The sequence below is a fragment of the Taurulus bubalis genome, assembly GCF_910589615.1.
Source record: "Taurulus bubalis genome assembly, chromosome: 16".
In the NCBI taxonomy this organism is placed as follows: Eukaryota; Metazoa; Chordata; class Actinopteri; order Perciformes; family Cottidae; genus Taurulus; species Taurulus bubalis.
The window spans coordinates 16,440,549-16,512,637 of record NC_136604.1 but is presented as its reverse complement, the minus strand read 5'-3'; the positions used below and the strand labels follow the sequence as shown (position 1 = coordinate 16,512,637).

Sequence of the window (72,089 nt, the reverse complement as noted above, 5' to 3'; positions counted from 1 at the left end):
TTTTTTGTCTATATATTTAACTATATGTATATTAATTATTAAAAAGTTAGGATTATTTATATGAATTTATGACACTCAAATTTCCTGTAAGACCATAACCATAATACAACAAAGTTAAAAAAAAATACATGTTTAGCCTTTAGAAATATCAGTATTTGTTTTTATATAATTCAATCTCAAATGTCATTGAAGTATAATCAAATAACGTCATTGCATTCACACACATAAAGGGCCTCAACATATTCCTTCAAAATATGACAAACTGAATATATTTAATGTTGGGTTGTCCCTCTCTATTGCTTTTGTGTTTCAATGCAACATCAAGGAGTTCCTGAACTAGAAATAATGACAAAGTTACACATCACAAAGATAATTACAGAAATAAGTTTGATTCATAATTTGTGAATTGACTTCAAAATATAAATGTATAAAAGTTATTTTCTATATTCTATACATTTATTTTCAAATGATACAGTGTCAGAAAATTGGGCTAATGATTGTAACCCGGCTCCATGCTGCGTAAGACATGACAGGCCTTACATTGATGTCGTACGTGCAATGACCAACTTTTACATTTACTGTCATGCGCAAGTAGAGGATAAAAAACGTGACACTTTGATTTAGAGGAAAAAATGCATGAATTTATATTTAGGTGAAAACAAAGGATTTGCTTTCAGAGGCCTTAAATTGAACTTTAAACTGACAGCTCAGCTTTTTAGAAGGTGTGTCAAAAAAATTTAAACACTCGAGCTAAACGCAGAAAATATTTTAGAATAGGAGCCATAATTATTTATTTTTTAAATTATGAGTGACATCAGCTTCCGAGATTTAAAAACTCAAACTTTTCCTGTCGTCTTTCAACTTGTCTGTAATTTCAAGCATGGCCGCATTTAAGTGTCAAAATACTTGTAAAGCCCACAGTTTGCTGCCAAGTATGTTCAGGATAAATTAGTCTTCAACTACTAATTCCAGCCGTGTCCCATGTCATTTTCCTTTAAAGTGTAACTGGAGGGCAAGTGTTACGGCCTCAGGTGTGGTTGGGGGATGCTCACCAAAAGCCGTCTTCTTGTCCCACGTCAATAAACTCGTCTGTGTCCGAGTCCGGGGAGCTGTAGTCGTGAGGTCTCTTCATGTCTGTGCCCCTTGCTCACTTGCTGGACTGGTGTATGGATGGGCAGATGACGGACGGATGGATCTGAGTGATCTCGTCGGTGCTGCGTGGGAGGCGACGCGCCGAAGTCTCCCCTGTGGACGAAGCGCTCTCTGTCTCTCTTGCGCTGTTATTTATAAAAGCCTTGTTGTCCTTAGTTACTTCTTGTCTCTTGTGTTTGTCTTTCTTGTCGTTCCTTCATGTGTCTTCCGTCCTGTCCTCTGTGAGTCAGCGGTGCCACTTGACCGACCCCCGAGGGCCCATGACAACTAAGAAAATTCACAAGCTGCTTTAGTCTTTTACTCTATCACTGGCATCCAATTGTAGTCTCTCGCTCTCTCTCTCTCTCTCTCTCTCTCTCTCTCTCTCTCTCTCTGCTATGGCTCTCTTGGCTCCCTCGCTCTGTCACAGCCACCCAATGACAAAATAGGACTTTGGTTGTTGGGGCAGGGTTGCCAGTTTTGGCTCCCCCGCCTCTTCTCCCTGTCCCTCCTCCCTCCCTTTAATCTAGCCTTCCCCAGTTTGTCACCCACCCTTCCTCCCTCCCTCCCTCTCTCCCTCCCCGTGGCCCATCTTTCCACCCCTTTGCTCAGTCAATTAGCCTTCCATCTCATCCTGCTCTCCTTCCGTCTTTCTTTCTATCCTCCTTTCTGTCTATTTCTGCTCCTTTAATTACACTGCTTTGTAGAACAATGGCAGCGGGAGGGAGGGAAGGAGAGAGGTGAGGAGTGTGGGAATGATGGACTGTGAAAACACTCCGTCATCCACAGTGGAGTGTGTGACAGTGCGCAAAGTTTGACTCTCACACAATCGCACAGGTGACTTGGAGAATGGACTTATTATGTTTTCTGGGAGTGAGTGTGAGAGACAAACAGCAGAGAGAAGACAGTGAAAGAGGACACTCTCTGCAGCTGACAGCAATCAGCAAAGAACCGCAAGAAAAATAAAATCCTGCATATTTTTTGCTTTCCACTTTATAAACAATCATATTGCTTAAATAGTGCTGACTAAGGGCTGAAATAATTTATTGCAGTAATTCCCGACCTTGCAGGCTCAAGAAGAAGAAGAGCTCAATACCTCTTCATCAACAGCGCTGCCATGTTCCATATCGATACTTATGAATGGATGTTTCAGCTTTTTTATTACATAAAAGTGGTTATACTCTTGCATCATATTTTTCAAACCATGGAATGGTCAATGTAATACATACGGGGTGGTAGAAGTTAGATGTTTTAATCCTATTAGCCTTACCATGACTTTTGGCTACCACAGTAAACCCATTACTTTTAGCTAAAGGTCACAATGTACCCATTAGCCAAAGTATTACAACTGTTAATGCAATGCTTTCGACCATTAATTACATTTAGTTTTCCTAACTATTTCAACTATGTATCCATTACGTTTAGCTAACAATTTCAACTGTTTATGCATTGGCTACTTTTTGTATACATTCTAATTTGTCTCATGTTTATCCATTAACGCTACATTTAGCATTAGCTAACATGTGTACAACCCTATACCTTGTTGGGAATCACAGAACTCCATCATCCATATTTACAAAGGTGCCAATGCTGGAATTTGATTTGTTGATGATAATCTGTCTTTAGACAAATATTTGGCAAATATATATATTTATATATATATTGAGGAAGTGAGACCTTTGTGCTCCGGCGCAGACTTTTAAACCCAGCCTCTTCCAAACTTGCGTGTGCGTCAGTGTGTGCAGGTACCGAAGGGTCAAGAGAGGAATCAGCCCAGTGAGTGTCTGAACATCTGGGCTCTTCAGTGGACAAGATAGTGCTCGATGTAGCCTGCTCTCTCACACACACACGCACACACACACACACACACACACACACGGCCAACCACGCTCGGTTCCGCCGCCACCGTGGGAAGATTACTGGTACAGATTGCCATGGAAACCAGGCGCCCGTTGTTAGGAGCGCTGCCTGACAGACCCAGTGGTGTGTGCATATGTGTGTGAAAGACAGAGAGAGGCCAAGTGGCGTGCCCCCTTCCACACAATGCCCAGCTGAGTGTGTGTCTTCCTGCCTGGCAGACTGGAAGGGTGTGTTAGTTTAAACATACGACAATGCACAAGTGTGAGATCTTTGTGTGTGTTTTTGGAACAAGTTAAGCTTTTTTTTATAGAGGCTTATTTTGGTCCTCTTATGCTGTATATATATATATATATCTATAATCAGGTATATTTTGGGTTCATGTCTCTTACTCCAGATGTTTCTTTTTCTCTTTGTCTCTTTTATGATGATGTGCTTTTCAACAGCATTGCTTTTCTGTTAATCTCTCTCGCATTAGATGTAACTGAGCCCTGCCCGCCTGCGTTTTATCATATCATGGGCTACGTGTAAAGTAATAAACTAACTTAAAACATGTGCATGTGCGTGCGTTTGCAATACCCAAGTGTCACTAATCAGTGTGACCATCACCAGGGGGCTTTTAGTGTGGTGAGCAAGCTATGAGTCAGGACTAACAGAAAAGAGAAACCCCTTTTTCTGTCCCTCGCTCCAAACAACCCCCCTCTGCTTATCCTTTCATTATCAATCATTCTTTAATTCAGATCTGGATCTCATTTCAAAATAGGGAAGAAAGAGTCTTCAAGAAAAGAGACATCTCTGGCGTCAGCCTTCAGTTTATTCTCTGTTGTTATTTTTATCACCCACCCTTCTCGTCAACGAATCATTTTCTTCTCTGTTTCACCCATCTTTCTTGTTTCTTTGTTGTTGTTTTTTTATGAAATCACTCTGGTTACACTCCACATTTTCGCCCTCCCTGTTGTTCCCGGATGATGAGGCGAGTTGCATAAAGAAGACACGCACGCAGTGGAAAGTAATTAAGAGGATGACTGAATGAATAAATAAGTTGATTATAACAATAGTTTCATAGTGGGGATGTGTGAAGGGATTGTAACGCAGAGAAACATGAGAGAGAGAGAGAGAGACAGAGAGAGAGCTGGATGTTGGAATGGAAATCTGGGAGATTTCTGGCGATCTTGGTCCTCTTCCTTCCATCCCTCCAAACCACAACAAGGCCACGTCCCTTATTGAAATTAACAAGCTCATACTTTAACAATTTCCACACACACGCACACACATGCGCAACTGGAATATGAACGTGTGAACGCTCAAGGACGTACACACAACTGATTCATACAAGCAAACACGCAACTCCCTCACACGAGTGTGGAGAGTGTGTGGCCACAATTTATAAGATGCAAACACTCAGCTGCAATTATTGCCTCTGAAGCATGACTATTGCTATTGTTTGAGAGTCTGTGAGATGGAACCAACTGTAAAAATATTTTGTTTGTGCCTTTTTTTCCACTGCGTTCATGTCATACTGAATGACTCGTTGCATTTGATTGCATGTACTCTTCAACAGAAAGACAACTTTCAGCAACATTTTCATCTCCTCAAATATAAATACTCCAGTGTAGAAAGACACTTTAAAAGAATAAACCTGTTCAAAGGGAAACGTAAGAAAAACAATAAAACATCAAAAAGTCTTTCCATTGCATTTTGTTTCTCACAAAAATGACAAATAGTAGCTGTGTCAATATATCATGCAGAGACAAGCTGTTTGAAAGTGCTGATACGGGGCTTTCATACATCTGTAGACCAGAAAGCATCTTTTATTACATTTTTTAAATCAAATTTCTAATATGTTCAGTGATTTATGTGCAAAGCGTTTCATTGAAGGCACAAAAACAGGTTGGAATAAAAAGTCACTTTATGATGCAGCATGTAGACTGTATTATAGTTGTGTTTCCTGCATCGATTGTGGAATCACAAGCACATTTATGATAATGCAGGAGGAAATACTAAAATGACATGTGGGAGCAAAGCCGAGATTGCGAGCCTCTGAATGAACAATTCTTGCTTGCCTTTGATTGACAAATTCATTTAAATACTTTTTTTTATCATAGCTTCTATTTTTTTTATTTATTGTGAAGCACTTTATAACCATTCTTTCAATCTTTAAGAAACACAAAGAGACATTTAAATTGGTGTTTGCTAATCTTTCTTTGAAATAACAGGATACCAAAAATAACTCCTCAGATATAGTCAGCGTTAGTCAAAAGGAAATGTTTGTTCACTGTCTAGAATCCCAGCTGAGAAATATATGAAAGGCCAATTGTGGTCAAAGGAGCCCTGCATGGTACCCTGCTGCATGCAAGCGCTATTGACATCCCGCCCGAAACAAATCTGTAGATTTCTTATTGGTATGAGGCTTTCATAGTCGTCAGCCTGTGGCTGGGCGCTCAGTCACTGGGGTCAAGATTGGATTGGCATGGGAACTGGCACCGGAGTAGCTTGGCACTGTCGTGGCTGGACCCATGAGGGAATTATCTGCCCTTCAGACACATAAGGAATGCCTGGGACCTGTGGCACCGCCTGCCTGGCCGTCTCCACGATTCACTCGGAATAACCTGGATATATGACGCATTCCTCGGAGCGCCGGGTTTGCTCCATAGGGTGGTTGCCCAAGAGCTGCTTTATGTGTTTTTTTAATGATCTGCTTGAACTGATATGAGGTGTAAATAAACCTCCAGAGAAATAGAGTTAGACACAGTCAGTATATATGTGTGTGTGAGATAGTGGCTGCTGTGATTTGAGGCGTCAAGAGGGCAGCAGGGCTGCAGTTATGGGCCATGCTGCTCATACAGGAGCGAGAGACATAGAGAGAGAATGGAGAGAGAGAGAGAGAGAAAGTCCTCCCTCCTCATCCGGCTCCCCTACACACAGATAAATAAAGAGGCTAAAAGCCGAAGAGAAGAAGCAGAAAGGAACTTTTGTGGCTTCCGAGTGGGGTCCCTTTCATGGCGGTTCCCACAGCACTAGGCCTGTGATGACATTCACCATGTTTCACACACACACACACACACACACACACACACACACACACACACACACACACACACACACACACACGCTGACGGGCCCTGTGACTGCGGTGACTTTCGCTGGTGCCGGGCCCCAGACGGGACGGCGAGGGCCCCGAGAGCCACAGGCAGCCATTGTGCTGTCGCCGCGGAAACCAGCCTCTTTATGTCAGACATGTTTTTCTGTTTGTTTTCTTTTTTATGTCTTTAATGTGGGCAAGGGGGAATGTTTCCCCTCTCATCTCCCCCCGTCTACACTGCTATGCGTTATCCCCCCCCATACCCATCTCCCTCCTTCCTCCTCCTCCCACCAATCAATCCACATTTGTTTCTCCTCTCCACCCCCCCTCCTCTTTCACTCCGTTCCTCCCTTATGTTGTCTGCCCCTTTTTCCCCCCAGGAGATTGTCATTTGTAAAGCTCTTTGCTTAGACAGCCCATATCTTTGTCGTGGTGTTGCGGCCTCCCTCTCACTCATCTCCTTTTTATCTATACTTCATGAGGTTTTGGCACAAACTGGCACTGAACAACATGAACAACAATGCGCACAACTCTAAAACAACAAAACCTACCCCCAAAAAGAATTCTGCCTTTCCCACGCTAGGCCAATTTTCTTCACAAGATTAAACAAACTAGAAATAAGAAAATGAAAGAAACGAGGAGGGAGAGGGAGGCAGGGGGGGGGATGAAGAAGAATCTGGTTATGATTCCATTCGACAGAAAAAGCCAGCGGAGGATGCCCCAAAGTCCTCCAAACAATCCTGGAAAATAAAGCCAACTGTTACTATTTTTAAGTGCTTGAAGAATGTCGTTCTGTGCCATGACTCAAAGGCATGCCGGGCCTCGTCCGTAATCAGTTCATTCTGACTGCACTCCTCCGCCACATCACACACGGGGCGCAATCTTTTATGAGCCGCAGAGAAAGAGGAGGAGAAAAGGGGGAAAGTGAAAAATGAAAAAGTTCAAGGCTAATCCAATATGTCCCTTCAGCCATGCATGCGATTGTGCTCCATTTGAGGACTGAGGAGTTTCAGGCTCAGCTAATATTAGCCACTGTAAAATATAGTTTTGCTCGAGCGTTTCGACTTGGAAGCCGACTATCATTCAAGTTTATGGAGGAGACACATTTTTATTGCATGGTCATGCAATGATTCCTCGATCAGCTTTCTACTTTTGTCAGTGAAGAAAGTGGCATTCAGTTTAGAAGTTTCACAATTCTGAAAGGAAAAGTACCGAACAAGGAGGGACTCAAAACGGGAGGCAAATGCATCTGTTTCGCGGTTAGTTTGAAAGGATTTGTATTAATTGGATACCAGGTTGGTTCAGAAGAGACCTCATAAAGCCTTAAACCCAGGAGACGGTGCTCCATCCCTGTTTTGGGCTGCTGCTCTTTGACAGCCTCTCACTTTCACAAATCCCTCGTATAACTTTACACCTCAGATTACGGCCTTATCAGGGAGGCATCCAGCCGACACCTCGTACCGACGGCAGCTCCGAAGAGCAGGCATAAGCCCCTAAAAACCGGCATAAAAACCTGCCGCCACCGCACTGCTGGGTCATTTTTAGCGTTCCCAGAAAGGGGGATTACAGTGAGTGTGCAGGGAAAGAGAGGAATACTTTGATGGAGGAAGGATGAGGGTAATGACAAACATCATTTTTATATCCCGAGGGAGCAGATTCCACTTTTATTGGTCTTGATAGATGTTGCTATAATCAAATTGACTACAACTGAAATTCATTCTTCTTTGTTTTTTTTCTTTTCTTTTTTACAGATGCCAAACTAATTCTGCTAGTTCAGTGAAACTAATTGATCCGCTCATCTGTTTCAAATCAGTTTTTCTGAATAGATTGGATAGAACTGGATGTTATATAACACTATGCATTGTAAAAAATAAGTTATTGTTACATTTTTTCACACAAATTAATGGTCAATGTTTTGGTTACTTTGGTCATTTAACTATTACTTTGATCGCCGGCTCACTTGTTATTTTAAATTGACTAAAGACCAGCATCACACCAGTTTGTAATCCTATTTAACTGTCTATGTCCCCACAACACAAACATGTGGATATATATTTTAAATCATATCAGATGCTGTGTTTGGTTGATTTAATTAATTAAGTTTGTATTGCAACTGCCGGCGGCAAGTGAGGACGCACCCGCTAGGTGGGAAATCACAAAATATATCAGATCAAAATGTGACATTGATTGTGCTTGTTGAACGCCATGAGACAACTTCCCAGGATAGGACATCAAACAAACACAAGACAATGCCATGACAAAGCTAGGATAGATATATGGATGTTGACAGCCATAAGAGCTTTTACACACATTCAGGAAAGTACAGATGTTCATAAAAAAAGACTGCCTTGCTGAAAGGCATACTAGCGTCGTGAACTAATTCCATGCGGCTCACAAACACACAGTGTCTTTCTCAGACATGAAAATCCGCTTGAGGTCAACGCTTGAGGATGACTAGCTAACTGTATATAGTACAGGAAGCTTTGATCTCAGGACTTGGCTGTGGCAAAGACAGACAGCCAGAGCTGAGGAACGGCGCTATACCGGAAGCTTGTGGTCTGGGCCGGCTCCATTTACTACTCTGTTCTGGTGCTAAATATACAATAATAAAAAAGGCTGCTGGATTTATTTCAGACTGCGATACATTTACTATCCAGCGAGGGAAGAAAGGATTGGGCGAGAGACAGACGTCTCCAGATTACCAAAGGACATTAAGTGATAATTACAGAGAGAGATAGACTGAAAGAAAGGGAAGAGGTTTCCCCCTCTCGCTTTTCTCTTCCTCTTCCTCGGCCACCACAGAGGAGAGTGGCGTCTCTGAACTAAAGAGGGGCGCCCGCTGTATTAGACTTCCAATGATTGGCTATGATTGCATTATCGGATCCCATGAGGGATAAAAGGACAGCTACAGACAAACACACACACACACACACCATGTGTGTATTTCGTTGCTCAATTCCTCCTCAGAAGTCAAACATGGCATTTCTTTTTTAAACATCACAAGCCATGAAAGTCAATATAATTCAAATTCAAACATTGTTTTTATCTTTCGAAACACATAGGCACGCATGTACACACACGGACACGCACACACACACACACACACACACACACACACACACACACACACACACACACACACACACACACACACACTCCCCTATGTACTCAACTTCACCACCAGTCCACCGCACTCCTCTCAAAGCCCTTTGATCCCCGGTCGAGGGTCCTCTCCACGGTGCCTCTGTCTGAATTCCAGAGATTCTGGGATAATTCAAACGTTTCACGGCACATACTTGGTCCCCCCAGGAGACAGCGGCGGAGATGGAAAATGCCACCACGGTCTCTCTCCCTCCATTGTCCCTACTCTTTAATCAGGCCCTCTCTGTGGCTCGCGCTGCCACCGTGGTGTGTTGTCTCAGCCTGGGAAAATGCCGGCCTAAGTGGCTGTTATGTGCTGAGGCGCAGACCACAGGGACCCAGAGGGGTGCTGCTGGAGCCCTCTGTGCCAGCCGTGGGTCTCACAGCGGCTAACACACTGACTAAGTGAGGTCCCAAATCTGGATGCAGCCTTGCATAACAGCCATCAGTACATTTATTTACTTTTTAGACTGGGCTTCAATCTGTAAATCATGCAACATCATAACCATAGGCATAAGCCAAAACCCAATCATAAATCATGAATATTATTTGTTTCTTGGGGGTTGATGGGTGTAAACCAGCATTAAACTGCCACACAGATAGGGGAGTGTTGTAGGAACTCCAGTGTGATTGCTTGGCTGTGGAGAGGGAGTTTCCTGCCCATATGTCATCAAATGACCAAAACAAAGGCATTGTGTTTCCCTGAGTCAGAGCAAAAAGAAGGTCAGCAACCAGAGCTACCTCAGAGTTCAACCCATTCCAGCTCGGCCTTGGGGTAGACTCGTGTTGGGGCTGGGCAGCCGGGTCAGCCGACGGTTGGTCTGCCTTCAGCCGGATGCAGTGCTCCATCAGGTCAAGTTTACGAGGACTGAGTTAAACCCTGCTGGTTTATTCAAGTTTATATTTAGTGCTTATAAGCGTGAATAGAACTTTTATGAGGTGTCATAAATTTCATTTTCAAAAGAGGGTGAGTGTGTGGAGGCTCATGTACGCCTACCCTGTGGTTTCTTCGGGCCACCACGAAGCCTTTGTATTCGCCCCGTTTGCCATGGGAAAATATCTGAAACAAATAAGTTGCTCGGTCGGCACCCATCAGTGTAAAAAAACACTTCTAAGAGCTGTGGATTGTGCTGAGAGGGTGTGGCGCAGTGCTGGAGGAACTATACTTGTTTACGCTTGCTAAGTCCGAAAATAAAAAAAGAGGAATTATTTTCTCTCCGAAATGGAAAGCAAATAAACAAGTATTTCTTGAGCAGACAATGTGGGCCGGCGAGAGCCGCCCCCGCAGCTGTGCAGCGGCATGCTAAACCTGATATGAGAGAGAGGGTGACGCTTTGAGGTTCTTCTGCAGATCCTCACCATCATCATCTTTGTCATATCAATGACTTTCTGCAGTGGAGGAAGTCACATTACTTAAATTTAAAACACATTTCATTGTAAAAAAAAAACCCACATAAAAGCCATATAAAAGGGCAGAAACACGTATATTTTGAATTGCTCAATGGTAAAACCTTTTGGTTATTTTTTCAAGTCAGCTTAATATGTCATTAAAATTAGCTCATATACTTGTCTCTAAGATGAACATTTATTTTTCGATAAATCCTGCTGGAGACTTGTCAGGACAAGGTCAAATGAAGGTTATTTGGGGGATTTTAGAAATATAAAAAATCCTTATGTAAGAGCCATAATAGACTTTAATAGGATGTGTTTAGTGATTTATAGAAGTGTGTTGAAATGCTCCTTTAAGTTACGTTACTGACTACGTCAGAGCCTATATCCCTCAGTTGAGGTTAATCAGTTTGTGGAGGAAGACAGTTTTTTGACCGTTGTGCCAAGTTGAGCACTGAATGACTCTTGTATCTTTATTTTGTTAAGTAAACCTTTTAAAATGGAGTTACTGCCTCTGAAGATTCATTACGCGTCAAGCTCATTGCCCACACACAGACTGTAACAGTAGTGGTAATAGGGATTACCGGACGGAGACAAGATTGCCGCTACATTCGAGTCAAAAAACTTTGCTCACAATGGCAAAAAGAAAGGATTATCACGCGGAATAAACCTTTTTGCATGGATGAGGACCAAGTCAGAGCCTTCATAATGGATGACGTAAGTTACTGTGGATGATATTCATGAGGATTTCGCCACGAGATCAACAGACAGAAAGCTACATCGCACGCCGTGCTAGCTTACTGAAGTACCTCGTTACCGGAAACGCTGCGCTGTGGAACGGCACGCCGAGCCAAGCGAGCTGGCGTGGCTTGTACACCGTAGAGGTGGTGAACATTTGTGGAACCTGGACAACAACTATCTCTGGAAAATCGGCGCTCACTGAAAGAAACTGTTGGACATTAGCTTCTCAAGTGAAGACGGACCGTTTTGAAGCAAAAGCAGACGGTTTTGTGCACTGGCTGAGTCTGGACAGCGGTGCGTTGCTATGGAGGATTCTGACCAAAAGAGGGTGCCAAAGCCCACTGAAAAAACTTTGTAAGACAGAATCAGTCGGCGTATTGCAGCTAGAAGAGGTAAATTATCTCAACTTTCAGTCGTGACGAAAACTATTGAAACCCTTAAAATTGATGGCACAAATGTGAACGAAGTGGAAGAGATGCTTTCTCAGAAATTCTGCAAAGTGTTCAAAGAGTTTAAGGATGTAAATGCTGAAGTTATGACTTTATTAGATGAAGATGAAAGACAAGCAGATCAAGATAATTGGTTTGAATCAAGATCAGCACCCATGAGAGACTTTGTGGAAAATACTGAAAACTGGTGTTCTGCAATGTGGAAAAAAGTAACAAGGCAAAACAATGCCACTGGAATTCATTTTGCAAGTGAATATGAACAAGGTGATGTTAATGCTGACGACAGCATATCTCAGATTGGGACAGAAAAACATCGGAGTAAGAGTAAATCCGGCTCATCTGTTGGCTCTAGCTCAGTAGCTTCATCTGCAACTACAGGCTTCTCAGTGCGCATTAAAGAAGAGGCAGAGCATGCAGCACTGATCGCACGTTCAGCTGCATTAAAAAGGAAGCAAGCGCTTGAAATGGAAGAAGTGCAGCTAAAGGCTAAAATGGAACAACTAGACATTGATGCTGCTATTGCAGAATCCAGTGCGAAGCTCAAGGTGCTGGAAGAGTATGACAATGCTAAGGACAGAGCCAGCAGTCATACATTGAAGAAGTATTCTCAAAGTAAGAGAAGGGAAGAAAGAGCACAAGACAAGCTACCCGTCTATGATAACGGTCGCCGTCGATCTGGAAACAATGACAGTGAGCTGTACCAAGTCATGCAGAGGCAAAATGTGATAACTGAAATGCTTGTTAAGCAGCAGACTATGTCTCACCTCCCATGCAGAGATGTTCCAGTGTTTAAAGGTGACTCTCTTACTTACAAATCTTTCATTCGGGCTTTCGAACATGCAGTGGATAGCAAAGTTGACAGCTATCAGGACAAGCTTTATTACTTGGAGCAGTATACCAGTGGGGAACCACAAGAGCTTGTTCGCAGTTGCGAGCATATGTCATCAGACAGAGGCTACTCAGAGTCCAGAAAGTTACTCCAAACCCATTACGGAGATGAGCTGAAGATAGCCAATGCATACATGGATAAGGCATTAAAATGGCCTCAGATCAAACCAGAGGACGCTAAAGCATTAAGCGCCTACGCTCTGTTCCTGATTGGCTGTAGGAACACTATGGCTGATATAGAATACATGGAAGAAATGGATAATCCTACTAACATGCAAGTTGTCATTTCAAAGCTTCCCTACAAATTTAGAGAGAGGTGGAGAACGACAGCATTTGAGATCCATGAGAGAGGAAGAGGACGAGCAAGGTTTTCTAACCTAGTCGACTTCATCGATCGGCAGGCAAAGGTAGCTCTGGATCCCCTTTTTGGAGTTGTGGTGGAGAGTTACGAAGGCACAAAGGAAAAGGATAAAACTACCAAAGAGAGAACCATCTGGAAAACTGGTCAAAGCAAAAGCACTTTTGCTACAGGTGTACAGGACACAACCTCAGAGACAACCACAAGGACAAGCAGCCCAGTGAAAGATGTTGTTACAGCTTTCCACAAACCATGCTTATTCTGTCAGGAGAATCATGCTCTGTCTGTCTGCAATAAGATTACAGATCTGACAAACAGAGAACGGATAGACTTCCTGAAGTCTAAAGACCTTTGCTTTGGATGCCTTACACAGGGGCACCTTAGTAAGAATTGCAAAAAGAGAATGATGTGTCAGGCCTGTTCTCAGGGGCACCTAGACATACTCCATGTCATTAAAGAAAATAATGCTGCGCCGAAAGTTGAAGAGAGCAACGCTATCTCAAGTGGCTATGTGTCATTGGATGAAGAGGTTTGTGGAAGCACTGGGGCTGGAGAAGGAGAATGTGTTCTAGCTGTGGTACCAGTAAAGCTGAAATCCAGAAAGAGTGGAAGGTATGTAGAAACATACGCCTTTATAGATCCTGGGAGCACTGCAACCTTTTGCAGTGAAGAGCTACAGAAAACACTAAACCTCAAAGGAAAGCACACCCAGTTTCTGCTCAACACAATCGGTCAAGACAAGTCGAACAGTCACAAATTGATGAACAGTTGTGTTCTTTCAGACCTAGAAATATGTGATATTGAAGAAAACACATACATTGAACTGCCAAAGGTGCTTACACACAGCCACATCCCAGTAAAGAAAGAAAACATTCCACAACAGGAAGATATTTCGCACTGGCCTTATCTGAAAGATGTGCATCTCCCTCGTATTGAAGCAGACGTCGGTCTGCTCATAGGTGCCAACATCCCAAAAGCCATTGAACCATGGCGGGTCATAAACAGAGAAAGGTGAGGGACCATATGCTGTCAAAACTGCCCTTAGATGGTTGATAAATGGACCTCTCAGAAAGGGTAAAAACCCTAGGACAGCCAGAGGAAAACTGCAAAGCTGCACTGCTAATCACATCTCAGTGGTGGAAATAGAAGAATTGCGAGTGAAGCCGTACAAGACAGATTTCCCAGAAAGAAGCTGTGAAGAGATGGTTGAAATGTCCCAGGAGGGTCAACAATTCATACACCTGGTTACAGGGTCAGCAAAGTTGGTCGATGGACACTGCATGAGTGTGCCTCTGAGAAATGAAAACATCAGAGTGCCAAATAATCGTCGCATCGCTCAGCAGCAGGTTGATACTCTTAAGAGAAAACTCAAAAGAAATCCAGAATTTCATGAAGATTACAAGGTCTTCAAGAAAGGCATTATTGAAAAAGGCTACGCCGAGAAAAAACCCACTGAGCAGCTCAGTCGCTGTAATGGCCGAGTGTGGTACATTACTCACCACGGAGTGTACCACCCCAAGGAAAAGAAGAAGAAGAAAAGATGGCGTGAAAGGCTATCAAACCAGGAGATATTGTCTTGATAATGGATGAAACTGCCCCTCGCAACTCTTGGATCATGGGTCGTGTAATAAAGACATTATCAGATTCTAATGGAACAGTCAGGCGAGTTAGTGTGAAAACCAAAACCAACACACTGGACAGACCCATAAACAAACTCTCCCTGCTGAAGCAAACAGAGTAACCAATTGGAAGTCAAAAGTGGATAAAAGATTGTATAAAGTGTATTTACCTTTTGCACATGATGTAATCATTATTATGGATGCATGTTGAATGTGTTATGTCTCTTTGTAATTCATATTTAATTGTTTGCAGCCAGCATAAACAAATAGGGGCTGGAAATGTAAGAGCCATAATAGACTTTAATAGGATGTGTTTAGTGATTTATAGAAGTGTGTTGAAATGCTCCTTTAAGTTACGTTACTGACTACGTCAGAGCCTATATCCCTCAGTTGAGGTTAATCAGTCTGCGGAGCAAGACAGTTTTTTGACCGTTGTGCCAAATTGAGCACTGAATGACTCTTGTATCTTTATTTTGTTAAGTAAACCTTTTAAAATGGAGTTACTGCCTCTGAAGATTCATTACGCGTCAAGCTCATTGCCCACACACAGACTGTAACAGTAGTGGTAATAGGGATTACCGGACGGAGACGAGATTGCCGCTACACCTTATATAAAAAAAACTATCTGGGCTAGGAACAAGCTGCAATGCAAACTCCCGTGTTAACTATTTGCCTTCAAGAACACTGCGCTCGTCTGCTGCTGGTTTATCGGAGATCCAGCAACAGCTGAATTGAAATCTGGAATGCAGACTTTGTCAATTATGCCTCAAAGGGAACACACACTCTATCAATATCAGGCAAGCCAGCTCGCTAAAAATATACTGTGTGTGTGTGTGTATATATATATATATATAAAAAAATGAAAGGCTAAAAATGTATCCCTTCACTTTAGCCTGTAAGCTTTGACTTTCTGAGTTTACTTTTTTTGCACTTTGCTTCGTGTAAGCGTATTCTATATTAAGTCTGCTTTAAAGTGGTTTAACTCAATGTGGTTTTGTTCTTGTATAACTTTAGAGTATGTATAACGTATATATGTTAAGGTAAATGTTGATGTCAGTGGCAATTAGATTTGAGAGAAACAAAAAGACTGTGCTGTGTTTGTTGACCCCCACAGCCCCCGCAAGAGGGTGGTGTTTCCGGGGCTACTTCAGGTTGTGCAACACCCACAGTGAGGTTCCACCCTCAGGTGGACGTTCTGATGTAGCTACAAAAAAATATGCTTATTTGGGGTAATCAAGGTGAGTCTTTGGCCACCGGGTAAATGAATGTTCTGTTGTGTTTTTTATTTTTGGTTTTTATATGTATTATGTATAGCAATATAGGCAGAATGTAGTCTAAACAAAATACTTACTGAGTTTTCATCTTTACAAGTCAAATCATCACTACTGATGTAACAAAGATAAGTAGAAGATAATGGAGACATCATGGTGCTGCCGCAGTGTGGTGGCTGGCTGACTATATACTACACATATGGTTACTGATTTATATCTTTCTTCTTCTTCTTCTTCTTCTTCTTCTTATTGTCATTATTTTTATTATTTAGTAGGTTTTATTTATTTATTATCTTATGTTATGCATTTTATTTAATCTTATGTTTTATCTTATGTTATGTGTGTTTTCTTTTCCATCTTATTTTCTCCTTTTTTATTTCTATTTTATCTTATTATAAAGCATGCATGCTTTCCTTGTATGAAAGGTGCCATAAAAATCACTCAATTAATAAGACGTGTATCATTATTATTGATCCCAACCGAGCTGTAGGAGTGGGAGGGGCTACCTCCTTCTCGGCCACTGATTGGATGAATGATACACGTCACACATTGCTGAAGGCGGAAGTTGATATGTGTCGACACGGGACAATGAGCCGTGCTAATCTCTCTGTTATGATAACGATTTCCTCACGTACCGTCGCTTACTTTCCAAGGTATGGCCGTATTATATGTCCTTTTATCTCACCGTGTGTCCACGTGCTTCGTGAAGTGCAGTTGGTGTTTTTTATTCTGACGTTTTGTGTAATAAAGTATCTATAACTAACGTTACTCGGCGCTAGCTACACAAGTTAGCTTATAAGGAAACGCAAAGTCAAGTTTTTTATGTATTCTGTCTAACGCGTGTCTGTTTGGTTGTGTATGTATCGGCCTTTTTCGCTTCTGATATTATTTTTAAACCTAACCTCACATCAGTTAGACTGTTAACAAATCTATTGCGTATTAGCTCATCAAGTTATTCATTAATATTGCTAGAGTCCATTGGTGACCTGGTTTCCTCTTTCCCCTTTAACCACATGTTGACTCAGTTTAAACATTGTTTGTATTCTCTATCAAAAAGGAGATATTGTCTCCCAAAAAATAAATGTCAAGTCAGGTGTCACACAGGTTCATAACGTTTTAACATAACATGTTAAACCAAATGTCTGACAAAAAAGTCCAACTTCAACCTTTTTGCTGTTTCCTCTTTTGCATCTGACTCACACACACTCTCTCTCTCTCTCTCTCTCTCTCTCTCTCTCTCTCTCTCTCTCTCTCTCTCTCTCTCTCTCTCTCTCTCTCTCTCTCTCTCCCTGTCAGGTGTCACTGAAGAAGTACAAACATGGAGGTGCCATGCTATCTGCCCAAACTGCTGATGGAGCTCAATGAGCAGCGTAAGCGGGACTTCTTCTGTGACTGCAGCATCCTTGTTGAAGGCCGTGTCTTCAAGGCCCATCGTAACGTGTTGTTTGCTGGTAGCGGCTATTTCCGGGCTCTTCTGGTTCACTATCTGCAGGTGAGAGTAAAGCTGCTTTGCGATATCTTTATTTCTGTTGTGTATCGGCACGGCTTCTTAGAAACAAATGTATTGCTTTGGCTAAGATAGTGCATGTACTATTGTGTTATACATTATTATTTTAATGTCTTAACATGTTACTACAATGCAGATCACTTTCTATAAACTCCTTAACACCCCTCCCCCCTTCAATTATTAGTTTTTTTTACCATGTAAAGCGCATTGAGGACCTTTTTTAAAGTGCTTTACAAATAAAATGTATTATTGTTAATATAAAAGCCGTGAAGAAGAAGAAAGTAAGAAATAAATGACTTCTCATGGGTGGATGATGGGGCTTGGGTTACTATGTAAGTATAATGGTTTGGAGGTCTGGTCTAGTTTTTAAATGTAACGGCTAATTCTCTATTATTCTTGCTTGCCATTCACAGCGGAGCTTGTCAAATGAGGGCATCTGGTGTACCCACTAAGTAATGTGTTATCTCTTTACAGGATAGTGGACAGCGCTACAGCACAGCATCGCTGGACATTGTGACAGCCGATGCCTTCTCGATTATCCTAGATTTCCTTTACTCTGGCTGCTTGGCCCTGAACAGAAGCAATGTCATTGAGGTGATGTCAGCAGGCAGCTACCTGCAGATGACCGATCTGGTAAACTTCTGTAAGGGATACATCCGCTCGTCATTGGAAATATGCAACAAGGAGAAGGAAAGGAAAACGGAGAGGGATGGAGCTTTAGGTCCTGCAGACAGTGGCACTCCTGCTGTGACAGTCTCTCATGGTGCAGAGGCTGTGGAGCCTCATTCACAGGCTGCCGAGGCCGATGGAGGGTCAGGTTTAGGTCCGAAGTCTGTGGCCTTGTCTAGACCCCCCTTGTCCGTCCCTGTCACCACAACTCCGAGCACAAACAGAGACATGGACAGCGACTACCATTCCAGGGAGGAATTTGTATCTGGGCGTGAAGGACAGAAAGGACACATGGATCAGACGAACCTCTCTTCCTCTTCATCATCTGCTTTGACCCCTGAGTTAGTGAACCCCAAGATAGAGTACGACCCAGATGAGGAGCTCATGGAGTCCCCTGACTCCAAAGACCTGGCCTCATATCCTGGGCCCTCGCTCCATAACCCTCATCATAGCAGACTACGTCCTCCCTCTCCTTCCAATGAGCTCTCTCCTTCGGGATACAGCCCTCCTTTTAATACCAGGCAGCTGATGGACATTCTGGGCAGAAGTGAAGGCCCCAGTCCGCTGGGGGACAGAATGGGACAGCGCTTTACCCAAGGGCTTGGTAGCAGCACAGGAGGAGGCAGAATGGATGACGGTTTAGGGTTTGTGGGATCATCTATCATGGAGATCCAGTCCGATTGGCTTGGAGAGGAAACAGGTAATTGGCCAGCGATGGCCTATGGAGACTAATGTTTCACTCTAGGCTAAGGCATTGAGGTGAATCTGAACTGTTGGCCTCTCTCTTTCTCCTCCTGCAGGTGATGGTTTGGTGGTGCAAGTGAAACTCCACAAGTGCCCATTCTGTCCGTACACTGCCAAGCAGAAAGGAATCATGAAGAGACACATCCGCTGCCACACAGGAGAGAGGCCCTTCCCCTGTCCCATGTGTGGCAAGAGGTTCACAAGACAGGAGCACCTTCGCAGCCACGCCCTCAATGTAAGACCGCATTGTGATCGTCCTCACCTGTTTTTGATATTTAGGCCTCTACGTCTAAGGTGGCTTCTGCGACTACTACAATTTTGAAAACAATTGTTCTGTATATTTAGATTAATTATGTTGATTACATATTTTGTTTTCTATATATCGTGGTAGGAAATTGCTCTGTGGCAATTATGTTTCCCCTTGTAGTTTAAAGATAAATCGTCGTATTTGGGTCTTGGTTGCAGTAAAATGTAATAGTCAATAATATATAGTTAAGATGAAGTGGTTCGTACACAACCAGTAATTGCGAGCAGTTAGTTGTAAACAGTAATTAGTTGTCTCAGTCTTTAATTGAGTTCTCTTAGTGTTGTTAAATTCGGTTGCTTGTGTTTTGTACAAAGTGAATGAGAGCAGTCAATCTGTTGGCTGCTATTTTTTCCAGCTATAATAACCTAAAAGTTTGGGTTTCCCCGTGCAAAATGATACACAGTATGATTCTTCTCTCTTACCGCGTTGACCATCGACAGGTCCATCGGCACAACTGGCCAGTGCCATGTAAGAGCTGCAGGCGAACCTTCACTGGATCCGGCGTCACAGCGGGACTCAGACGCTTCGGCATCTGCGACAGCTGCAACTGCGTGACCACCACTCACGAGGATTCTGCCAGCAGTCACCCGGCCAGCCAAGCAGAGCCCATGGAACGGGGAGGCTTGGGCACAGACTGGTCCAGTTTTATGGACGATGTAGACGAGGTGGAGGTTGGCAGAGTGGAGGACTTGGTAGGGAAACAGATGCTTGAAAGGCAGCTGGCTGTCTGCACTGATGTAGACACAGTGAATCTGTAGTCTGCTGACCAAACTGTTGTTGATGTTAAATTATGACTGAAAAAATGCCTTATTTATTGACTAATTATATTGTAACCAAAAATCAAAATATGTTCTTTTGACTGTTGAAGATATCATGCTCTAGTGATTTTGCCCGGCAGCAATTAGCCCCAGTGGTAAAAATATATTTTGAATCACAAATTTGGTCCTTTTATTTCTTTGCAGAGTTGCTCAAATGTACCTGTATGTGCTGGACATAAAGATAACATGGCTGTTGTCCTCTACAGATGATAAACAAAATGGCTTGTTGCATGTTTTGTTTTGTCCCAAAATATTGCAGCTCATAGATACAAATTTGCTTCGTGGTTATATTGTGGAAACTGTGGATTTTGTTGCAACAGATGTGTTGGGTAATTGTTGACTTAGTGAAAAGTTCGGAGTGACCTGGTATGGTGAAGGTTTTCTCTTTCCTTCAATGGTGACTATTTTAGAGAAAAAAGAGATTACAAAGCAGACACTAAATTTAGTATTTACATTTGTAATAGTTTTGGCCCCAAAAGAAGAAGAATTACTTCAATAAAACATGTTTATTCAAAGTCCCCACAGTGATACATGCAAGGGGAGAATACTGTTGACACTATTATTTCACCCCAAATACAACACACCTGTTAATATTCCACCTCTTTACAGGTATTTTTATGCATTGAAGCAGGAACATATTCCTTTTTAAATCTGCACACGTTTTGATGCTAAGCGTCCAATTAATTTGACAGATGATTGGGGATTCCTTCTATTCTTCTTCAACTGTTAGAGGGATTGCTTAGAGCAGGGATTCCCAAAGTGTGGTGCTAGGGGGTGCGCGAGAGGAAAAATGTAATGGTGGTCTAATGGTGTAATAATTAATATTAAACATAATAAAAAAATAAATTAAGTAGGATTTTTTTAATTATAAAATGTCCCTTTGTAAGATTTAAATTTAAAATTAAAAACGTACAATTTAATAAATAGATGCACTTCCGGTCCGGCCGCCAGACTGTCTTTTACCTACACACTAGCTAGCCTAGCTTGTGCACCTAACGTCATTTCATTCATTCAGCAACATTCATGAAAATATGTGAAACTGGCTGAAATCGGGGAAGCTGTCAGGTGGGACATCTAAAGCTATCAGTAATAAAAGAGGAGAGGGACAGAGAGAGAGTGAGGAACCGGAGGCGAGAGAAACGGAGAGGTGCGTTGGGGAGAGACCGGGAGAAGAAATCGACCGGGAGTCGGAGAAAGAGGAGACGAGAGTGAGCATCAGACTGGGAAAAAAAAGAGGAAATATGATGACAATTATCTGGGTCTGGGCTTCACTTGGATTGGCAATGCAGATTGCCCGAAGCCACAGTGCGTGTTGTGCAGTGAGGTTCTGGCTAACAGCTGTCTTAAGCATCTTATTTGCGCCGCCACCTGAACACTAAGCATGCAGTGCAAGTCAGAAGCCCCTTCCATTTTTTAGATCCAAATTGGAAGAGTTACAAAACAGCCAAAAACAATTGCAGTCTCATTCACGTGAGTCTCTCAAAGTGAGTCTCTCAAAGTGAGAGACTGATGTCTCTCACTTTCTCCCTCTCCCTCTCTATCTCTCTTACTGCAGGCTGAGCCACCTGCGCTGCATGTGAAAATCCTCATATGGACTCCTCCTTTTTTATTTATATTTGTTTATGAGCCTATGCATGTGCCACTCTTTGTTCTTTACGTGGCTTACTGTGTTTAAATAAGTAAATGTGAAATGCAATCTGCCTCTGAGCCTGTGCGCGTGTCCTCGCCATCCAGGGAGCTGTGCGACTGAGCTGTGCGTTTAAGCTGTGCGACTCCGCGGAAGGCGCTTAAAGTTGAGAATATTTAAACGTTTAAGCTCGCCGAAAAAACGCTCGAAAAACGCGTCGCGCGGCATTTAAAAAGCGCGCATGAAAGGCGCGCCGTACAATAGGAAAACAATGGTTTTGCTAGCGACGCGTTTTTGAGAGTCGCGTCTGGTGTGAACGGCCCCTTAATGCTCTTTAAAAGTGACGCCTTGTGTAACTGAAATTTATACAGCGGACTAAATCTTGTAACAAACGCCACGCGCGAGCAAACAGTTCTCGCATCAGTCCAATTTTATGCGGCTATAAATAGGCTCTGTTGCGTTTTTTTTTAAGGTGTGGGGGATTGGGGGTGCGTGAACCCGGTCGGGATGTAGAAGGGGGTGTGTGGCCTAAAAAGTTTGGGAACCGCTGGCTTAGAGGGATCTTTTTCTGCCCTTTCAATTGTCCATCTGGTCTAACCAATGCACCGTATTTTGTTCTCTTTAAAAAAAAAAAATACAAACCATTTCATACAAAATCACATCTATTTCTGAAGAGGACTTTCTACAACATGACATGACAATTGCAGTCCTCTCTAGGAGTGGATCAAGCTTTTGTCCAGCAGTGTACTTTCATCACACTCAATAATAGAACAATAGACCTGTAGCGCCCTCTAGTGGTTGAACCTCAACCCGGAAATAAAATGATTCCGCGTGTGCTCGTGACCAGGGGAAACACCGGCTTTTTGCAAGCAGCCTGACTACTTCCCATTGCATTAAGAAATCAATTACAATGGTTTGTTTACCTGTTTGTTTGTTTGTTTGTATTTTATTGGAAGTGCACAACATGAGTACAGAGTCAAATGAATCTCAGTAGAATCATAATCCTGCAATTTTTAACTAACCAATAAAGGAGTATCTTCTCTTATCTTATCTAGGATGGACGTTATAGTTTTATGATGAGAACTACTCGCGGAAGTCGGCAACACAATACGCCCTTCCTATATTTATTCAGATTGTCATGCAAGTGCTTCAGACAGGCAGTGACACCACCTGACTGTAGCGACGGGTTTCACAATCGCACAGGAGTGACAGACTTGACTTTACTCTCAGGGACCATGTCGCCTCCAGTACGGGCTGGATGCGTCCCGCCTGCGCTGTGGGTTATCCCGCTCCTCCTCGTGTTGGCCCCTGGATGCAGGGCGCGCTACGCAGCTAACTGGACCAGCCTGGACGCCAGACCCCTACCCCAGTGGTTCGACGAGGCGAAGATCGGCATTTTCGTCCACTGGGGGGTCTTCTCGGTCCCTGGCTTCGGGCAGTTTAGCGAGTGGTTTTGGTACTGGTGGCAGTCCAAAAAGCGCGCAGAGGAGGTTGCGTTCATGCTGGAAAACTACCCACCGGGCTTTAAATACGCGGACTTTGCGCACGCGTTTCGCGCAGAATTCTTCGATCCCGATAACTGGGCAGAGATTTTCAAAGCCTCTGGAGCAAAGTAAGTTCAACAAATATATCATATAGCCACACGACCTGTTATATTTGTTCCAGATGTGGGTTTTGACTGTAGCAAGTCTTTTTGCCAATGCTTCCTCAAGCCACACCCAAACCCGTGTGTCAGGTTTACGGTCGCTATTGGCAGTGCTACTCGAGGCATACTAATCTATATACAGACATCTTTCTTTGTATGGAAGCCCGTTTCCCCCACAACAAAAATAAAAAAACGACATAAAAAGTCATAATTATGAGATAATAAAGTCGAAATTATGAGATAAAAAGTCATAATTATGAGATAAAAAGTCATAATAATTAGATAAAAAGTCATAATTATGAGATAAAAAGTCATAATTATGTATATAATAATTGTCTGTCATGTGTGAAGGCATTTATGTGTACATGATTTTTTTTTTTTTTTTTGCTACAGGTATGTGGTATTCACATCCAAACACCATGAAGGATTCACAAACTGGCCCTCAGCAGGTTCCTGGAACTGGAACTCAGTGGATGTAGGTCCTCACCGGGACCTGGTGGGAGAACTGGCTACAGCAGTCAGGAAGAAGTGAGTATCGCAAATTGAGGAAGGGAGTTAAGGTTACAATAAGACATGATGTGAATACTGATTGTTTTCACATCAGGACAGCACCGAATGACAATAACAAAAAAACAAACATCTTATATTGCCAGGAATTCTGTACTCCTAAATGAGACCGGTTGGAAATAATTGAAATAAAAACGACATTCATTCATGTGTCTCTGTTGACAGGTCATTGCGCTTGGGTCTCTACCACTCTCTATACGAATGGTACCATCCCCTCTACTTGTCGGACCAAGCCTCTGGATTCAAGACTCAGGACTTTGTTGGCCGTAAGACTCTTCCAGAGCTAGTGGACCTTGTGACGACGTACAAACCTGATCTGATCTGGTCTGATGGGGACTGGGAAGCACCCGATACCTATTGGAACTCCACCGAGTTCCTGGCCTGGCTCTACAATGACAGCCCAGTCAAAGTAGGCTCGAGCTTTTACATCGACGTTCATCAGAGCGTGTTTATTTAATCATATATCATCTGCACTACATTGCACCATAAGTGTAGCGTGAAAATGAATGTATTTGATCAATAGCAGCAGTCTTATTTGCTGTTGTAGATAACCACTTGTGTGTTTCTTCAGGATGTGGTGGTGACCAATGACAGGTGGGGAAAGGGCTGCTACTGCAAACATGGAGGCTACTACAACTGTGCCGATAGGTACACGCCTGGGACACTTCCAGACCACAAATGGGAGAAATGCCAGTCCATCGACACACACTCCTGGGGCTACCGAAGAGACATGAAGCTAAGCGAGGTCATGGATCTGCCGGCCATCCTGAAGGTGAAAGGTCACAGTAGGTCATTGCCTAAGACTGGTGTACGTCCAGTCATCTTGTGCTGATCTAAAGACTCTCTTTCCTCAGGACTTGGTGTATGTGGTGGCCATGGGTGGTAACTACCTGCTGAACATCGGGCCGATGGCAGACGGCATGATTGCCCCGGTGTTTGAGGAGAGGCTGAGGGGACTCGGTGTCTGGTTGGGCATCAATGGGGACGCCATCTATGCTTCCAAACCCTGGAGGGTCCAGACGGAGAACAGCACTGTCACTGTCTGGTGAGATTGTGATTTTTTTGGAGCGAAGCAAGGTATTGTCCAAGAGTCTGGCCCGAGTAATATCTTTTCATTTTGTGATGGAAAATAAGCCACTTCTTGCTCCTATTGTAGGTACACTGCTAAAAACCATACCGTTTATGCCATTATCCTTGGCTGGCCGGCCGAACAACTACTTCGGCTCACAGTGCCAAGGACGTCTACAGCCACAAAAGTAACCCATACAACTTTATGCGCATAGCGTTTAATCCTAACTTAATTTGTCATAATGATAAACTCTTTATATTACACTTTTAAATCCACAGATTACACTTATGGACTATCCTAATGTTCTACTGAAGTGGGCACCGCTGACACCAACAGCTGGGCTGATGATTGCTATGCCTACTATGCCAGCATCTCCTGGAAATGCCTGGTGTCTGAAACTGGAGGGAGTCTGGTAGTCTAACCAGAGAGTTGTGAATCAGGAACAAGTCTTTAGGTCGAGGGGCACCTCTGTTAAGATTTACTGTAACGTGTGTGTGTGTGTGTGTGTGTGTGTGTGTGTGTGTGTGTGTGTGTGTGTGTGTGTGTGTGAAATATTAAATGAGGTGATCGATGGGATTTAAGTGTATTTTTGCTGCATATTAAAAGGCTGACAAAGGATGGTCATCACAACTGTGTTATGAGTCATTTAATTCCCTCAGGAATTTACTGTGGACAAAGTTGCACTACTTACATGCACTATTAACACTTAATAACACTTTAATCACTTTAATTACGTTCAATGGTGCAATATAAATAGATTCAAATACTTTGCATTCTGTCTGCATATTTAATATTGCTTTTGTGAAATGTTTTTACTGTTTATATTATTATTTGTATTTACTATGTGTGCACTGCTGCTGTAATCCTGCAATTCCCCCACTGCGGATCGAACAAAGGGTTATCTTATCTTATTTATTAGAGCTCTTTGAATGGGCATATGTGTGTCACCAAAGCATTTTAAGAGTGTTAGGACCATTTGCATAGTTGTGGAACATTTAAAGGAGATACATCATGGAATATAGTGAGTTTTTGTGGGGTTGTTTTTCTTTAATTATTACCAATACTATGGTTTAATTATTACTTTATTTACCCTGTAGGTGGCGGTACACACCTTTTAAGTAACTGGTTCAATCGGCCATGAAACCAAAAGAAGAAGAATACCTATGTTTATGTCAGAAAGCGAGCATCTAATCTGCGGTGCTCCCTGAACACCGACTCATGGGCAAGTCGCGGGACTTGAGTGAGTTCGAGCGGGGCAGCATCGTGGGAGCGCGGCGCGCCGGCTGCAGCATCGCGGAGACCGTGAGCCTGTTGGGCTTCTCCAAGACCGCGGTTGCCCGGGCTTACCGGGAATGGTGCGCCAAGCAGAAAACCTCCAGTCGCCGGGAGACCTGCGGGAGGAAACGCCTCGTCGATGAAAGCGGCGAGAGGACGATGAAGCGAGTGGTGGAGGAGAACAACCACGCCACGAGTGTGCAGATTCAGGCGCTGTACAACAGCAGCAGCGGGCAAGAGAAGCCCATCTCGCTCACGACCACCCGGCGGACCCTGAAGCGGCTCGGCTACAGCCGCACGTCTCAGCGGCGGGACACGCTCGTCCAGGCCGGGCTGGACGCGCTCTCCGCGGTCACATCATGCGCAGAACAGCCGGGGACCGATGCGGACTTTGACCCGGCATGATGGAGCCAAGAACTGGATAACACCTTGTTCAGAGATGGCGTTTTAATTCCAAAGAAAGTTGCCCACTGGGCACAAGAAACATATATGTGCATAAGTCACTATTCTTCTTTCGCTGTATATATGATAGAACATATTCAAATAGGTTTTGGAGTGTGTTCATTTATTTTTCTTTAAAAAAAGAAGGAAGATTTAATCAACTGTACAAACTTTGCACATTTCAATGCATTATATAAACAGATTCAGTTTCAAAATGTAGTTGGATGATGGTCTCAGTTTGTTTCTGCTTATATCAGAATATTGTGTATTTACAGTGAAAGAACAGATTGCAAATAATTACAATTTCTAAAAGAAATCTGAAGTATATATTCAGTAAACCTTTCCAAAAATTATTTATTACTGGAAAAAAATATCCTCATCAAATTACTAAACGAAACCACTTTTACTTTAATATTACCCATGATATATATTCAAACATTATCCATTAAGGGATGCCGAAACAATATATTCCCGGGGGGGGGGGGGGACAATCGTTGGGAAATCAGAATGAATCACACTATGCAAATGAAGAAGATGAGACCATGTCCTCTGCAGTTTTTTCTTTCCTGGAGTTTTCCACACGGTGAGTATTGTTGCAACTGATTTCACCATGTGTCGACTGTATTACTTGTAATTGTTAATGTATTGTACGTGGGACTTTATACATTTCAACATGTACGATTTACACTTATGAAACTCAGCCTGTGAAGATTGTGGTCTCCCATGGTCTGTTGTTTGTTAAATAAATTGCGTGTTTGCTCAATACAGTTGCAATGAAAAGACAACAACACCGAATTGATATAACTCCCTTTTAATGTAATTGTTTTCTTCTTATTTATTTAGTGTGCGTAAAGGAATAGATAATTCTGGTCAGTAGGTGGCGTAATGCACCTTTTGTTGGATGCCATCCGCCATAAAACCTAAAAAGAAGAAGAAGAAAAAAGAGACGGACGGGATGGTCACGTGATCCCAGTCTCATGATGGGAAACATTACACCTGGAAGGGTCGCAACAGAGAAAGGGAAGTCCGTGTCTAACACAGCTTCCACTAGTGAGACATTGTATCCTCCATAATCAGCTGGTTTCACGTCTCTGAAGACACTTCTCCGCTCACCTGCTTGCCTTCAAGCAGGCGCACCTGTCATAATCATGCTCGCGGCGTTCGTCCTCGCTGTGGCGTTCGCGTCCCAAACGGCGGCTCGCTACACCGCGGACTGGACGAGTTTGGACGCCAGGCCGCTGCCCTCGTGGTACGACGAAGCCAAGGTGGGGATCTTCGTGCACTGGGGTGTGTTTTCCGTGCCCGGGTTCGGCAGCGAGTGGTTCTGGTGGCACTGGCAGGGCCAGCAGCCCCCGGACCAGAAGTGCGTGAGCTTCATGTCGAAGAACTACCCGCCTAGTTTCAGCTACCCGGAGTTCGCGCCTCAGTTCCACGCGCAGTTCTTCAACCCGGGGGACTGGGCGGACATATTCAAGGCGTCGGGTGCAAAGTGAGTGTGTTTATTGAGACGAACGCCAGCTTAAATGTTGTGTTATAGTTTTTTACGAGACCGGTTCACTTCCGGGTATCGAACTCACCTAAAAACTATGGTTGTTGCACGTATACGTACGTTGTGCATTGTGTAACTCTTCCACATCCTCATCGCAGATATGTCGTCCTGACTGCCAAACACCACGAAGGGTTCACCAACTGGGCGTCCCCGAACTCCTGGAACTGGAATTCAGTTGATACTGGTCCTCACAGAGACCTAGTGGGAGACCTGGGAGAGGCAGTGCGCAACAGGTGGGTCACCAAGTGTTGTAACTGGAAGTAATTACAGTGCTGACACGATTATTATATATAAAGAAAGAATACAATGCTGTTCAGGATATTTAACTTAAGATAAGATAATCCTTCATTAGTCCTGCAGTGGGGAAATTGCAGGAGTTCCTCCTAAAACACTGGTGATGATAAGATCTGTTTTTATTTCAGAGAATTTAATAATAATCTCTTTGCTGTAGACGAGGGATGCACCAGTCTGATATCGGCACAGATACAGACCAAATTGGGTGAATAATGTATTGGCCATGTCGTGAGCGATTCACATTAAATACAGTTTCCTTGCCAATGTCAAAATAATAAGTCTGTTTTCATTAATGGTTTAATTAATAGTGTCACTGATTCCTTACAAAAAAAATAATTCTGATTTGTAGTGTTGTTGTGGCTGTCGAGTATCGTTCAATGACGGAGGCTAAGGTTTTTTTTATTTCCTCTTCTAGGTCATTGCACTATGGACTCTACAACTCCCTGTATGAGTGGTTCAACCCTCTCTACCTGGCAGACAAGAAGAATGGATTCAAAACGCAAGAGTTTGTGATGCATAAACTGCTGCCGGAGCTTTACAACATGGTTGTAAGGTCTGTAACACTTGAATTACCCCATCAGCTGATTTCAATACAAACTAATTTATTGTACTGAATTAGGGTAATACAAATCATACTTGGTTTATATTGACATGTGCCTGGTATGAGATACAACTTCATGGCAGGCTGTTCAAAACCTTTTGACTTCCTGTTTTGCAGGTACAAGCCTGAGCTGATCTGGTCTGATGGGGACTGGGAAGCACCTGACACCTACTGGAACTCCACCGAGTTCTTGGCCTGGCTCTACAATGACAGCCCTGTCAAAGTAGGTGCTTTCATACATAATGGTGATAACTGCAAGAATGCTGCGCTATAAATTCAACAATTAATGGTTTTAGCATGTATTCATGTACTTGTTCTGGTCTTAGGATACTATTGTGACCAATGACAGATGGGGAGCTGGCTGTGGATGTAAACACGGCGGCTACTATAACTGTGAAGACAAATACACTCCAGGCCAACTGCCCAAACACAAATGGGAGAAGTGCACGTCCGTGGACACGCTTTCCTGGGGTTACCGGCGAAATATGAATATGAGTGAGCTGATGGACTTGCCCACTATTGTAGAGGTGCGGATAATGTGATGGTATCAATTTATTACTAAATCTGTAAGGTTAATTTCTTACTTTGTCGCTGTGTTCATTTGCAAACGCATACATCGGTCATGGAAACCAATATTCCCCTAGGAATCGGTGTAATGAGGAAAGTGTTGCTGTTTTTAATCGGTCAATTTGCTGATCCTTAATTGGCTATGTTACAATCATGTTTGGTCATCACTGTCAAGAGAATACTGATCCAAAATGAATTCAAGAACGTTATGTGTCAGTCATCTTCGTTTTCACTGCTCAAAAACCGTATATGATGATGATAATAATAATACTGTGATCAGTGAGGCGTCTCTTTACAATGGCTGACTGGTTGTCCTGCTCCTCCTGCTGCTGCTTCTGTTACAGGATCTGGTTCGCACTGTGGCTTTGGGAGGTAACTACCTTCTGAATGTGGGTCCCACACCCGACGGGATGATCCCCCCAGTGTTTGAGGAGAGACTCAGGGGTGTTGGAGCCTGGCTGAAGATAAACGGGGAGGCCATATACACCTCCAAACCCTGGAGGGTCCAGACAGAGAACACCACTGTGCCAGTCTGGTAAGAGGAGAGGGTGAAGTCGTCTCTGATCTGGTAGTGCCTGTCTTTTTACAATTTTAAAGGAATGCGTTGTTTATTGTTTACATACTTTTCTTTCCCACTGGAGAGCTGCTGTTTGTAAACGACAGAACGCAAAATACAGGTTTTAAGGAAAATGTCAGTTGTCTGTGCTGCATTGGCTCATATGTATCACTCCCACGCCGATTCCTCCGGTGCTGGGAGACGGTTGTGTCTTGATGTTTCCCCACAATTTCCAAATCTCTCGCGAGATGGATAAGGTTAGGCACTGACCTTGAATGGTTAAGGTCAGCAAAGGTCTTTGGGCGCAGAGTTTAGCGAGAGTTTGAGAAAGGGCAGGTTTCCCCATCTAGATGCAACCCTGGGAAGGTACCACTCTGATATAGGAGCTAAAAATGTTCCTTAAAGCGGCCAACTATGAACGGTCCAAGTTCTTGCAGTGGAGATGCTAAAAAAAAAGGTGGGGGGGAGGTTATGAGAAGGATGTCCTTTAAAACTTTGAAAAAGTACATTGATGCAATTATCGTCTCCCCTTTTTGTAGGTTTACATCCAAAGGAACCACTGTCTATGCCATCATGACAGCCAGACCTCCCAAACTCACACTGCAACTTTTAGGACCCAAAACATCAGCAGCCACTAAGGTAAAGGGACTAACAATGATGTCTGTTTTTTTTTTTTTTTGAAAAGCTCAATAACAAAGCTTTGACTAAAATTAATGGAACATTGTTAACTACAGAAATACATATTCTTGTTTTTTGGGTAGCTGTACTATAACAACATGACCAGCTTAGGAACTATACATTTACAGAAGGGAATGAGGTAGGTATGAGAATCTAAATAACATTATTTTGTTTCCTGTCCAGGTGACCTTGTTGGGGAATCCAAATCCCCTACCTTGGGCCCCAGTCCAACCCAGTGCTGGCCTTACTGTCCTTCTACCTGAACTGCCCTATTCCCCCAGTCGGACCTGGACGCTCAAACTGGAAGGCATCCAGTGAGCCGTAAACCCCAGAAGTGTTCAAGGTTGAATATTGAAAATGTATTCATCTCAGGTTGTGATTATTTTTGTGGGACATTGGGAAATGTGTGCACTATGGTTAAAGGGACAGCACTTATGTAATGGATGAGTATTTTTGCCAAAATGAAAGAATGAAACGCTTCTCTTCGATGATTCCTTTGTGGCTCTGAAGACTGGACATGGGTCCGTACCTCATAATTGTTTAAAGATTTCATTTTTCTCCTTTTAAAATGATAAAAAGATTATGAATTGAAAGTGTAATATTCTGTTCAGCAAATCTTTCACGGCACCTTCTCAGCTGTCTAATTGCAGTTTCAGAAACAATTCATGTTTTTTTTTGTTTTTGTTTTAAGGGGTATGTTGAAAAGTTTACAAAGCACTTTTTTTCACTGAATTATTTAAAAATAACTGAATAAAAGATGATTTTTCTGATCAATGGTTCTGTTGTGCCACACAGTATACTAGTAACCGTAAAGGTTTATATTATACCAGGGGAAAAGCTAAATTGAGAGGGGTAGGCTCTGCCTCTGTATACCCACACAGGTGTTTTGAGTTAATCTGGTGATTGGACCTCTTCTCAGGACTGTGACATCGACTAATTGAGTCTGCAGTTAGCGTTATTGAACCATTCGGGCGGGACAAATTACATATTTAGCATTCTTATTGGTCGATGAAAAGAGGTCTAATCAGCCAGAACTGAAAACACCTGTGTGGGTGTACAGGGCCATTAAAGCGAGGTCAGGAAATAAAGCTTTCTCACTAAAGAGTCCTTCATGTGTAATCACTAAAGGAACCACTTGTTCCTCGCTGCTGTGATGTCCTCAGACACAATTGCCACCTCTAAAAACTACAAGCCGAATCTCTGTAGCCTCGGATGAGACGTGTAAACCTTGACTGTGCTTTTTCCACTCAAGTGTAAGTGAATCACTTCTCTTTCCGCAGAGAGGTCATGATTGGGAACTAGATGACGAGTACTTCTGGAAGACTGTTTTGATCTTCTGTGCAGCACTTGTTCGCACTTTTATTTTTTTCAATTCCCTTAAGTGCCTCAGGGTTCCGTTACTCATTCACCTCCCACATGTTTATATTTGACTTAACTCCTGACCTCAACCTGCTTCTCTGTTCCTGAGGCCACTGCTGTTCTTACATCTCAGCGGGACACTTTATATTCAGTAGCAGCACGCTTTATTTGTTCAGTTCTTTACAACGACAATCTTGTGAATGGACAAGAAAATAATTAAATGTGTCAGTGAGTTTAGACCTGACTGGGAAGAGTATACCCACGGGGACAGTGCATTTGATTCAGAATACCAGTGTTGAATTGTCCTCTGTCCTCCCTTTTAATCTCCCTAATAGGTGTACTCTGTTTAGCAATTGCATTTGCATTGCAAATTTATTTAGCAAAGAGAGAGATGGGAAAAATACAGGAGGAGGAAGGGGGTCAAAAAGCTAGCCTGGCCTAAACAAATTCCTCCTACCTGCAATTTTACAGCTCACATTCTGACACTTCTTGTTTGTATAATCTGTACAAAACCTGAAGCGTATAAACAATTTTCCATTTTATAAGGGTCATGTGCTATATCAAATGTTAGACTTTCCTTTAAAGTGCTATAAAGCCTTTTTTTTATACCCGCTGGTTTGAGGCTTGGTCAGAAAACAGTGTTAAGAATCAGAGTTTAGCAACATTTGAATCGAAAGCCGTTGACATTTTTGGGCTTGTTATATTACCAGGCAGCTGTCAATCAAATCTGATCGTTTATTACGGCGAAATAGCCCTCCAAAGATTTTAAACTGGTTTTACGAGACTAAAAGAAAGATTTGACTGACTTCAGGATTCGGTGCATTAAACATTCAGTAGAGACAGTAAATAAAGACACAAAAGAAAGACAAAAGAGACACAGCACCCCTCGTTTAACTCGCTAAAATAGCTTTATAATAATCATATTAATAGTACTAATATTAGCCATTAGAAAATGTTTTGACAACGTTGACAGTGTTACATTCTGTGTTGGGGTAAACCACGTCACAGTGTGCCACCTCTCTGGGCTTCAGCGCTATCGGACGTGCTCCGTTGACACATCTAGATCCATAAAACATACAAGATCAATAAATAAATTTGTATGTACAAAATGAAGAACCACAACACAACGAACAGAATCATGATTTACACTTCACTGTGCAACACCCTTCCGCTGCCCGTCGAGCACATATTCATCTCCTCGTCTCTGCGGTGTGCTCATGCATCCTGCGTATCCACGGTGGTCTTTTGAAACAAAAGTTCATGTCTTATGGCATCACTATTGCTATATGTTCCAGTCAATTGTTTTCTATAGGAGAGAAAAAAAACATAAGCCTTTTTGATGTTTGTATGTACAATATGCTGTCTTGGCACTGAATCAAACGTGTATAAAACAAGAGAACTCAAGATAAAGCCGAGCTTAAAGACAGAAAAGCTCGCTGTATCAAACCCGTTTGATTAAAACTCATAGTGAGAAACACATGATAGAGGAGCAGAGGTGGAGAGAGTAGACAACGAGGGGCTTTTTAGATTTTGCTACATTATAGAAGTAGAACGTGAAGAGTCGGTGTCAGTTGGATGTCCTTGTTGTTTTTGTCCTCTGGCGGAATAAAGAGATCAGAGAGGGATAAATGCACAAACCGTTTGGATCTTCCATTCAGTCCATCTGTTCAACGCTTGCGTTCCTCGTGTGATCTCTCACTCCTCGCTGGAGTGTCCATCATTGATCCCAGAGAAAAATGTCTTCCCAGAGTTATTGTCAGTTTGCTTCACTTGTACTCCGTCTCCTCAGTAGCAGCAATTTAAGACTTGTCATCATAGAATAAACTATTTGTTTTGTTATTGTACACAAGACTCGCCCTTGAATACAGAACAATGTTCTACTCATAGCTATAATCGACAACACCATTTATAATAATGAGAGTGATGACAATAATTAAACCTTTTGATGACAATAATCATACTACTACTAATAATCATATTGTAATAACAATATATCGAGAATAGCAATGTCCATTGGTAACAAGGTATTTACATTGTTGTAAACGTGAGGGTGGCTGGGTATTATTTTTTTGTTAATTACATAGTAATTGCTCAGTTGTCTCTGACCCACGTGGTTACCTGTGTGTATACTGTAAAGCAACATTACAGTTTAAATACACACACACACACACACACACACACACACACACACACACACAATTATACCTCAGTGCTAAAGGCACATTGGAGTTTCAGTTGAATATCTTTGAAGGGTTAGAGCTGCTCTGGAGGCAGAGGGGAGTAAAACCTCTTGGAGTGGAGACAAAACTTAAAGAAGTTTGATCAACATGTAAATGTAAAGATATAATACAAGATTTTGATGAAATTTTGATTGAACTGTTTGTGGTTGGATTTGCTTTCCATCAATGGCCAATAAATCTATTTACATTCTGTAATTCCTTTTCTAAATAGTACTTATCAGTGTTAGTGGCGGGGTCCGCCGCTGGAATAAAATGATCTACCTGTGCACAAGAGCTTCACAGGAAACAAAGCATGTCTGTAATCCAGCCCCATTGTTTACTTTTCTCCTAATGCTGTATATAAAGTTACTGTTAATAATATCCCCAGATGTCCTATTGTTGCTAGTTAGTTAAAACAATTCAACTGCTGAAACATAAGTGACTGTGATTATTCATCATACAGATGCCTCAATAAAACAAGACATGGTAATTTACTCAATTGTTTGACTGCAGATCCATTTTCAATATTGCAGGGAGCAACGGGACAAGCAGCCACAGCTCCGTAGCTCTGGTGAGCCAGACATAATAGGATATTGGCTTCTCCCACTGAGATTTAACTCAACCAGTGACTTTGCTTTTTCCTCCAGAGCAGCTCAGCCTCTGCGTAACTAAAACTCAAATCTGCTGCTACAGCATCCCTCCTGCTCCACTTTGTTGCAGATGCACAATATACAGCCCACACATATTGGCTACAATTGAGCTCCGGCCTCAACCAACACTTGTTCCACTTTCTTTCACTCCCTGCGATTCAGCCGCTCTCCAGTCTCAGAGAATGGCTACTAGAGAATGGCGAGATAATCTGAGCTCAAATGGTTTCCCTTTTTATTCAGAGAATATGGACAACATTCCTGCGGGACTGATCTGGTCCTATATTATCAGGGTCCGTTGGCTGAGAGAATCCCCTGAGGACAGAGGCCTGGGTCGGGGTTGGAGATGCTGCTGCTAGAAACTGAGGTATAGTCGGAGTTGACTTGTCCGTCTGGCTGTCCGCGAGGGGTTTTTGCACTTCTAGAAAGAGGTGAAAGGGTTCGTACAGCAGTCTGTCTGGTGTGTTGGTGAGTGTTCAGATCATGTTCGCACAACTATACACCCAGGTGCTATTTCTAGCTGAGGCTCCTGCATTTGTACTGTGAAGATAGAGGACGGATGGATTTGTAAAATACGGAACAGTGTTGGAAATCAAACCACCAAATATGTGTTTGCAATGGACCTGTTTCAAGGCAAGGTGGCTGGCTAACACCTCCACGTTTGATCAAAAGTATAGAGGAGAAAGTCAGCGAGAATTGAAGAAGAAGCAGTAGTTGCTACGGTGGATAAACATCCAACAAAGCCTCTTTAAGTTCCTGGAGTCCCTCAAGGCCGACTCGTAATGGAAAGACCGCGCCATCCCTCTGTGTGTAGGTCTGAGGATTGTGAGGGTGGAGTCAAGAGGCCTTCACAGTGGAGTAACAGTATAAAAGCAGGTATTTGTGCTTTGTTTGATGAGGGCTGTGTCAAACACCACTGAGATGTTGTCAAGTTTGAGGGTAACAGAGAAGGAGGATATGGGGATAAAAAAAAAAAAAAAGGCTGCTCCGCAACCCACACTGCTGCAAATAAGTTGAACAACAAGTCTCATTCTCAGCCCAGCTTGTCTTTGCCGGGGCAGCTTGTTTTACTTGGAGGTTGTTCAATTGATCAGCAGAGATTCAAATCAAAATCGCTGTTTCAAGGTTGCCAGTGTCATTGTCCTCCAATGATATCATCTTTGATCAAAGGCATGAGTCATTGAAATAATGGCATTGTGTATAAATCCTGTCAATTATTTTCAATCACAAAAAAATGTTTACAAGCTACAAAATTAGCTTTGCTTTTATCAGTCAAAAAAGAGATTCTGCTAAACTTTTCAAAGGAGGTTGACATAAAACATGCAGTGTTAACATCCACAAAATCTGCCAGTCGCATGTGTGTATTGCAAGTGAAGGTGAGGGAGACAAAAGATGGAGTGTCAGTACAATAGAAACATTTTCTTTAACAATACTCTCTGCAGATTTGTATACTTTTCTATTTACATATCTTTCTATATATATATATATATATATATATATATATATATATATATATATATATATATATATATATATATATATATATACTGTAAACTGTGTTCAAAGGAAACCTCCACATATAGCTGGTTAGGCACATGTAGTTGGTTCTAAAGGGGGAATACAGGGAGGGGCTACAGCAGTATATGTTGCTATAACCACAGACAGATATAGAGTAGGCCGAAGTAGGATCATACTTGGCAATTAAGTCTTGCCATTTATACCCTGTGAACCTGACCCAGCACTCTAAAACTGAAGATAATAATCAATTTCAATTATTTTTCACGTGTACTGAGTCTGGATATGCCACACGGCTGTAGTTTCACACAATGCTATAATCTATCATAATAATACTGTAGTTTTTCACATTTGATATATGCTGTTTTTGTACATATACTGTACTCAATAGTCTCTACTAATCTAGAAATGTAGATTATATTATAAAATATACATCTCCCATTAAAATATCCCATTTCGCCAACACATTCCACCCAGAAGTTAAAAAAAAAAAAAAAAACAGGTCATGCTTAAAGATTCTTACTGTGTGTCTTTTGTCTTTAAAACGGCTGATTTGGACTTTTCTCTGGGCTTCATCACATGTCCCTCATGACACGCAGCCCTTCATATTCACACTACAAACGTACAAACACATAGGCACCATCCATACAAAACACTTAAATATGAAATATCTGTTCGGACATAAATAAATAAGACCCCTTCGAAGCCTTTAAAATCATGCTACACTTTGTTCCGTGGAGACACCAGATAGTATGATTTCAAGAAGTAAATAAAGAGGAAGAGAAATGAACACATAGTTTAACTAACATATTGGATAATTCCATTCATAACACGTGTAGCCTAATCTCAGCATAATTACCAAACACTATCAAGTTGCTTCTCTTCTATCGTTTCACAACGGATGGTTTCCTCTCCATGACGACTTTTTGGACGGGCTTTAGATTAAATACGACTCCTTTTGTGTTCTCTCAATTCAGAGGAATCCTTTCTCCTTTCATCAGCCGCGTGTGAAACTGAGAGGATTGTACTTCAAGTTAGGCCAGTGGATTCTGCAGGAGACATCGCCAGCTCTCCTCCCCTATTACTTTGTGATCCGCTGCTTTAGAATTCGCAATTATGCAAACACATCATGTGAAAGTCCATTCTGAATATTCAAGAGAAGAGAACGGAAATAACTGATAAAAAGTAATGAAGAGACTGATCTTCTTTCATGGCTGTTTCATCAGGCTGCCGGTAAATCCTGACTGAGGTGGAAAGAACTCTCCACAGACCTTCGTGGTTGGTTTTGGGCCCTCATTTGACCACTAGGTGGTGCTGTAGTCTCACAGTGAAATGGGGGCCTTCTCAGTAGAGTCCTAAAAAGCCACCAAAATATATTCTCTTAAAAACCCCCATCGACCCCACCCCTGAACACTTGAAACTTCAGAGAGACTACATGAAAAGCAAACGGTTGTTTGTGATGCTCTCTAGCTGTCGAGGCTGTGATGCTACACAGCAAAAGCTCTTTTTGGCAAACATCAGTGTGCACACTATGTACAAATAGCACTTGCACATTCAAACGGCATCACTGCGGGTAGTGGATGGGGATACGGGATGTGAGGAATGAGGGGAAGAGACAGAAAATAGTTTCATATTCTTTGACTGGGTGCCTGGGTGGACAGATGGCACCAGGGTGAAAAGTGCCAGCTGCAGTTGACTGACTATGCTTCGAGAATGTTCTTTGGGGATCGCCAACCATCTGACTTTAAGGGCATTTAAACTGATGGTGAGAAATTAACCCATGTTTATTCATCCACACTGATAGCATCGGTAAAGAGTGTGGCTATATATCGCAGTTGATTCAGTTGCAAATGGCATTCAGGAGATGGCAACAGGGGATCCATAGGGAGATTCTGTAATCTCGTCGTCTCCACAGAGGTTTTGTGCCTTAAGCCCTTTATTTTCAGTGATGGAGAAGTGCTCGGTGAACACGCACAGGCATGCTACTACTGCGTGAACCTCCGCTGACTACTGACTACTGTTATAAAAGTGGACTGTTTCGTGTTTGTCCGCCAAAAGGAAATTCAGAGAATTCTTTAAAAAGTTGATAACCCATGTCTGCTAGCTACCATTTCACATTGAGGCCTCTGTGTCAGTAAAATGTCCAAATTTCAAGACACTAAAATGGCTGTCATTGCTTGTTTAATGAGCTAGAGGAGTGAATTTGTGGCTGTGGTAAGGGAAGTGATGGAAATGCCGAAGGGAGGGTATAGCGGATGAACAGAGATGACCTGCAGAGGATCTGATACTGGGCTCAGAGAAAGACTGAGATTGGTGTGCAGGTCAGCTTCGCAGGGCTGAGTGTGGGTGAGGAGGCGGACGGGAGACGCCACAGTCTTCAGAGTCGAGTCTGGGCTTCGGGGATGTAGATCTCGATGCTGTCTGCACTCTCTGTGGCCGAGTTCTGCCTGAAGGAGGCAGTACGCTTGGTCTGCAGCAGCCTCCTCCTCGCTTCTGTCCTCTGGCGGTCCCCGAGGTCCAGAGACTTCTCCCTGATGGGTAGGGTATGGCCACCAATGCGAGGCACCACCAGGCCCCCCGATCCCCCTCCTCCACCCCCGGCGCCCCCATCCCCAACGCTATCGGCCCGGAGGCTGCCACTCACCCCGCCTGCTGGCTTCTTTGGTAAGGGAGGAGGGAGTTTCTTATCCTCCTAGCCCGGCAACGGTGAGACGTAGATATATGATGAAAACGGACAGTGGATGTATGGTATTGGGTGGTGAAAAAAAAAAGGTATTGTATGAATGTACAAAAGGTATCCCATGCAAAAGGAAGTGGAGAAATTGGGAGAAACCAACAGAATGACAAACAAAAGAGCAAAACCGCAAAAAAAAAGAAGGTAAAATTCAAGTGAGGACGAATCACAGGCCGAGACATTATGAGAGACAAATAACCATAGTCAAAAAAATAAAGAAAGAAAAAAGCATCTCAGCATGCATTGGCATCGGGTGACGTAAAAGGAAATGAAATGGGAGAAGAAAAAGGTAAAAAAAAAAGATAATGTAAAAAGAAAAAGAAGAAGAAAGAAACAACCGTTAGTTTGTTATCAAAAATAATGTAAGTGATCAGTGAGTAGCCTAACCTTTAAAGACAACAATGTAACAGTCACAATTCTTCTGTCTGACTAGCTGCATAAATGCAAAAAAGCTGATATGCATTTGAATTTCTATCAGTTTAAGACTCCACCGTCTCTTTGGCAGCTCAGTTCCTCTTGCTGTTCTGTATTTTTACTGCATGCATAGGGTTGGAGGGCACAGCCATCTGCGCTACTCTTCTGCACACTGCCATCTTAGCTCTGGGAGAGCGCTGTTGGGAAACCAGGGCTGCTTGGACCCCTGTGCTTCTCACCTTCTTTTCCGGTGGGAGCCTCCAACCAGAGTCCTTGAGCCTCTGGAGGTCCTGAAACCTGACCCTGACGTCCTCTACATTGAGCTGGAGCAGGTCCCAGAAGCCCGCCAGGTCCTGAGAGGTGGGCTGGGGGTACGCTGACGGGTCCTGAGTGGGCAGGGAGACAGGACATGACATGTGATGGGTCAAAGCAATTTTCCAGTAAGTGTTTTTGCAGCCAAGCTAATTTGGCCTTTAGCGACAGGGAATCTCAGCAAAGCCACGCACCATATGTAATGTGTGTTGTCATGCTTTTACATTCAATCACACACACTCACCACACTTTGTTGGCAGAGGCGGAAGAACTGCTGGACCTTCTGAGACATGAGCATCTGGGCGCTGCCAACTGCACTCCGTATCAGCTCAAGAACTAGAGAGGAAACAGCACACAAGTAGCTTTAGAAATCAAAGAAGCGTTCAATGTATATCCTTTATTCGATCCCAAACTCACTCTCCTCTGGCAGCTCGTTCTCCTCGGCCTCTCGCTCCATGTTCTGGCACCAGCCCTCCAACCTCTCCACCTCTGTCTGCAGAAGGCGTAAGAAGAACTCTCCGTCTCTCATGCAGGGCGAGGCTCGGCCCGAGTCGGGCAGGCTCCGGGGGCCCTCCAGGGACGGTGTCCCCGCCCAAGCTCTCTCAGCGGTGATGGGCAGAGGGGAGTGGGAACGTGGAGGCAAGTGTGGGTGCTGGTGGGGCCGAGGGTCCGCTTGGCAGGCCTCAGTGGTATAGCCACTCTGGATCATGTCCTGGTATGGCATAAGAAAAGGGTATTTGGACCATTACTAATTGATATACTTCCTCCTCCTCCTAACTCGTATGTCTTAGTTTACAAGCACTTCATTTGACCATTATGTATGGCTGAACTACTTCCAATACCCACTGGATGATAAGAACAATGGTATTTGCCCAGCGTGTCACTGCAGACCTACCTCTCTGTAGGCCCATTGTCCCTGCGTGTGGACAGTGCGATGGCAATCTGTGTACTGGCTAGCTGACTCCGGCTCTGACGAGTGCCTCTGGAAGGAACAGCCAAACTGGAGACTCTTGTCCTGCGTTGGCACGGCGATGCTGAGTCCCGGGAAGCCCTCGGGGTCAAGGTCGGCCTGCACGCTCGCCGTCACGCTGTTGGAGCGCTTGAAACGAGCCCGCCTGCAACACAGGGAGTCACAGCAGGCCGGGAGCCATCCAGTCACACAGAGTGTCGCACGCAAAAGCAATGCTCAGCCAGTTTGTCTCCTAATTATTGCACATTCCTATTGGAGCAAGACAGTCATGCTGTCGCTGGAGTCACGACTGCTCTCTCGGGCTGTGATAAGCCCTGCTAAATCCTCTGGCATATGACGCAGCAGTGTGTGCAAATGTCATGTCAATGGACTCAGTGATGAGTGTTTACTCTATTACAAGTTAATACCCTACCTCCCCTTATTTGCTGTCTGATGAGGCTTGAGGTGTGACTCTCCCGATATCACTCCGTCGTCCTTGCATATTGCAGGAGACGGGGGATATAGTCAACAGGTGCACGAGGACACACTGCTCGGGGTTCGGGAACACGCTCTGTTGCCGAGTGCTCGCGCGCATGCTCGCGCATCTGACCCATGAAGCAATGCTGGATATAATTAGGAGAACGGCTGCATCTTGTGCGAACGTCATGTCGAGTGCATGATTTGCAGTAGTCCTGGTAACAGTCGGAAAAGCCGACATTCTTGGAACAAAGTGTTACTGTGTTCAAGCTGTGATGTCTGATGAAATGTTAAATGAAATAATAGGATCTAGCCTAGAAATCAACCATAGGTGGCTGCACTGCTGGGCGCCCAGGAGATGAAGGATTTTTCAAATGGTAAATTACAATTATTCACATAAATTACTGTGCAAAGACCAAACGCTCTTGATGAGGCCACGCATTTTGGGGCAATTAGCAAACAAACAAAAGCACATCTTAGTTTGTCAGTTTGTGTGCATAATTATGAAAAGTTAAATGGCAGGCAAAATAAAAAGTTGGGAAGAAAATCTCTGCTTTGATTTCCAGTTGTATTTCTATTACCTTTTGTCATCTTCCACTTGGACTCCTATAGAGTGGACCTCTGTAAGAGCTTTGCCCTCTGCGTCTGAATCTGACAGAGTCTCTGAGCTGTCCACCTGGAACAGAAGAAGCAACAACCACCATGATCATGAATCAATCAAAGATGTTACACACAACTGGTCATAAATGAGACATTTTCATTCATTCATCATTCATATTTTGGGGCTCCAGTGAGAAGATCGACACCACTCTCACATATTTTGAGAGAGTAACATGTCCTTCCTCACCTGCACAGCTATGGACGGCCTCCACTTCCTCCCGCCACGCCCATCGTCCGGCCCCCCAGCTTTACTCAGCACTATGCTGTTCTGAGGCAGTGACACTGACTTCCCCAGGCTGCCCCCGACCCTGCCGTCCCTCTCCCTGGCTGGCCTCGGTGGCCCCTCCAGCAGACTGTCAGCCGAGCTGCTGTGTTTGGCCCTTACTCCCGGACCCCCACCGTAGGGCACCAGCTCCCGCGAGCCCCTGACCCCATCTAGGCTCTCGGCCGAGTTACTGTGCTGTCGGGAGCGTCCAGGGCCTGTGTTGGTGTAGTAGCCTCCTCTGGAAGAGCGACCCGAGGGGCCGTCGAAGCTGCCCAGGTCCACTGAGTTGCTGTGCTGCTTGGGACGCCCGGGGCCAGAGCTTGAGGCCAACTGTCCGCCGCTCTGGAAGTAGGCATCCTGGGTGGACTCAGTGCTGCTCTGGGCTCGCACCGACAGTGAAGACTTGGACATGCGAGGTGGGAGTGGGGGAGGAGCACCTTTACGATAAGGAAAGACTTAAGTGTCAGAAGAGGGGGAGAAAGGAAGAAAGAGGCATAGAGGGCTGTTAAAAGCAAAAAGGTGCTATATCAACAGGGAGCAGGAGAGGTGGATACTTACAAAAGGAACAGACTGGATGGAGAAGGTGAAAGGAAATAGAGTGAAAAGAGAGAAATGTGTTGACATATAGGAGGGTAAACCAAGACAGAGAGAAAGAGGGAAAACAACAAAAATTAATAAATAATAATGCCTATACAAGATGTGACAGAAAGATTCATAAACAAAACTCAAAAGCTCCCTTTCTCTTCACCAAAAATCATCTCTTGGAATACATTTCTGGAGCGACGTGGTGGAAAAGACACACATGAAAGAAGTGAAAAATAGAAAAGCTCTTCTCTCAACTCTCTTCTTGGGAAGATAAAGCAATTTCCTGAGAGAAGTATTACAATAAGAAGGGTAGATTCCGTCTCTTCCTCCTCCCTCACAGCTTGGTAGCCTAACGTAGCCTGTGTGCACGCGCACACACAGTTCATTTTCAGCAAATAAGGGATACAACTTTAATGCATTTCTTTCAAAGCATCTTCACCGCCAACCGGCTTGTCACAGTTTAAGCTTCAGCATGGGAGCATGCATGCATGTAGATGTATGTGTCTTTGAGTTTGTGTACTGCGCATGTGTGTTTGTACTTGATGTATACACCACTTCACAGAGGCTTTAATAAATATCAGGGGGGATTTGCTGTTCTAAACTTAGACATTTGAGTCTTGCAAGGTAGTGAAGTGGCGCTGACGTCTCCTGTGCACACACACACACACACACACTATCACAAATCACTCCTGGTTTACTGTATATTGGGCTTGAATAAGAGCAGGATTGCATGGATAAAACAAACAAAAGATCAGAAAAATACAAAATGCACAGAGTAATATATAAAAAGGCAAAAGAGTGAGACTACACCAGGAAGAGGCATGCGGTAGATAGACAGAGAGAAAGAAGCTGAGCTATCATCAGAACATTCCTGTACCTATTACTGAGCCTGAGAACCCTGCGATCACACCGTGGAGGGTGATGGGAGAGATGAGATACAGAGAACAAAGAGCATGCACAATAACATACACACAAGTCTGTGCTTATAGAATACACACATACAAACACAAGGAAAGTGCTGCAGAATGATTGGGAGAAAAAAAAGAGATTGAAGGAATAGAGGAGAAATTCAAGGTTACAAAGTCAAATCGGACGCCCACATTGCACGTAGCTGTGCAACGCATGAAGGTGGAGGGTTTGTGGTTGTGTGTGTGTGTGTGTGTGTGTGTGTGTGTGTGTGTGCATGAGCTTGCTTTTGTCAAAGTAAGCAGACACAAGCTGTCATAAAACCCCTTCTCACACCGTCTGTCCTACTGCGTCTCCCAGCAGGTTGCCGCCACATAAAAGGCAACCACACCATCCTTGTAGCACTCATGCAGACGACACAGACTTTATGCATTTATTAGTGCGCCAAACCACGCACACACATGCACACACTCACCGGCCCCGCCCTTGATGCTTCCCTGGGGGCCCGACATGGAGAAGACGGAGAGGCAGTCGTCGTCCTGGGAACAGCCGGCCTGGATGGCACGGACATAGCTGTGGCTGCGGGTGCGGAACACACCTGGAAGGTCCAAGGCCTCGACGGCTTGAGACTCCACCTCTCCGAACATGGTCTCACACACGGCCTCAAACTGGCGGTTTAACGTGTCTCCCAACTGGCGGACGTGAGAGAGACACATTGATGTAGTTTAGACAGTCTAAACAGATTCACAAATCACACAAATAAGATATGTTGTTTGTTACCTGTGAGCTGGTCAGAGAGCGGGTGTAACTACGAGAGCGGGTCTGGGTTTTGGGTGTGGTTCGGCTGTTGGGGTATGGGTCTGTGCACTGCTTACACGAGTACCTGAATGAAATAATGAATACGCGGAATCAGCATTGCTGATGACTGCAACAACTACTAGTTATTTCTTGATGACATGATTTTATTTTCTGGCTGTATAATCTCCAGCTGTGCTTTTTTTTTGGGTCAGATTTCACAGCAGCAACACACATTAGATTAACCACAACTATCAGATAAAATGCCACTGAGTCATGCTCTGACCTTTTGAGTGTAATACTTCATGCCCATGTCAAGTGAGAAAAAGTGCAATGCATCATATTATCACTGTCATTTTATCTAATGAGAAATCATTCTAAACATTTGAGTTAATGTATTTTTCTTTCTTTTTCTTTTTTACATGCAGAAGTGCAGTTAAGTCTGTCTAAATGTATGTAATATTCTCTGTGACTATGGAGCAGAGGACATAACCCAGGTGATGTCATCAAGGTTTTTATCCCAGCGCAATAGTGCAATACTAAATCAAAAATGTGTACTCTTGTATAGTTTTGTGAATATGTAGTTTGTCTATTGTAATACAGTACAGTGGATAGAGTGGTGAACATGAATTTGAGTCACAATAATGTGATATTTCCCTTGAACCCAGGACCTTAACACCAAAACGGAAGGAAATCAAAGGCATGTTCCAACGACACTAAATCAGCATCATGCAAAAATGTCGCCCCGTGTTCAAAATGTCATCTTTCGAAACAGAGCAAACAGTTAGTAATCTATCTCCAACATAATAGCATAGCATTATGACGGCCAGACGCTCCATTTGGTGACATTTGACCTTTGATCCATGCTGATAGATCGTCTAAAGGCATCCCTCTGGGCGATCAGAGTGGTCTTGGGCGAGGCCTTTGGGCTGGTGTCTGAGTCAGCACTGTCATCATCGCCCATGGCCTTGATGTAGCTGCCGCTCCGCATGCGACGGCATGGAATCTCCCCTCCGCCGTCCGTTGCACTGCCACCATATCTATCACCCCAGTCGTCTGAAGGGACCTGAGACACAATCACATTAGTAATAGTGTTCACATAGTCAAAGAGAAGTAAAAAAATTATTGGAAAGAAAAGGACAGAGGAGGATTAATCTGCACCATACAGTGAGTAAAGGTGTACAAACATTTATACATGGTCAATCGTTTTAGTAAGACCCTTTGTTAATGGGTTAAACACTTAAAATGACTCCAAAGTAAGAATGCATTCTTCTTCTATCTACACTAACTGTTAAGGGAAAAGCAATTGATCACAGTGTGAATTAATTAGTGTTGAGATATTGCAGATGTTGTCACTGCGCCGTTGGCAGCTTCTTCCCAATATCGGTTATTAAAGAAAAAGGACCTCTCAGAACAGAAATATATTTCATCACTGAAATGCATTTCACACCTCAAACAGAGGGAGAACGCTGAATCAGACGTACAGTCATGGCACACGGGCATTCAGTGTAAAGCTGACACATCCGCACAGATAGCTAAATTCATGATCATGAATCCGGTGAGAGCATGCGTGCACACACACACACACACACACACACACACACACACACACACGCATACATGCACATACATGGGAGATGACATTAAAGAAAGAGAGCAAGAGACAAAGAGACTTACAGAAATAGAGAAACTCTGACAGCTGGAGAAACACTGACAGAGAAGCAGAAGCAACGTAAGCCGACAAACAGAGAGCAAATAAAGCAATGCACAAAAAGGTAGGTAAGCCAGCAGTGGACAGACAAAATGTTGGCAGGGAGGGTGGCAGAGAGAGAGAAAGAAGCTGAATAACATACTGAAGCAGGAAGACAGATGGGCAGATGAATGAGAGTCTGATGAGAAAATAAAATGAAATACACACACACATAGGAACACAGCCAGAAACTAAGGAGGAAGACAACAAATAGAGAATTGATACGGAGCGATGATATGAAACAAAAAATAATAATAATGACATCAGGCTCCCTCTGTGGCCGTCATGTAAAATGTATGACTTTTCATAAGTCAGAATGCTTTCATAACTCTTTAAATGTTACCCCTGTCTGGACTGGAAGCTAGCAAGAGACACACTCTAATGCAGTGAATGAAGCTGTGAAATATTTTTCAAATACCCTGACTTTCCCTGTCCCCCTATAAATTCAATGATGTCCCAAAACATTCCATGATTTGTGGGGGTGCTGACCAATGAGAAACACAGATCGGCAGCTCCAAAGTTCTGTCTTTATTAAAGCTACATTAGTTGCATTTTTGGGCCGTTTGGGGGACGCAGGAAAACATCTCACATCTTATCACCTAAAAAATCATCGATTGCCTTTTTTTCAAATTCCCAGCAGACAAAGGGATTACATTAGCAATGTGTTGCAGTTGTGTTTCTGGGCACCTGACAAATGTAAGTCTAATGTCCATTTTCCATTGAACTCTGTTTTGATTTCCATCAACTCCTGAACAAAATATCTGTCTTTCTGTGTTCTACTTCCTTCACTCCTCTAGATGTCTGTCCCATGTGTCCTTTTGCTTGCTGGATCTTCATTGTTTTGCAGAGTGGAGGGTCCTCAGCTTCATTAGCCACACTTTGTTCGGAGTGGCTGTTGCTGATATAAAAGCTCCCCCATCTTCCCACTTGGTTGCTGCAGACATTTTCATACACCCATACATGCTTACATGACTGATTACTGACTTGCACGCTTGTTTCCTAGTTATGTTGTAAATGAATATGCCAATTTATTAGAGTTGCTAACTCTGTCTGTGTGGGGTTTGGTGCTGGGCAGGTAGTGATACAGGATGTGATCAGAGTTTGTGGGCCATAAATCCAAAACAATGAGCTAAAAGAGGCTAAAACGCTCTGTAGCACTGACGGGAGCTGCAGGGTTAGGTGATGCTTTTCTCTGTATGTGTTGCTATGAATGATGCTTTTCACATGACACACATTCATTTGATCCATTGTCAATATAAATACTGACAAGTGCAGCTTTAATTAGCATCATAGCAGATGTGAATACCTATCAACCTTGTACAGATAATGATATTACTCTGGAGGACCACTTAGTTTGATATATAAATGTGTGTGCGCATTTGATCCCACTTCTTTTACAGGACAATGAAAGCTTCACACACCATCTCACAGGAAGTACCGGAACAGCAGCTGCTTGTTGCAAGACGATCTTTTCTGCTGTTGCAAATGCTGTGAGTTGTGTGGTCTCGCACAAGCATGTGACCAAATAAAAACACCTAAACACGTTGGCACACACACACACAGTCAGTCAGTCAAAGCCCCCAGGGTTTGGCATCCAGCTGAGTGTGTGTTTTTAAGGTCATCACTTAAAAGATGATTCAGCCTAATCTCCCGATCCCCCCTGGCCTTCTACTATCTCTCTCATTTTCTCATGCTGCTCTTTCTCTCCTCTCGCTTTGCCCCTTGGCTACCATCACCTCCTTTATCTCTTTTCTATCCCCGAGCTAGCGTTGCTATCTCTGCATCCCTCTACCTTGCCCACCTCCTCCTCTATCTTTGTCTCTCTCTCCCGCGCTGTTTCTGTCTTCATTTCACCCTCGCTCCATATTCTGCTTTTTATCATTCCTTATCTGCCGGACACAGGCCGAGGGGAATGGGAGAGGCTTAGGGACGGCCAACGCTGTGGTTGCCGATCACACCATAGGGGAAAACCTTGAACATGTCCCTTTGACTCTGAACACAGTAATTCAGAGTTGTGAAGATTCACATTTTCTTCCTCAATTCCCACTTCAAGCTGTTCACTTATTTTCTTGCTGTTGTGCTGCAAACTTGAGCAATGACCTACTGTGTACTGTATGTACATGTTATTGTTGCAATGTCAGTTGTAAGCTTGGGAACACAACTGCACTGTCTCTTTCTAACATAAAGGAACAGGCATACCACTTTTGCATTTATTTGAAATATAATTCTTTATGTTTCTGTCCTCCCTTTTCACTACTTTGATATTTCGCTAAACAACAAACTCTGTGATATATAAATATTTTTACTTTAATCTCTTATGGGCTTTCTCAGTAGGGGTAGGCAGGATGTTTTCAAACCTTTTATTTTCAAAAACAGACCAGCTAAACTGACATTGTATTAATATATGTTGATATGTTGATACAACCAGCAGCCAAGAAGCAACATTATCGTCCATTTGGAGTCGTGTTTTTGGTTACCTGATGAATATTAGTCCAATATTCAGCGCTTCTCTTTTTATGCAACACCTTAGGGAAATATGAGGCTCCTTAGCTGGTAAATACTCCACTATATTCTCCAGCTAGTCGCTAACTGTGGAGGGCAGTCTGAAAAGTGAAGCCAAAGCATAAGTGCCTTAAACGTGTATTCTCTCTGTCGTCCATCAGGGGGCGACTCCTCTGGGTGCAAAAAAAGAAGTCAGATTGTATAGAAGTTTATGAGAAAGTGAACCTACTTCTCACTTACCTCACCAAACATTGTAAACACAAGTTTGGATCTCAATCATGTTTTCGTTTTCAAACTTGAACCCTTTCAGGGTGTGTTTTCAGTTCATAAAAGTTCATTGTAAGCAAAAATGCCAAACTCAAGGCTTCAAAACCAAAAGGTGATGTCACACTGACTACATCCACTTCTTATAAACAGTCTATGAGAGCAGGTAGCGGTTGGTTTTCAGAACTTAACTATAAAACCCCCAAGCACGAGCTGACACTACAAAGCTTCGTAGAGATGAGAGGAACATCAGCTGGGTGCTAATTATCTGTGGGTTCATCACCATGAGGGATCACTTTCATATACAAGTGGACATGTAATCAATTGGTAACATCAAAACATTCATGGCTGCTTTAAAGTCAGTTTCTGAATGCGTGATTTACACACTTTGTCTGGCAGCAACCATTGCCAATGTTGCCTCCAGAGAACAAGGCTTCAGTTTGGAGCTTGTCCTGAGGTACCTTGGACCTCAACAGCTCTATATCTGCAGCTCCAGGAAGCTGTCTGTTCTGGAACAATGGATCAATCTGGCTGACTTCAGCACATCCAAGCACAGCCCCAAAATTCACTCCTCTCACAAAACTGTAAGTGACGCATGGAGATATGAGAAAAGCTGCAGTGGGGAAGTTCAATTCGTGTCCCGAGGTGCGAATGTGATGGTAGTCTCAAGCACCGAGGCAAATTATTTGGGGGTTCGTCCTTTGAAAACACGAACACGCGCGAGCCTGCTCCCTCTGTCTCGTCTATCAGCAGACCTCAGCTGTGTCTAAAGGATGAGAGTTGGAAAAACACCAGGGACTCCTGTGGCTACCTACTGTTTCCGTAGAAACACAGCCTGCGTGGCAGCTCTAACACAGCACAGCTGGAGGTTTGTGTGTGCATCTTTGTGTGCATGTGTGAGTGTGTGTGCTCTTTCACCTGACTTTGCAGGTACACTGTAACAGCTATTCGCTTTTCATCGCATGGAATTCAGACTAAATGAGAGAAATGGCAAAGGGGGAAAAGATATCTATGTGGGTGACAATCACTGTGATTCACAGTATATATATATATATATATATATATATATATATATATATATATATATATATATATATATATATATAGTTTTTATGTGTATAGCTTTTTAGTGAAGGGTTTTAATACAGTCAAGTACCGTAAAAGTCGGGTTACAAGCCTCTACAACCTTCGGTCAGTGTCCCTGTTAGCTCCCCGCTGTAACCAGCTAGCGCTCCTGATAGCACTCCGCTAGCTCCCCGACAACCACCGAAGTTAGCGGGACCAGCCCCGGCTCCACACCCGACTCGGGCAGAGGGCAGCTAGCAGCACCAGCGGGGAGCTAGCAGCAGCATTAGCTAGCGCTGCTGCTAGCTTCCTACAGCGGGGACACCCACCGGACGTAGGATCGGCTTGTAACACGACTTTTACGGTAATACCTGTAGGAGAGTGTCAGTGTCCCAGGGATATATGAATCATGTTGGAACATAGTATGCCTTGGGGGAAAAAAAAAGTATTTTCAGTGTACATTCATTTGAATGGATCCTCTCACTCTTCTTTCAAGTTGGGATTAAAACATTTAAAGTTTCGACACTATGCTTCCTATCATGCCTTGACAGAAGATTTTAATTGACGATTATCGAGAATCATCAGAGAAAAAGAAAGCACTGTTCATGATTATCTTTGCCACATAGGTTCTGTTTTTTTGGTTCTGTTTATTTGTTTGTTAGGAGGATGATGGAAGAGCAACTGGCCCAATTTTCATGAACTTGTTGGAAAGATGTTGCATTGGCCAAGGTCGAACCCATTATATCTTGGAACAGATAGGGCTTGGCCTCGGCAGAGGTCTGCGTTCTCTGAGTGCCCTTTTAGTTTTGAAATGGGTTTTTGGATGTCCTTAACAGACATTGGAAACGTAGGTATCACTGGAACTGATTGAGTTTTGCTAAAAAACAAAGCCGTGACATTTTTGATGCAACATGTGTAAACTGAAGCTAAGAAATGCACTGCATGAGACATGAGACAGGTCAGCTTTAAGCATCAAACACAATCACCCACATACTGTACTCCCTCGGTACACACAGACACACACACACACACACACACACACACACACACACACACACACACATACACTGGTTAACGTGCAAGTGTACACACACCTGCAAGTAGTGGAAGGTCCTCTCCTTCAGCTTACTCTCCAAGGGCACCAGGGCTTTCTCGTAGCCTCCTCCCCTGGTAGAAGGGTACACCTCTCTGGCCTGACTCACTGTCATGGCTGACCAGGTGCTCCTTTTCAGGGAGTGGCCTTGGTGCCCGTGATGTCCTCCTCCTTCACTCCCAGCCAGAGCCATCGTGGTGCAGGCGATGCATTCCCCAGGTACCGGCACACCACCACCGCCACCGCCACCGCCACGCTCTTTGGGCCTCTTCATGGTGAGCTCCTGGATTGCTGCATCCAGGCTCTCGTGTCCGATGGGATACGCCCGTCTGCCCCCACTGACCAGGAAGCTGCTGTCGCTGTCCAGGTTGTCGTCAGAGCTCCACCAGCCTGCTGTCCTGCTGCGGTGGCGTCTACCAGACTCGTGTCGGGAGTCTCCGCTCTTGCTTCGCTCTCGAGACTTGCTCCTCCTGGTGGAGCGAGGCTGATGACCTGAATAGTGGCCTCCACCATCCTCCCCTCCACTCCTGTGGCCTCCTCCTCCTCCTCTCTCGCCACGGTAGTCCCCGCCTCCTCTCGTGCCATTGTACTCCCGTTTGGACGGTGCCTCCAGAGAATGGGACTTAGCGAAGAGGCGCTGCACAGAGTTGACCAGGTGGCGAATACGTGAGGGGCTCTCGCTGCGTGGCTCAGCACCCCCACTAGCACTGCGCTGGTACTGCAGCGTGTGGAAGCCATCAGGATGAAAGGGCACCTGCTTGTCATACTGGTCGATCATGTTCGGGGGAACGCGGTGCATCTTCCCTCCGTGGCCTGAGGACAGGCACTCTTCGCAAGAGTCAAGCGACTGGTGAGGTGGGTGCTGGCTGGGGTGGGAGCGGGGAAAGGTTCCCCCTCCAGAGTGGCTATGGGAGTGGGGGTGAGAATGGTGCCTCTCCAACGCCAAGGCTTCAACCGGACCTCCGGGATGGTAATAGTGGCCCTCGCTGTGACCCTGGTAGTAGTCTCTGCCCGGGCCGTCGCAGTCCTCAGGCGGGCAGTGGCAGGGTCCTCCTCCGCCACCACCGGAGGAATGCTGGGACATGCTACGGCTGACATGGTACCCTTTCACAGGCGCCGGGGCGTGGTGGGCCGTCCGGGCCGAAAGGGGGCGCTGTGGGCGTGACAGGGCTGCTCTGGTCTCACCTGGGGGGGTCAAAAAAAGGGTAACAATTTAGACCTTGTATCCGTGAAGACAGGAGTGAACACATTGTATTTACGGACAAAAAGATGGAACCTTATCAAATAATTGAATCAAGTGTTCTGCCTTGCAATCAGTAATATTTTACTTTCTCATTACACCACTTTGAGATGATGAGTGGGTGTTGCTGATCACTGCTGCAGTAGCTGCTGAGATTTCAAGCTTTTCTTAAGAGGCAAACAAAGTACACATGCAAAACCACTAGGAGCTATAAAATGCAAATGTACTAGTGGTGGCTTTAAAAATATGACTCTGAGCGCGTACGGCTATAAATAACCTCCGCACTGTATATGTCTGTGTGAGACAAAGAGGTGGTAGAAGCAGTGGAGTGTAATTCATGGTCTGACTTACAAATAAATCACAACAAAAATAAATGGACTTTGCAGATTGATGTCCAGATTGTTTTCTCTCTTCTATCAAGTGGCCTGTTAAATTGAAAGTGAAAACAATGTGTTTTTCTTATTCTGATTAGCATTTTTATTGATGTTGCACTTCATTTTTTTCCCAACCAAAGGCGAAGAGTGCAAAAGTGAGCGTTCATCCCACGGGCTGCAATAAGGGGCCACAGACAGCTTTCTTCTTCTCATTCATCTCAAAAGCTGCTGGGCTGATAAATCAAGATGATTATTAGCCTTCTTTGTTTTATCACGGTGTTGGTTCAGTTTCTGCCTCGAACCTCCTGTTCATCACCTCTCGCTACTCTCTCCTGTTTATCGTTCAATTCACCAACCCGGCGCTCCATGCTGTCCGTCTCTTTTTCTCCACTTGTGCCCGCAGGGAGTCTTGCAGCATCCACATGACTTACAGCTGAGGAAAACAGTGCGTTTATCGATCACCTGCATCCTAATGCGAGGGAGATAGAGAGCGGCGGGCAGGTGTACAAGCAAATTCACAAACCTCCGTGCTATCAATTACAGAGCGAATTCATTGGATTGAGTAAACCCGCTGAACAACAACGCAAATACACCATATCCAGGTGACCGGGCAGAAACTAGTCCTGCTGTGGCCTCGAGGGAAGAGGATGGGATCCACAAAACAAACGCAGGAAATGAAATCAATACACCTTGCCAAGCGGCGGGAAAAACATGGCACAATGTAAACCATATCACCCACACACTTGGGTTTCTCGAAGTAAAAGTAAACAGAGTGGAAACAGCCTCTCTCTGTGTTGCTTTTCTTTTTTAACATGTGGATAACAACCGAGATTACATTCCAAATGTGGTAATCATGTATTTAATTGCACTGGCATTAATTGCTGCTGCTGTAATCTCATCCTCTATCAACCACATACTCCACTAACTATATAATGAATCAAGGGCACACAGTTTGCTAATAATGCACTCTCGCACTGCTAGATTTGATTAAACTGAGATGAAATTACTCGATGAAAGCCAGAATCAAGCCGCTCGGCTGGATGTTTTTCACTGAGTCTATTTGCGCTGGTGTTCGCCGGCTTCCACGCAGAGATGAGAGATGGGGGACAGATGCTGGGATAATCATTAACTAGAGCGTGGCCTGTTTGCCTTGATTGGCTGAATGTGAGCCGCCACCCAGGAAGCTCACCCACATCCGAGCCGTGTCATTGGTGTAGCCGTGACGACGGGCCTCGCCAAATCAGTGTCCTACCGTGGACACATTTCTGACAACCGTGGCCCCTGGGTTGGATGGGGCCGCCGCTTTGTCGTATATACGGCGAGGACACACTTTAGTCAGAGGCGCACCACAGCTGACAGTGTGCCTCCGATCAACAGTAAATGTAAGTCAACTGCTTCAGAAAGTCCAAAACGATTTTATCCCCTTTTGGAAAATAGCGCAATAAATGCCGCGTCATCATAGTTTATATTTTCCTTACACAAAAAACTCTTAGATATAGTAGGAGTAAAAAATAAAGACAGCCTATATAAATCTTAAATGATTTGGTGACAGGGATCATTTTTGCAGTGTGTCATATTGGCATGTGTGTGTCCCGGTTTATGAATAGACAGCGAGCGCCGCTCCGCCTGGAGGAGTAAATTAAACCATGTTGTGTTTATTATGAAGTCTTTGGCTTTTGGAGCAGGCTGCTGGCGAGGAGCTGTCAGTCACAGGGACATGCCTAAATGTGTGTTTGCACACAGACAACTGAAGAGATAGAGAGGTAGAAAAGACGCTGCCTCTTCTCTTTATTTCCCTTCCTCTATCCATCCCTCCACATGTCTCCTCTCCTCTCAGTCTCTCCTCCTGACCTACTTCTATCCATCCTCCAGTCATGTCTCTCCCTCCCTACACGCTCTTCTTTTCTTTTTTGCTGTCTTTTTTTTTCAACCTGTCAGTCCCGCGTCTGTCAGCACTTCTCTGTGTTGAGTTAATTACAAAGTTTGTTTCCATTCTTCATCTCTTGGCCTCTGCTGATCTATCTGTCATCCATCGGTGTTCTCTCTCCTGTGTTTCTTGTTGGATAATTGAGGTATTACAGTAATATGTACACACATTTTGTACACCAAATACTCAGGGATTCTTGCTTGTGCACGTTTTCAGGAATCTTTTCAGATCAGATCTCAAAGCATCGCCATTGTTTGATACTAACCAACTTCCTTCCGTTTTTGCCTTCCAGCCCTTTTTGGTTTCTCACTGTATTTCCATTCCTCTTTGGACAATTTACCCCCTGCTCCTCTCCGTGTCGGTCGACATATTCCGGAGCTGCCGAGTAGGGAGTTGGAGCTGTACAACACGCTGTCATTGTTTAACACTGCTTGGCATCAACGTGATTGTTAAAGAGGCTTCAGTCTGGAGCTGCTTCATTTCAAATATTCATGCGATCGTGCCAGCTGCTCTGACCCACTTTGCTAACAGCTGAGTCTGCCCGCTCTCTGACATCTCTGTGAGTTGTGGGTCAAAGGGTGTTTCACATCAGTGAAATACTGTACATTCAACAGCTGAAACATCAGAAATGATGGCGGTATTTTAAATATATTTCTTCTCATTTAAAGTAATGTTCTTGCTTCTTTTGGTGGACGGAAAGAACTGCATGAGATTTGACCTGAATAGTGAGCTGATTGCCACACAGCTGTGACCACAACTGTGAAGCATGAATGAACTGGCTGATGGTAAAAGATGTCAGAGACTAAACATTCAATTTCATCTCTAATATTTCATGTCATAAATATTAGACAAAGCACAATTGGCTTTTGGGAAATTGCTTCGAAATTGCTTGGAAACTCACTTTCTTGCCAAGAGTTGGATGGGAAGATTAATACGGCTCTGATGTCTGCATAGCAAATGGCCCAACAGCCGGTAAGCGTAGCTTAGCTTAGCTGAAAGACTGGAAACAGTAGGAAACCGCTTCTGATCAAAGGTAACAAAATTCACCATACAATAAACTTCCTAAAATACAAAGTCCAATAAGTGCATGTTATAGTCTTATGAGGGTTTATGTGCTAACTTCCTAAAGTTTTATCTTTACTCGTAACCAACATTGACTCCAAAAAGAGAAGCTGTGCCAAGCCAATAAGTAATCCTACAATAACAAACTCTTCCCTTTAACATATGTCATAAACTAGTACTTGAAGTATGGTTTTATTTTGCTACCAGAGTGGGAGACAATAACAGACAATCATTTGCACAAGGCAGCCACGGCCTTTGCTTTTACTGAAACGCTGAGGAAGTGGGTATTGTGTGCCTGAACTCCGTCTTTGTTTTACTGCAGATGCAATGAACGCAGCTACAGCGTGGTCAGGGCAAGATATGTCGACTCATTTGAGAATATGAGAAGTGGAACTGCACAGAGCCCTTATAGAATAGTAGTCAAACAATGGGAAAGTTTTCATTAGTCTGGCATGTATCCATATGTGCCAGTACAGTAGACTTCAAAGATGATATTAACCACTGGAGCTGTGCACACCCATAATAGGGATTGGGGCAGACAATAGTGAAACGTATACAAATGGGAATGGAAATAATAGAGGATTGGCTCAGTTGTCTGTTGGCCTGCACTTGCTTCCTCGGCAGCCAGAGAGACATGCATGCTGGGAAACTGGCAGGGGGGCGGATTTGCTCTCCCCAGCTTTTAGCCATGAATGATATATTTTAATTTTTTCCACTGCCTTCTCTCTCTCTCTCTCTCTCTTTTTCTCTCTCTCTCTCTCTCTCACACACACTCACACTCACACACACACACACACACACACACACACACACACACACACACACACACACACACACACACACACACACACACACACTGTCGAAGCTAATATAATCCAGAAAGAATCAAAGATGATGGGAAAGATGGAACATTTCAAAGGTGACCCGCTGAAGAGGACCCGTAACATGTGACTGCGGCGCCAAGCCGGGCCGGGCGGCTGCAGCTCGTCAGCTCTGTACATGCAGAGAGGGAATCCAATGTGGAACAAGTGGAAAGAAATACAAGGAAAGGTAGAAAAGACAATGTCTTAGGGCTTTGAAAAAGGCAAGGCCTTGTTGGCGGCGTATCTATTCATATCTATTTTTGGACGACAATGTTGTAGCTGCACACTTTCAGGTGGGAATTGTCAAGAGTTGATATACAAAAATGGTGGTGCAGATATGCCTGCAAGCTTGCACTCTCACACTCTGGACATGAATAAGGTGTTGGTATTGGTGACTGCCAATTGACTCTCGCTTGACATGTGTATGATGAGCAGAGAGGAGTGAGAGAGGAGGAAAGTGGAGCCAAAAATGCAGGAAGAAAGACATGAGAGGAAATGTTGAAGTGAGAGGCCGAGAGAGTGTGAAATGTAATGTGTGTGTGTGTGTGTGTGTGTGTGTGTGTGTGTGTGTGTGTGTGTGTGTGTGTGTGTGTGTGTGTGTGTGTGTGAGGAAGAGATGATGGCCACAGCACTGGGGAAATATGCTCCCATCTTGAGGGCAAAATTGAAGAGGGCCTAGGGGGCATTTCCTCTATCCTGCTCTCCTAGTCTCCTCCTCCTCTTGCCCTGTTTTCCCATTTCTCGTCCTACCCATGTTCTCCTGCACAACCTGCTGCTTCCATCCTCCTCCTACCTCCTATTCTTTTACTTTCTCTCCTTCCCTTAAAACGCATGTTCGCAGAAAACAACTGTCCAGCAGGAGTTGAGTTCACAGGATCTGTAATTGTCAATTCATGGCACCTTTACTTTTGTATCAATATTTTATAACCTTAATGTCTACAGCAGGAAACATAAACTAGTACAACGTTTGTTAATTGCCTCAAGGCTTTTCAAATCTTTTGCGAATTCTTTTGATGAAAACTTAATTCAAAGCCTGCACGTAGAAACAAACCAATGCTGGTAGTTGATAGGATCCACAGCAGTCAAGGTCACAACCAACTTCTTTCTTAGCCGATCCATCCTGACTCCTAGAAGTGGTTTTGCATCACTCTGACAACTTCAAACTATTTCTGTCTTGGCTTGAAAATGTAGGTTTTCAGCGTTTGTGCAGGGTTCCATGTAAATCAAAATGTCTGCAGGACACTTTTTAGGACTTAAGCCAGCTCTACAATGATTTTATTTCGATAAAGTCCTATGTTTATTGGTAATACTCTGTATTACCAGAAAGCTGCAAAGCAAGCAACTCCTGGGAAGAGGGAATCCTAATGGGCAGTGATTTTGGAGAGTACATTTTTTCAACTGAAAAGTAATTCAACAAATGATACTCTAAATCAAACGGATCATATCAAAATGTATGTGTGTCGTTCAAAACAGCCTTTCAGCCAACATTCATCAGCTTGTTTAAGTGAAAATGATGAAGAAACACATTTAGCATTAAGTTGTATGTATAGAGCTTGAGAAGACGTCTGACTGTGACTTAATGAGAAAGAAATGCCAACAACACTTAGCAGAGTGCTGCTCGCTTGTAATTGGCCTGCGTTTCTCCTCTCTACCTCGGTTAAGGTGAGAGGACATTGCTTTGGATATTAGACAATAACAGCTCACTGTATGTTAGGCCTTAACCTTTTGTAGGAGGGCGCTCGTCATTCAACGTACACACAGCCACGTACACTGTAGTGCTTGTGCTCTCCCTCCTTCTTCCTTTCATATTTCTCCTTTTTTGTATCCTTTTCATTTCCTCTTTCGTTCTCTCATTTCCTTCATTTGTGTTCGTTCTAAGTAGCACTTAAGTTGTCACTTCATAACTCTCTTTTCATTCTGTGTGTCTACCCAGTGCTCCTTCTTTCTGTCACATGCATTGCTTATTCTCTCTCTCTGGCGCTCCAGTTGCTCGTATCGTGTTGTATTACAGACTCTCCTGACAGCAAATCAAAGGGAGATGCAGAACTCACAGAGGAGAATCAAGACACACACAAACACACACATGCACTCACATGCACTCACATGCACACAAACAACTACACAAAGTGTTTTCCCACTGGTACAGTTTGATAAGCACGAGCAGCAATAGCCACCATGGTTGAACTTAAGTAGAAACACGTTAATGATGGAGATGCCAATTGCTGTTTCCAAGGTAAAAAATATGAACATGTTTTCTCAACAATGCCAAACAGCAGACACACACACACACACACACACACACGCACACACACGCACGACATGTGGACTTCGAAGGGAGGTTGTTCAGTTAACTACTGCATCCAAGACAAAGAATGAACTTCACCGACAGAAACTCAAACGCTGATGGAGGTCAGGACCCAGTGTTTGACTGCAGGGGATCACAGGGAAGGAGAAATCACAGCAAGATGTACTAAAGAGCAATAATGGAGCAATATGAAAAAAGACGTAACTCACAATCTAACATCGTGCAATGTGATGGATCACTCCAGCTTTTATTCACGACTTTTCCCACCGGCAGTCAGATTCCCAGCACACGGTCACTTCTAACTCTTCCAAATGCTGCACACACATGGACACCGGCTGCAGCTGTGTCCACAGATGCAAATCACAGACAGGCTGAGGGATGGACACACGCACACTTCTAACCAGCTGAATCTAGTGTTGCTAGGTTACTCGGTGAACTAGGTTACTACATGGAGAACATATTTGCATAAACATCACATGGGTGTTCATATACACCGTGAGAGAGAAAGAGAGATTATAGTTGTCTGCTGGGATCAGTAGTGATGATCAGGCTCAGCTCAGCTTCCGAGGGTGCAGCAATGTCAGCAATGCAGCAAGATTTGCGCAAAGTTGAAGATGTTTCAAATACAAATGTAAGCATATTTGAAATGCAAATGACGTTTGCATGCAAAATGTATTTGCATTTGCATAATGCATGTGTGTATGTGTGGTCGCTTATAGTGCTTTGATGTAGGATTGCCAGGTACAGTCGATTTGAGAGCTAAGCCGACACAGAGGTTGCTTTCCTCATATTTCCTACTTTTTTATGACGGCCATCACACTTTCGCTCAGGGACTGTGGATCAGAAGATCGGCGGAATGGGAAGTGTTAACATAAGTTGAAAGGCAAGCTCAATGTCTGCTGTGCTATACGTACATGCTACATGCATCAATAGCTGGATGGATTTTACCCATGCACACATACAGGTACAACAAAAACCCACAGCAACCTGCAGATACACAGCTGTGCAATAGGTGAGAAGTTAATGCAAATGAAAATACTATGTTCTGTCTTAGAATGTCCCAGTGCATGCGTGTCGTCCGACTACCTTCTCCTGCCCTCTGTGTTGTACCACTAGCTTACCCTTCATACAGCTACCACCATTGGTGGCCTTACCTGTCAAACGCAGACACACATGTGCACAGGCACACTGATGTGCAACCCACAGAGAGACTAAAAAGTGAGCTCAGTGCTCTGCAGAGATGATTCAGTAGCTTGCCCAGGATTTTTTTGTGATTAAGTTTAACATTCAGCCATTTATAAATCAGAAAACCAATGATTTCTGGATTCCATGTATCTGTGTTGATCTGTGCATGTTATCTGACTCTCACTGGAACACTTGAATAGAACAGAACAATCGTTTGTGTAATAAGTGACATATGTGCTATGACAAGTAAAGATTTTGTGGCAAACTAAAATGTTGACTAAATAAAGGTGACAGATGATAAGTCGGGGGTCACCAGAGGTATAAAGTAAAGTACAAGCTGAGATCTGGGGAATCAGTACCAATTGGTGACCGAGAAGGGACACATCACACAACGCGTAATCTTTTAAATAAGGAGATTTAGTGCTGTGTCCCATGTTTTGATGTCTGTTTAGCAAGTGTGTTTATTGATGCTTATTGATTTGTGTATCTGAAAGGTATTTTATGCCAAAACCAGTGACCTCTCATCCTGTCTTTGGAAAATCGTCAACTGAGCAGTCCCTCATGTCATTTCCCTTTTTCAAATGCATTTTAGCCTAATGTCACAATCCCCCTGAGTTGAATGGATGGTTATTCAGATCACCTGTTGTGCAGAGTGTGGGGGCTGGCTCTTAATTAGGATGTGACCACACCATTTTTTTTCTCTCAGGGCATTCTGATCTTCTTCCTCGATGTAAGGCAGACCTCATTTTAACATAGTCAGCCAGAAACTCTGGTCTTCAGGCCCTTTTGAGTCCCTTTTTTTGTCTTTTACTTTCCAGTTTGACAGTCATTTTGAGCAGTCTAAAACTGAGCTGGGTCTAATAATAAAGAACACCTTTACCTGCATCATTACAGACATTGGTGCCACTTGTGAAAGAGTGTATGCGTGCCTCACCTAATACCCACAGGCATTATTTTGTTTATTGGTTGATTTTCATTAAAACCTTATTCATACACATTTACTTAGTATCAGAGAGGCTTTTTTTTTCACTGGAGAGGATCTTGTGAGGTTTGTTTCTCAAAGCAAATTGTTCTGCTCAGTTAGGGGGATCATCAAAGTCCATAAGATTCATCCTTTGGGAAGCATGCATGTCAGTAGAAAATTAGTTATTTCAGTCTGCACCAAAGTGATGGACCAAAAGGATGACATTGCCTCGCCTGGAGCCACGCCGGCAGCTACAGGCCGGCTTTGCATAGCCGCACACCTTGTACATTGAGTTTGTAAGGATTTACGTTTAAAACAAAAAAAACGTCCATTATCACAGATTTGGAGGCAAAGTATTCAAAGGCTGAACCTCAAACACTTGACTTGAGACTTAGACTAGTCCCAACATATTTGAAGAACAGTTCTTGATTTGAGCATGTATCCTTTTTTCTCAGGTGAAAAGATGCAGTAGTGTCCAGACACAATGAATCCTTGAGAGCATTGTGTGCGACCGTCACAGAGAGTGCTCCGTTTGTCATTTACAAGCCTCCGAAACATTCAATTAGGCCTACTTCACTTTTGTATGTATGTAATTCTATTATTGCGTCGCTTACGTGCTGCACTGCCAGACAAAAGTATAGTAATCTGTTTCACTAAGTGGATGGCTTTTATTATTACTGTACTTTTTTTGTGTGAAGATTATGTCAGAGAAAGGTAAGAGAGAGAGAGAGAGAGAGCAAAGGAAGGTGGAATTGCAAAGGAAGAAAAGAGCCTTGATGCAGCCCATGCAGCTGTATGCCACATAGATGTATAATTCCTTTCACTCAATTCATTTTCAGCACAGAGCACTGCACACTTCTAATAGCCTAATATCATCCTAATAAAATTAACTGAAGGTAATTTCATTTCTGTAATATATACTATCCTAATAGGATATGCATACTGCCATGTAGTATTACAACCACTGTTCCTTCCAAAAAGACAGATAGTCACCCAACACTGGCGACATCTGACATTTAGTCATGTCGTTTAAAATCAGGCACACACGCATTTGGATTTTATAAATAGGTGTTTTGGTTTATGGCCGCCCACAAACCAAACACAGTGAAAAGTCAGCAGTGTTATAAATGGAAAGGTCTTCTCATCCATTGAAGTCACCATTCATAGTTAAGAATCAATGAGAATTGCTTCCAGAAACGGGGGCGAAAGAGATAAAAAAAAAGAAAGAAAAAGAGTGACATTCAGAAGTCATTCATTGAGGAAGCAGACAAAAGAAGAAGTATTGCAAAGGAGGAGAAGTGGAAAAAGTACTTGGCTATTGTTCCCCGTCTCATTATGAAGTACAAAATCGGCGCAATCTAACCGGGCAAAACAATGAGACCACATGAGAGCGAGAGTGAAAAGAAGCAGCAAAACAGAAGATAATGAAGACTTCACTAATCAGCGCTGATACCAGCCCTCATTTATCATGCCATTGTTGAAACCAGTACAAGTTCCACCTCTGTGATGTCCTTAAAAATTCCCGATTGTGGAAACTCTCCCACTTGCTGTCACACTGGCATCATCTGTAGAATTACCACTGAAAGAAGGCCTTTGCCAGAGCGGGACTCCAAAAACCTTTACGCACTCAAGCAGCGGCCTCAGGCAAAATTTACAGGTGGTATGTGTATGTTAGATTTCCAATCAATTCAATGGAGTAGAACAGGAGGATTTGAATGCAGGAGAGGAGGGAACGACAGTGTTTTCCTGTTGTTAGTGCCTCGCTGTGCCTTTTTGATTTTTACGGCAATGGAAGCTGCCGGTTCAATAAAATGCTTGTGAGATAAAATTGTCAGACACAATGAAAATGAGTCTGCAGATTCTAATGAAATTGTCAAATGGAAGATCAGGGAAAGCGGTTTTATTGCAGGTTATGCAGAATGAATAATGCAAAGAAGGTCATTTTGTGTTTTGGGTGTGGTGAAAAACAACAAAGTGTGTTATCATAATTATGCAGATGACACACAACTCTACATAACTATATCACCAGGGGACTATTGTCCCATACAAGGGCTGGCTAAATGCATTGAAGAAATCAATAACTGGATGTGCCAGAATGTTCTTCAATTAAATCAAGATAAAACAGAAGTAATTGTTTTTGGTCCCAAGGACGAACGATTGAAAGTCAGCGCTCAGCTTCAATCACTAATGTTAAAAACCTCAAACCAAGCTAGAAATCTAGGTGTAGTTTTGAATTCAGACCTCAACCTGAACAGCCATATCAAGACAATTACAAAATCAGCCTACTATCACCTGAAGAATATATCAAGGGTTAGAGGACTTATGTCTCAACAGGATCTGGAGAAACTTGTCCATGCATTTATCTTCAGTAGACTTGACTACTGTAACGGTGTGTTCACAGGCCTCTGTAAAAAGCCAATCAGAAAGCTGCAGCTGATTCAGAACGCTGCAGCTCGAGTCCTCACTAAGACCAGGAAAGTGGATCACATCACTCCAGTGCTGAGGTCTTTGCACTGGCTTCCTGTCAAACAAAGAATTGACTTTAAAATCCTGCTGCTGGTTTATAAAGCACTGAATGGTTTAGGGCCTGAGTATGTTTGTGATCTGCTGCTACCTTATGAACCATCCCGTCCCCTCAGGTCGTCTGGGACGGGTCTACTTTCTGTTCCAAGAGTCAGAACTAAACATGGAGAAGCAGCGTTGAGCTTTTCTGCTCCACACATCTGGAAGAAGGTCCCTGAAAGCTGCAGGTCTGCTGAGACCCTCGGCTCCTTTAAGTCCACATTGAAGATTTTTCTGTTTGCTGCTGCCTTTATTTGATCCAGGTTCAATTACTGCATCTCACTACTGCATTTTATTTCTTAAACTGCACTGCAACTTTTATTCAACTTTTATTTTTTATGTTGCTTTTTCTACTTTTATTTTGCTTTTTGACTGTTTTAATGTTTTCTTAACTGTTTTTAAATCTGCATTATGTTTTGATTTTCTTTTAATGGTTTTATGTGAAGCACTTTGAATCGCCTTGTTGTTGAAATGTGCAATACAAATAAACTTGCCTTGCCTTGCCTTGGTGATTCAGTGATACAGTGATGTGTAAATAACAACGAGAAATATAAACATATAACACTTTTAAAAGCATCAATGCATGCTTTTTTAGCTTCCCTGGATTATCTTCAATGAGATATTTAAAGATTGGTAATTTTGCACAAACAATAGAATGATTTGCTAAAACTAAAACGCATACATGTTACAATATAAACTGCGACCATATAAAAAAAGCCACTGAACAGTCATTGAAAAATACATGTCATCTTCAAAAGGGACACCGTTGCCTCTACCTGCATCCATTGCATTGACACATTCTGTACTGGAGGCCTGTATCATGTCTTGACAGTGACAGTTACATCGACAGGATTGCGTTATCTGGAGGATTGCTGCCTGTATGCACATAAACCAGTAGTGCTGAGTTGTACAAACACTCAGCCTTTAAGACCTCCGGTTTGTTCATTTTCAGGATGACACGTGCTGAGTTGTATAGGCTCACAAAGCTTTATTGGTAAGTTTGGGGTCTAACATGTGTGTTCTGATTAGCGTATATATCTGCCTGAAAATGAACACAGTATTAAAGGTGCACATTTTCTCAAGTCTGTTTTCTAACAGCACTCACATGCCAACATGTACATGAAAAGAGTTATTGGTGCTTGTTCCAACTGGACGCAGTTATTGAGTTTGTAGTACAATATTCCCTCTTCTAACTATTCCTCCACCTATATACATATATATATATATATATATATATATATATATATATATATATATATATATATATATATATATATATATATATATATATATATATATAGCTCAGCAAAGAATGTTGGAAGATATGCCACAGCAAACTGTTTCAATGTACAAATGTGCAGGTGAGTATTGTTCAAAGACTTGAAACTATCCTTTCGCTTAATGTATTGTTTAAATCTGTAGGCAAAAAGAAAACATTCCTACAGCTTTGACGTACACTTAACTGACCAACGTTTTAGAAATATGCAATTAAATAATACACATCCATAAAATTAGGAGACTAACAACAGACAGATTTGAAAAAGAATACACAGAATCAAACTAGCAGAGATATCCTGACCTTTAGTCCCTAATTACGGGTCAAGCTCACTGGATCCTACAAGTCCCATAATGCAACTCAAAAGCCAACCCCGTGGCTGGTTAATGCCTGTCAATCAAACTCCACACCCCCAGCTTGAACTGCAGTCTGCCTGTTAAAACATTGGAGTCCCCGTGAAGCCCAAGCTGAGATAATGCAACTGTTTCACAGGCTGAGTGGGACGCCGCATGCTTGCCAACTAAACTTGTTAAATCAGCGGTGCTCTATTTAAATGTGACTGCTGAAGTCTTTCCTGTCTTTCAAGGTCAAGAGGCCACGGATTTTAATACAGTGGATACCTCATTTAGAATAAAAAAACCTCCTTCATAAATACTAATTATCTCGGTAAAGTGCAATAATAAAATCTGGCTGCATGTTCACTTGATAAATGAGGTCTGTTGCTGCTTTTCTAAGAAGTCTGTGTTCTTGTAGACCCGACTTCAGATCCTCAGATAATCTGGATCATGGAAGTAGTGGAGTGGAGAGGAACGCACTAATGAGAGCTAATGAGGAGAGAGCTCATGGAGACAGCCCCTTGATTACCTGTCTGACTTGCACTAATAATGGAAGACAATGCATATATGATTCCTGTGTTTCCAACATTAAAATTACAGTATTAACGTGTAATGCATTTTTTTTTTTTTATCACATACTGTGTTGTTGCTAGGGCAATTATCGTTATATAAAGGCGAACAGCTTCTTAAGCCTATACACAGTCGTGTGTGAGTCTGTTTGTGTGTTTGCATGTCATTGAGCCAGCAAGGATGCTGTGTCCATCACCCATCAATGGAGACAATAGAAGACAGCCATGAGCCCTTGGAGATATATCCATAATCAGAGAGAAACACAGAGAGTTGTGATGACTCAGAGAGAGATCTAGAGACGCTATAAGCAAAACTTACAGAGGAATTTTGGATCTCTGGTGAGTTGGAGACTGAATGACTGACAAGCCATCTGTGGGAAACAGATGAGCTCGACATCTTCAGCTGAGAAAGCCTTCCTTCACAGAGGGAAAAGCTATATTCAGCAAAACAGTACCGGGTAAATCCACTTTAACTCAAATGTACACATTTGCAGAGGAGCCAAGCCATCTGCTGCGATTATCTTCATGACGGAATTCAACTTATTTTTATTCAGGAAATCCTTTTTTATTTATTTTCTAAAAAGGAAGTCTGATCTTTCCAGATAAAGGAGAAAAAAAAGTATCATTGTGCATCGGTGCATTGAGCGCTGAGCACCATAGATGTGACCAAAATTGAAAGGTACGGTCCTTAGAGCAACCCACTTCAAAGAAAAAGGGATGCTTCTTCTGAACCTTCAATATGAATTATTGTCCAACTGGAATGCAATGATTATTTTATTGTTTGTAGCTTCGTTAATTTTTTTTTAAATTGTCTTCACTTCCCTGGCTTGAAATCAAGCTGAACACCTGCCAGGAGGTTGAAGGCAGCAGGAAGGGAGGAGGATTATACAAGTCCGATAGGGAAGGATGCACACACATGCAGGGACAAATACACACAAATAAACTGTATTTTCCTCTTAATTAGGAAAATCTTAAATCCCCCTATTGTCTGTGACCATTGCACACTCACATAGCTCTTTATTTGTACTGGAAATATTAGAAAAAGACTCATCATTAATCATTCTGTCAATATTTAATCCACTTGTAATTTAGGTAATCCCACCGTTGAACCCGAGAAACCACAAAGCAATTTTGTTTTAATATGGTGGTACATGGAATAATTTATAATTTAAGTGTTCGAACAGCGGTGATTTAAAGGTCCAAGTGGTCCAACTTTTTAATAGATGTCATTCTGCAAAGCACCGTCTAGTCATATTTTAGGATAATGCTTCCTCTATGTACAAATGTCCAACACTAATTGTTAAAATACAGCCTGCAGCATCGAACACAACCCTTTTATACTCCACCTATGAGAAAAAAGTGTGTCAAAGCATTTTAACATGTTATAGTGGGAACCCCACATACAGTTATGAACCTGAATGTTTTCACATGGGTTGTGATGCTGTTAACTATTTCAAGTGTGAGAAAGAAAGACAATTAAAATCATTTTAGAATAGAAACGGTGTGTTCAGTCGTGTGTTGCATGCATGAAGATAATCAGGATTCAACAGTAAGCTAAGCACCTGGCTTAGCTTAGCACCTGGTTATTGTACTATGATTCTGGGTACTGGGGTATTATTTTTCATTAAACAATGGCTAATTGTTTTGATTTTCAGGCCAACAAGCTATTTCAGCAAAAAAGCTTGAATAAACACCTCATTACCTGCTAATACATATATTTATGTCAAATGTTGATGGAGACTAAAACAGAGCTAAAAGGAGTGTGAATGTTCAACTTACATTTGTCAGGAGGTCAGAAACACAACTCCTAATAAAAGCTAATGCTGGATGAGAGCAATTGATAAAATGTCAGATAACAAAGCTACTGCTTTATAAAGGGTGTGACAGAAAAGTAAAGCCGTGGGAAGAGAGTGCAGACAAGATGCAGATGGGTTAAGAAAGCTTGGTGTTGAGGTTCACGAGCCTCGTTAGTTCTGCTTCTCACAGGAAGCCGATCTCTCTAATCAGAATAAGCAGCTTGTCAGCGCACACTTCTCGTCATCTAATTAATCACAATCAAGAAGGAGTTTACAACACATTAGCGTTACCTATCCCACAAATTCAAACACACACAAACACACACACACACACACACACACACACACACACACACACACACACACACACACACACACACACACACACAGTGCCCTTAAATTTGTCCGACTGGCCATGCAATTTTTTTCCCCTACTCTTGTATACGTACGGGCATCAAGCGGTGCAACCTCACTAAGTTTCAAGGGCACCATGAAAGCGAAACAATTTGGTCTCATTACATCAATACTAACCCTTAACGGCCTAAACTTCTCAGCCAGCTGTGACGCACGGAGAAAAAAAAGATTCTGAAGTCAATCAAACGAAAGATAAAATCATACAAGCTAAGAATGAGAGAGGAGAGAGAGAGAGGAGGCGGGAGAATCGCTCGGGCGGCGAGGCTTAGCAACTTAAGGAGCCCTGTCAACCACTCATTCCCATTCTTGACTCCTTGAGGATCAGAGGAAAGCTCGGTGTCATTCGCCTGTCTGCTCTTTGATGTGTGAGAGACGCGGCTCCCGGCCTTTCATGTCGTACTTTTGTATTCAAGCATCCCAACCTTGGCTAGAATTACAGTGAGATAGTCATTTAGTTCAAGCTCATCACGCAGACGATTTGCTCCCTCAGAGGCGTTCAACTGTGCTTATGTTAAGGCTGCGCCCAGTTCAACAAAGGACCTCTAGCTGTATTTCACAACACATGAAAGAGAGACAGAAATAATATACAATACAGATGGAAAACATCAAGTATCATATACTTTAATATTGCATTAATTGTCATGTACCCTGAACACACTAAACTTTAGTATTCAGAAACACAAAAATAGTTTATTTTGCCCTTTAACCCAACATGTCACATCAATGTACAGATTGGATGGAGGTAAAAGGGTATGCAGAGATTCCCTGAGCCAAAGGTACATCTTCTCCAGAGGAAATAGATTTATTAAAAAAGCTAAATCAGAATCTAAAGGTCAGTGCTTTGTTCCGTTCACAATCCTCTACTAACGGTCAGGAGCTGTATTCTGAAACACTGGTATGAGACCATCAAACATGGTCTGTTAATAGCAGGAGAGAGAGCGAGAAAGTGAGTTGCTTCTGATTGGCTTGTGCCAATCTGCAATGGGAACATGAGAGTGAAAACAGAGTGGTATTTTCACCTGAACACACCTTACAGGTCGTGCTCCTGCAGATGGACGAATAAATGGAGGCAGCATGGTAAATAAGCCACAACATTTTAATGACTGCAGGAATCAGAAAGCAAAAACTTCATCTTTGAGATGTCGTTTGCGACATAAAGTTCTTCACCACAGTATCAAAATGCAATGGGGCATACAATCAATATGGCTATTGTGTTTATTTTTTTTTCGCCTTGATATTAAGTATGTTTGGATGACAGCAAGTTAACCAATATGCCTTAAAAAATACAAATGTAGCTCAATGGTGGACTGAAGAAAGCACTGAAGAGAGACAGAGAGGCATACTTTTAATCAGAAGTTGGGTCCATTTTAGATTGGGTAACACTGATGGGATGAACAAACTTGATTAGGACGAGATAGTTTGCAACACCTATCTCATGGAAATTAAGTGTGCGGGTAACGCGAAGAACATGATTAGTCACCTCGTTCATCATCATCATCACAATGTTGTGGATAGAAGAGGTAATAACACCACCACCTGTGTGTGGTGGTGTTATTACCTATTCTATCCACAGAATAGTGCAAGCTGATGTTGGTGGTATGATGTAAAGGAAAGCTAACGGTGTGCCCTTGCAGACTGCATACTTTAATGATCAGCAGGCTCAGATCAAAGCAACGCACCTACAGCAGCCTTCACTCTATCGAGCGCCGTAGAGTTCTCTATAGGCCTGCAACAATGTTCTGTTTAAACAGTTTCTCATGGCCACAGCGCACACAGGATCAGGTTGTTGTTGTGTTGCACAACACCTTTAATGGACGCTTGGAATTGTAAAGATGAAAGAAAGATAAATAGCTTTAAGGAAACCTAAAGCCAGACAGTTTTACCGAAAACTAAATACACTTTTTCGTTCTCCTGCCAAAGGTTATATAAGAGGATCCATAAGCCTCTCATATCTGTACAATACATATAAGATGGAGCTGGCAGGTGGTTAGCTTAGCTTAGCATAAAGGCTGGTCTAAATGGTAACATGATCTGCCCACCAGCACTACATTGTATCTTTTGTGTTTATTCAGTACAAAAAAAAAGTGTAAAACAAGGCTGGCTCCACCTTCTTAGCGTACAGATGTGATAATATTGTGATCTTCTCATCTGACCCTCAAATAACCCTTAAATAAAGAGAAAAAAGGTTCTTGTATAGTTTAGCCTGCCTGTTCAAAAGCTCACTGAAGAATACTCAGTAAAGCTCACTAATTGATGTGCTATAAAAGTGTATTGTGCTTTTCCTTGACCACATGCAGTGACTTTATGAAGTCACCGCTGGTTGCGTCACAGTGGTGGCACGCCGCGGTACGCTAGCAGTTTCCCCCTCCTTCCAGTCTTTAGTCTTTAACTGCTAAAATAACCGCATGCTGAGTTTAGATTAATATTTACCACATGTAGTGGAATAAGTATTCTCATCTAACTCTCTGCAAGAAAGCGAAAAAACTGCATTACCCAAAAAAGTTCTATACTTTTCATTTAACTTCATATGACCTATTTGCGTAGTGTATTTCAGCAATATCAGACATTCTAGCAGAATTGCTTGACCTTTAATTTGAGTGACAACAAAATAAAGACCAAAAAAAGTTGCGTGTATCTGACCTGCACGTTGTAATCCGGTGGAAAGGTTAGCGAGCAGCAGGCTGACTCATGCTCAAAACACACAGAAATACAAACACCCACATGGCTGCACGCTAACACACCGCGCACGACGGGCTAGCGGGTGGAAAACACCCAGAGTATCTGAAAAGGTCAAGGGTTGGGGATCAATTCTGACAGGGCCACTGGGATATGGACACAGATGGTGCATAATCTCCCATCCCTTCTGAATTATGCAGTGTGACTCTCCCTCTCTCTCCGTCTCCCCCTCTCTCGTCTCTTGCCAAAATCACAGCCAAAACATTCATTCAGACCTAGTTATATGAACTAAAAGCCCCTGTTGGTTCACACTCCTGTGACACAATGCAGAGAGAGCCCATGCCTAGATGAGTACAAAAAGACTTTTATAAAATGTGTAATTAATTTTCATTTCAGATGCTATGTTCTTTTTTTATGCTTTTGATGGCTGAAATAATTTACATGTTAAAAAAGTTATTATGTTATAATATAATCCTACAATGCCAACTGGATTTGGGCCATTGACAGTGAATTTGAGGAAAAACCTGCGGATCCTCGTCTCATCTTTTCACAGCGTCAACCTGGATACTGCATATACAACGTTTATTGTTTCTATTTTAATTGCTCAGTTTTATCACCACCCGTTTCAAACTTTAAGAAAGATGTGTACCAAAATCTAAATTAACTGGGATGACAATGTACCTTCCCATGCATATTGAAGTTCTTTCATGTGGCTAAAATGATTATTTCTGCTGTCGCACAGATAATTCAATCATTGATTTCAGTAAAGAGCTTTGATTCAAAGCAAGGTAGACATCAAACCACATTTTTGGACAAATATGCGGCAGTTTTCTGTTGTATGGCTACAAAAGCGAGGACAAAATGAGAGAGAGCACCATCATCTATGTTTATAATACATTAGTTTGTAGATAATTACATGGAGTGTCCACAAATGACCATTTCTCAGTGTGCGACATTAAAGAGGGCTAACACAAATGCCCACACAAATATAAGAGAGATGTAGACAAAAGGAATAAAAGTAGAAGAGGAGGACACGGGATGAGCTCCACTGCCTTTCAATTACTGTCCCCTCTCTCCTTATGCTCCTCCAGCTCTCAGCTGAGACAGAGCTGTGAAATTGAATTTCTGAGCACATCTCGACAAACAACGCAACTCTCCACCTCCGTGCCAACAGAGGGAAGGACCAGCAC

General features: G+C 43.0%; 5 protein-coding genes across 5 annotated transcripts in view; 3 read left to right on the top strand and 2 right to left on the bottom strand.

Annotated features, from left to right (window-relative positions):
- Window positions 1-1,132, bottom strand: part of heyl (hes related family bHLH transcription factor with YRPW motif like) — a gene marked incomplete at its 5' end in the record, with an annotated part of 3,845 nt that extends 2,713 nt beyond the window's left edge. Inside the window, one exon of the mRNA XM_079231837.1 lies at window positions 1,053-1,132. Coding sequence (XP_079087963.1) covers window positions 1,053-1,132 — 80 coding nt within the window. The remainder of the gene's footprint in view (window positions 1-1,052) is intronic.
- A 16,112-nt stretch (window positions 1,133-17,244) lies between these two features.
- zbtb8b (zinc finger and BTB domain containing 8B) lies at window positions 17,245-20,265 on the top strand (the record flags this gene model as incomplete). The annotated part of the gene is made up of 4 exons (XM_079231832.1): window positions 17,245-17,418; window positions 17,908-18,802; window positions 18,903-19,081; window positions 19,594-20,265. 4 exons carry the CDS (start codon window positions 17,245-17,247, stop codon window positions 19,909-19,911), a joined length of 1,566 nt encoding a protein of 521 aa, XP_079087958.1. The 3' UTR covers window positions 19,912-20,265.
- Window positions 20,266-22,833: 2,568 nt separating this feature from the next.
- LOC306748503 (tissue alpha-L-fucosidase-like) lies at window positions 22,834-25,481 on the top strand (the record flags this gene model as incomplete). Its single annotated transcript, XM_079231678.1, has 7 exons — window positions 22,834-23,210; window positions 23,637-23,771; window positions 23,976-24,219; window positions 24,382-24,582; window positions 24,665-24,855; window positions 24,967-25,066; window positions 25,158-25,481. The coding sequence occupies 7 exons, from the start codon at window positions 22,834-22,836 to the stop codon at window positions 25,293-25,295; spliced, it is 1,386 nt and encodes a 461-aa protein (XP_079087804.1). The 3' UTR covers window positions 25,296-25,481.
- Window positions 25,482-27,661: 2,180 nt separating this feature from the next.
- On the top strand, window positions 27,662-31,581 carry LOC306749017 (tissue alpha-L-fucosidase-like). Its single transcript, XM_079232258.1, has 8 exons — window positions 27,662-28,084; window positions 28,243-28,377; window positions 28,854-28,991; window positions 29,157-29,262; window positions 29,366-29,566; window positions 29,951-30,141; window positions 30,702-30,801; window positions 31,024-31,581. Exons 1-8 carry the CDS (start codon window positions 27,744-27,746, stop codon window positions 31,156-31,158), a joined length of 1,347 nt encoding a protein of 448 aa, XP_079088384.1. The 5' UTR covers window positions 27,662-27,743; the 3' UTR covers window positions 31,159-31,581.
- A 7,376-nt stretch (window positions 31,582-38,957) lies between these two features.
- On the bottom strand, window positions 38,958-52,435 carry dlgap3 (discs, large homolog-associated protein 3; the record flags this gene model as incomplete). Its single annotated transcript, XM_079232295.1, has 12 exons — window positions 38,958-39,272; window positions 39,968-40,114; window positions 40,285-40,376; window positions 40,458-40,752; window positions 40,936-41,155; window positions 42,048-42,142; window positions 42,314-42,846; window positions 44,358-44,574; window positions 44,663-44,765; window positions 45,532-45,743; window positions 46,355-46,387; window positions 51,353-52,435. 12 exons carry the CDS (start codon window positions 52,433-52,435, stop codon window positions 38,958-38,960), a joined length of 3,345 nt encoding a protein of 1,114 aa, XP_079088421.1.
- Window positions 52,436-72,089: the final 19,654 nt, after the last annotated feature.

Bases quoted from the DNA above. Each gene is read 5' to 3' on its own strand.
- LOC306749017 (XM_079232258.1), top strand. From the start codon at position 27,744: ATGCTCGCGGCGTTCGTCCTCGCTGTGGCGTTCGCGTCCCAAACGGCG. The intron at 28,992-29,156 runs GTCTGTAACACT...CCTGTTTTGCAG, and splicing joins CTTTACAACATGGTTGTAAG to GTACAAGCCTGAGCTGATCT. The intron at 29,567-29,950 runs GTGCGGATAATG...CTTCTGTTACAG, and splicing joins ACTTGCCCACTATTGTAGAG to GATCTGGTTCGCACTGTGGC.